Here is a 72,089-nt window from a genome sequence, read left to right as displayed (position 1 = left end):
TTGCACAAGCAAGGAGAACTGTTTTTTCTTGCAGTAGATTAAAACCATTCTTCAAGAATAACTAAATAAAAGCGAGGATAATGTGTTAGTTGAGGGAATGACCTAGAGGGGGAAAGTGGATGTCTAAGGCCAAGTTTACAAATGACACAAAAATAGGTGGGAAGGCAAGTGTTGTGGATGACAGTCTACAAAAGGATATAGACAGATGACGTGATTGGACAAAAGCCTAGCTGAGAGAAATTAATGTGAGGCTGTGCACATTGGCAGGGAGAATAGAAGTCCTAAATATTATTTGAATGAAGAAAGTCTGCAGAAAGCTACTCCACAGGATTTCTTTACATACATCTCAAAAAAGAACAAGCACACTAGTTCTGCAGGAAAAAGAGAAAGAAAAAACAGTTGAATTGTTAGTTTATATTTCAAAAAGAATAGATATGAAAGGAAGGCAGTCTTGCTAAAACTATACAATGTGCCAGTTGGATCACAGTGAGCAGTTTCGGGTCCCTTATCTAAGGCAAGATATATTGGAATTGGAGGCAGTCCAGAGAAGATTCACTGGGCTAATACCAGGTATAAAGGGATTGTCTTATGAGGAGAGGTTGAGTAGATTGGGCCTGTATTCATTGGAGATAGAAGATTGGGAGGCAAACTTATTGAACCATACAAGATTCTTAGGGGATATAACAGGGTAGGTGGGGATAAGTTGTTTCCTCTTGCGGGAGAGCTAAAAGCATGGATTTTCATCTCAGAATGAGGGGCACCCTTTTAAGATAGAGACAAGGAGTAATTTCTCCTCTAAGAGTTCTTTACCACAGACAGCTGCAGAGGTTGGGTCATTGAATGTGTTCAGCACTAGGATAGATTTTTAATCAGTAAGGGAATCAAGGGTTTTATGGAAAGGACATTAATGTGGCATGGCAGCACAGTAATCAACACTGCTGCCTCATGGTGCATGGACCCACATTCAATTCCAGCCTTAGGTGACTGTCTGAGTGGAGCTTGCAAGTTCTCCCAGTGTCTGCATGGGTTTCTGCCAAATGCTCCAGTTTCCTCCCACTGTTGTAAGATGTGCAGGTTAGATAGAATGGCCATGCTAAATTGCCTGTAGTGTCCAGGGATGTGCAGCTAGGTAGATTAGCAATGGTAAATGTGGGATTATGGGGTTAGGTCTGGGTGGGATGTTTTTGGAGAGTCAGTGTTGTCTCAATGGGTTGAATGGCTTCTTTCTGCACTATAGGGGCTCTATGATTCTAAGTGGAGTGGAGGATTACCAGATCAGCCATGATTCAGTTAATGGTGGAGCAGACCTGTTGAGCTAAATAAGGAAAAAACAATGACTGCAGATGCTGAAAACCAAATACTGGATTAGTGGTGCTGGAAGAGCACAGCAGTTCAGGCAGCTGCTCGTTGGATGCTGCCTGAACTGCTGTGCTCTTCCAGCACCACTAATCCAGCTGTTGAGCTAAATACCCTGCTTCTGCTCCTACCTCACTCAGCTGTCAGCGAAGGATAAATGATCTACCCTGAATTTTAAAGTAAATCTGAGTGATTGTCATAAACTATGAATGAAATGAGGTCAAGGGCAAATGGCTGAATCAGTTTGTAAGGATTGTCTAGCCTATAAGGCAACCCCTTGTATCCTCATCAGGGACTTCAGGATTATTTAATAGAGATGGGTTTCAGATTGAGTTCAGCGTGTTCTCCAACTCATGGATTCACATAAGAGTCTTGATATGGAACAGCTTCAATCAGATCATGGCTAATCTGATACCTCACTTTTTACAAGGCAGATGTATAACTGGACCAAAGTTGGAAAATTGCGAGTCTGTGCTTGGTCATTGAACTTAGCTGATTCTTAGTGGGCATGTTGAAACTGACCCTAGTAATTCAGGTGTAGGGCAGAGAGAGGTTGGCCTGGCTTTCTGTTCAGTAATAAACTCAGCTGTAATGTTTGCATTGACTGACCAGTCTGTTAACAATGTTCAGTTCTCCAGCATGGATTGAAGAAGACTGCCGTCTTTAGTATTGTGTTCTAAGCATCTCCTTCAGGAGAAGGAAGGAGATAAAATGAAGAGGAAAAGAAAATCAAGATAATACAGAAATTTGTAATCTGAAGTTTGAAATGATAGTGGAATGATAATTACCAAGAGTCTATTCCATGTGTATTTATTGAGGGCATTTTATACATTTTCTATCCCAAAATGGAATTTTGTCTACAGGGATCACAGAGTTGGATTTTCCACTGATTTAGAAGGAAAGCCATGCCAAGTGAATGTATGATTCCGTAACAATATAAGACTACAGATATAGGAGTAGAATTAGTCCAAACTGCTCACTGAGTCTACTCCACCATTCGAACATGGATGATACATTTATCAATCCCATTCTCCTGCCTTCTCCCTTTAACCATTGATTCTTTACCAAATCAAGAACCGGGCTGAGAAGTGGCAGATGAAGTTTAATTCAGATAAATGCAAGGTGCTGCATTTTATGAAAGCAAATCTTAGCAGGACTTATACACTTAATGGTGAAGTCTTAGGGAGTGTTGCTGAACAAAGAGACCTTGGAGTGCAGATCCATAGCTCCTTGAAAGTGAGTCGCAGTAGATAGGATAGTGAAGAAGGTATTTGGTATGCTTTCCTTTATTGGTCAGAGTATTGAGTACAGGAGTTGGGAGGTCATGTTGTGGCTGTACAGGACATTGGTTAGGCCACTGTTGGAATATTGCGTGCAATTCTAGTCTCCTTCCTATCGGAAAGATGTTGTGAAACTTGAAAGGGTTCAGAAAAGATTTACAAGGATTTTGCCAGGGTTGGTGGATCTGAGCTACAGGGAGAGGCTGAACAGGCCGGGGCTGTTTTCCTTGGAGCGTCGGAGGCTGAGGGTGACCTTATAGAGGTTTACAAAATTATGAGGGGCATGGATAGGATAAATAGATAAAGTATTTTCCGTCGGGTGGGGGGTGGGCTTCCAGAACTAGAGGGCATAGGTTTAGGGTGAGAGGGGAAAGATAAAAAAGAGACCTAAGTGGCAACCTTTTCACGCAGAGGGTGGTACGTATATGGAATGAGCTACCAGAGGAAGTGGTGGAGGCTGGTACAATTGCAACATTTAAGAGGCATTTGGATGGGTATAAGAATAGGAAGGGTTTGGAGGGATATGGGCCGGGTGCTGGCAGGTGGGACTAGATTGGGTTGGGATATTTGGTCAGCATGGACGGTTGGACCGAAGGGTCTGTTTCCATGCTGTACATCTCTGTGACTCTATGACTCTGTCTTAAATACAATTAATGATTTGGCTTCCACAGCCCTCTATTAGAACAGCCCTTAGTTCCATAGATTCACCACCCTCTGGCTGGAGAAATTCCTCCTCATCTCAGTTCTAAAGGTCATCCCTTCATTCTGAGGTTGCCCTTGGGTCTTACTCTCTCCTAATAGTGAAACAACTTCTCCTTGTCCACTCTATCCAGGCCTCTTAGTATTCTGTAAGTTTCAATCAGATGCTCCCTCGTCCTTTTAAATTCCATTGACTACAAACCTAAAGTCCTCAATTGCTGCTCATATTACAAGCCTTTCATTCTCAGAATCATTCTTTTAAATTTCCTTTGGACCCCCCTCCAAGACCAGCGCATCCTTCCTTAAACATGGGGCTCAAAACTGCTCATGATTTTCCAAATATGGTCTTGCAATCTAGCTCTGATGGAATTAATGCTAACATTGCATGTGCCTTCGTAATTGCCAAATGAACCTGCATGTTAACTTTAAGAGAATACTAATAAGGACCCCCAAGTGCCTTTGTGCTTCGTATTTCTGAAACCTTTCTCCATTTAAGTAATAGTCTATGCCTCAATATTTCCTACAAAAGTGCACCACGTCATGCTTTCCCACATTGTATTCTGTCCATTGTATTCCTCAGTAAACACTCCTGACAAAACCTATGCAGGGACCACATAATCATTAAATAACCACTTCCTACTTAATAGAGTCCATCGCTGTGAAACACAATGTATTATTGCTTTCTTCCGCTCTGACATCAAGAATATTTCAAACATCTATTGTGTCACCTTCCTCCAACATCACAGCCTGAAAGCAAGCGTGAACAGAGACAGCAAAATACTTTTATTAGCAATTGAAATGTTGCTAGGAACTACATGAATTACTCAAGCTGCAATGTAAGGAAATCTTTTATGGGAGTGAAACAGGTTTGAGCGAGATGCGTGAGCAACCTACCCAATCTTCAGCTCCAGTCTGTGAATTGAGGTTTAAGTCAAGCATCTATCTCACTGCAGTCTCAAACCTTTCTAGACCTTTGGAGCTTCCAGAGTTAAAGACGATAGTTACCACCCTTACGAATCCTTACCATCACAAAGCATTCTTGTTGACATATAGCAGAATCGTGAATATGAAATGCTCCAGAAACTTATGTGGAATTATTCCTTGAGGTTGAAAATATTAATTTAAATTCCCAAATAATAGATCCAGATGGGAATAAGTTGTTTAAGAATAAATCTCTTTCAGCTATTGTAAACAGTAGGCTTTCATTCGGTTGTAAGCAACCATAACCTGGTCTGTTTAATCCCTTAAGAGTGATCTATTTTGTTACACTCACAGGTGGTTTTATATACTCCACCCCAATAATCAAACTGGCCACATTTCAACTGTTTATGAAAAATCAGAATAGCACTCATCAAAATGAGTTACAGGAGCTAACTGCATGCAAATTAAAGTATGACTAATTACTTTGTTTATAGCGCTTACATCTGCTGGTCTAATAATAGATCAGTTTCAGAGCTAAGCAAAAATCACAGTATGAACTGTTCTTAGAAAATATTGTATCTTCTATTAAACCACATGGGAATCATTTTTACATCAGAACAATGTTTTTATGAGCAGCCTGACCATTAACTAGTAAGTACATAAGGTGAAGACTTTAACGTACTTTGCAGCTGACAATTCATGCGATCATTCTCAAAACTAATGACCTAGATTTTCCAGTCAGCAGCAATAGGAAGATCATTATCACTCCTGGGATTTTTTCTCTTACCTGACTGTACTACCCAATTTTATCCATTGTTTCCCATCCCAGTTGAAATAGAAATAGGCATTGCAGTCAAAACAGCCATTCCTTGCAGCTGCATGAAGCAAGAAAATGAGACTGTGTTGGCCTCTCTCTCTCCTGGTGTAAACTAAACTGGAAACAAAACAAAAAGTCACTCTGTGCCAATTTCACCATTAAAGGTCATCTTTGTCCAGGTGTCTATTGACCCAATGAGGAGCCCTCCAAAATGTGGGTTCTCGAGAATTTCCCCAATCCCATTACCTTAGGGACAGTTCTAACAGTCATGTCAGAGTAAGGCAAGCAACTTTAGGCTAATTCCTGGTGACCAGAAGATTTCAATCACCAGTCCTGGTTTTTATTTTAGCCCTGCAGGCTACTGGGCAAAACGAATAAGTGAAATTTTAGAAATGCAACATTGATGTTGAGTGATCTTGATTCTTGATTTTTATTCCAACTAATTTCAATGGGCAATTGTTCTGTGATTTGTCTTGGATGGTCTCTTATCCAACCTCCATCTATATAGGTCCAGGTTTAGGTGAATCAGCAAAGTAACAAGCTCATAGTAACTAGCTTTACTCTCAAAACCCTGCGCAGTTACATTGAAATACATAAACCAGGAGGAGGCCATTCTGCCTGCTCCATTATTCAATGTGATCATGGTTGATCCTCTAACTCAATCCCTATTCATACCTTCTCCCCATACCCCTTCATGCCTTTAAAACCTAAAGATTAACAACCCCTTTCTTGAATGCATCCAGTGACCTGGCCTCCACAGACTTCTGTAGTAGTCAATTCCAGAGGTTCAAGATCTTTTTGAGTGAAGAAATTTTTCATAATTTCAGTTCTAAATGGCCCAATCCATACAACTTCTGAAACAGCGAGAGGAATGTATTCTTTCTTTCCTTACTCCATCACATTTGTCCTCAAGACAAATAATAGTAGGAAATGATAGCTATCAGTAGATATTAATTAGGATAATCAATCAGGAGGTGAATCAATACACCCCAGTAACTCTTCTTGTACAGCTGCATGTAGTCAAGTATGTCTGTAGAACTGAATTCAACATAAAGCAGCAATTATAGAACCACCAAATATAGCTGGGTCATTTGAAACAAAAATAAAATTTGTGTTACACACTTCCATTCTTTATAAGAACTGTCCTAATTAGAACCTGGATACAATTGGGGCCTGGATTCAAATATCCCCAGACTAATGAGATGAAAATATCCTGCTCTGTCTGTCAGCTGAGTCCCATGAAATGAATTGTAAGATAATAGAGCACAGTGCAGAGAAGCAATCACAGAGGCATGAATATTTGGTAATCATGTGTGTTTCATTTGAGAGACAAAAACCTAAAATGGCACATCATTTTTATTAGAATGACAGTCAATATAAATATACAATCATGAATTTCAATATGATTTTCTTTTGAGTCAAGTATTCAAGATCAAATGAAAAATGTTTCCCAAAGACATTTCCATTAGGTTATCTTTCCAATATTTCCTCATAGAATCAAAGAAAAAAGGAGCAGGAGTAGGCAGGCCATTCAGTCCACTGAGTCTGCTCCACCACTCAATATGATCATGGTTGACCATTCAACTCAGCATCCTATTCCTGCTGTCACCCCATACCCTTTGATCCATTTAGCAATAGAATTATGTCCAACTCCTTCATATAAACATTCAATATTTTACCCTCAACTGCTTTTTGTGGTGGAGAACTCCATAGACTCACCACTTTCTGGGTGAAAACATGTCATGATCCAATATACAAATTTTATTTATATTTTGATAAGGTAGTTGTGTTCATGGTTTGGGTTTCTATGTGATGTATTCTCCATGGATTCAGTGTCACTATACACTCCCTATGTCTCCAACAACGTACCTACCAGAGTTTTACTGTACTGTGGATTACTCAACCTAATTATGTAGTCTGCTTCTTTTTGGTATAAGGAAGCATAAAGCTCATTTAGCAGTTAAATTATGCTCAGTTTTGGCAATCTTGCAACTGGATCAAAACATTCCACACAGCCACGTGCCTGCCTTTCCCCATAACCATCAATTTCTCTACTGATTAAGAATCTATATTGGCCTTAAATTTGCAGAAGGATTTTGCCCCAACAGCTTTTTGTGCCAAGAAGTTTCAAAGACTCACAACCTTGGAAAGAAGATATTCCTCCTCATCTCAGTCTTAAATTGACACCCCTTTATTCTGAGATTAAGCCCTCTGATCTCACATTCTCCCATGAGAGGAATCATCCTTTTTGCATTTACCCTATAAAACCTTTTTGGAATCCAACATGTTTCAAAGAAATCACCTCTCATTTTTCTAAACTCAGTTGAGTAGAATCCCAACCTGCTTAGCCTTTGCTCACCAGACTATCCCTCCATACTGGAGATCATCATTGTGAAACTTCCCTGAACTGCTGCAACGAAACTCCCACAGCCACTTCCAGCCCTCACATCATCGCTGATGCCACACGCTCAGTGACTTCCGCCACCCCTACTGCCATGATCACCACCACTTCCGCCCCCACCAGTGCCACTCACCTGCATTCTGCTGGCATGCCCCCCACAGACCCCACTGTCACTATCCCCACCCCCCAGAACCCAGAGGGGAACATTACCCCTGCTCATGCCTCCAACCCCACTCCCAGCTCCACACCCACACCAGATCCCAGCTCCCGGCCCTGCCGAGTTTTCACCATCCCCCCAGACCTCCCACTCACTGAGGACGAACGATCAGTCCTCAGCAAAGGACTCACCTTCATCCCCCTCTGTCCACGCATCAATGAATTTAATACACGCCGTGACATCGAACAATTCTTCCGTTGCCTCCGCCTCCGAGCTTACTTTCACAATCAGGACTCCCGCCCACCTTCCGAGGACCCCTTTGCCCACCTCCAACACACTGTATCCACCTGGACACCCCGCGCTGGCCAATTACCTGCCCTCGAACTCTTCATTTCCAACTGCCGCCGGGACATTAACCGCCTCAACCTGTCGGCCCCCCTCCCCCACTCCAACCTCTCACCCTCACAACGCGCAGCCCTCCAATCCCTCTGCTCCAATCCCTATCTCACCATTAAGCCAGCGGATAAAGGGGGTGCAGTGGTAGTCTGGCGCACTGACCTCAACACCGCTGAAGCCAAATGCCAACTCGAGGACACCTCTTCCTACTGCTCCCTCGACCATGACCCCACCCCCCCATCACCAAACCATCATCTCCCAGACCATACAGAACCTCATCACCTCAGGAGATCTCCCACCCACAGCTTCCAACCTCATAGTCCAGGAACCCCGCACTGCCCGGTTCTACCTCCTTCCCAAGATCCACAAGCCTGACCACCCTGGCCGACCCATTGTCTCAGCATGCTCCTGCCCCACTGAACTCATCTCTACCTACCTCGACACTGTCCTATCCCCCCTAGTCCAGGAACTCCCCACATACGTTCGAGACACCACCCACGCCCTCCACCTCCTCCAAGACTTCCGTTTCCCCGGCCCCCAACGCCTCATCTTCACCATGGATATCCAATTCCTCTACACCTCCATCCGCCATGACCAGGGCCTCCAAGCCCTCCGTTTTTTCCTCTCCAGACATCCCCAACAGTACTCTTCCACTGACACTCTCATTCGTTTGGTCGAACTGGTCGTCACCCTTAACAATTTCACCTTTGAATCCTCCCACTTCCTCCAGACCAAAGGCGTAGCCATGGGCACAGGTATGGGCCCCAGCTATGCCTGTCTCGTTGTTGGCTATGTAGAACAGTTGATCTTCTGTAATTACACCGGCACCACTCCCCACCTCTTCCTCCGCTACATTGATGACTGCATTGGCGCCACCTCGTGCTCCCGCGAGGAGGTTGAGCAATTCATCAACTTCACCAACACATTCCACCCTGACCTTAAATTTACCTGGACCATCTCTGACACCTCGCTCCCCTTCCTGGACCTCTCCATCTCCATTAGTGATGACCGACTTGACACTGACATTTTTTACAAACCCACCGACTCCCATAGCCACCCTATCTCTTGCAAAAATGCCATCCCGTATTCCCAATTTCTCCGCCTCCACCGTATCTGCTCCCAGGAGGACCAGTTCCACCATAGAACACACCAGATGGCCTCCTTCTTTAGAGACCGCAATTTCCCTTCCCACGTGGTTAAAGATGCCCTCCAATGCATCTCGTCCACATCCCGCACCTCCGCCCTCAAACCCCACCCCTCCAACCGTAACAAAGACAGAACGCCCCTGGTGCTCACCTTCCACCCTACAAACTCTCGCATAAACCAAATCATCCGCCGACATTTCCGCCACCTCCAAAAAGACCCCACCACCAGGGATATATTTCCCTCCCCACCCCTTTCCACCTTCCGCAAAGACCGTTCCCTCCGTGACTACCTGGTCAGGTCCACACCCCCCTACAATCCACCGTCCCATTCTGGCACTTTCCCCTGCCACCGCAGGAACTGTAAAACCTGCGCCCACACCTCCTCCCTCACCTCAATCCAAGGCCCTAAAGGAGCCTTCCACATCCATCAATGTTTTACCTGCACATCCACTAATATCATTTATTGTATCTGTTGCTCCCGATGTGGTCTCCTCTACATTGGGGAGACTGGGCGCCGCCTAGCAGAGCGCTTGAGGGAACATCTCTGAGACACCCACACCAATCAACCACACCGCCCCATGGCCCAACATTTCAACTCCCCCTCCCACTCTGCCGAGGACATGGAGGTCCTGGGCCTCCTTCACCGCCGCTCCCTCACCACCAGACGCCTAGAGGAAGAATGCCTCATCTTCCGCCTCGGAACACTTCAACCCCAGGGCATCAATGTGGACTTCAACAGCTTCCTCATTTCCCCTTCCCCCACCTCATCCTAGTTTCAAACTTCCAGCTCAGCACTGTCTCCTTGACTTGTCCGGACTTGTCGAACCTGCCTATCTCCTTTTCCACCTATCTACTCCACCCTCTCCTCCTTGATCTATCACCTTCATCTCCTCCCCCACTCACCCATTGTACTCTATGCTACTCTCTCCCCACCCCCACCCTCCTCTAGCTTATCTCTCCATGCTTCAGGCTCACTGCCTTTATTCCTGATGAAGGGCTTTTGCCCGAAACGTCGATTTCGCTGCTCGTTGGATGCTGCCTGAACTGCTGTGCTCTTCCAGCACCACTAATCCAGCAGTCCAGAGAAGGCTTACTTGGCTGATACCAGGTTTGGAGGGACTGTCATATGTGGCTGGGGTCGAGTCGATCAGGCCTATAATCATTGGCTTATATAACATAAGGTGACCTTATTTAAGTATACAAAATTCTTAGAGCACTTAGAGGCCTAAGTATTTGTTTCCCTTGGAGGAGAGTCATGGACCATCGAGTTTCATCTCAGAATAAGGGTTGCACATATAAGACAGATATGGAGAGGAATTACTTCCTACAGAGAATAGTGAATGTGTGAAATCCTGTACTAGAGACGGCTATCAATTTATGTATAAATGTTAAGATACGTTTAACAGCCTAGTGCCTTTCCATACCTGGGGCATTGATCAGATGATCAGGGTAAAAGTATAACTTCTAACGTGTGGTCCTACATCCAGTGAATAAATGAGAAAGACTTTTCTTTCTTATTACATTTCTTATACCACTCTGTTCAGAACTTGTGTCAATCAGGTTTTGTGATTTACACATGAAAGAAGTGAAACTATCATGGTATTCGAACAGATGAAAGACTCAACAGACAATCAAGATATTTTTTAATGTATAATTTCAGCTACATCACACTGTAAATTTTTGCTATAAATTCTGTGCCTTAGAATTGTGTCCTCCACAACCACCTGATGAAGGAGCGGTGCTCCAAAGACTAGTGTGCTTCCAATTAAACCTGTTGGATTATAACCTGGTGTTGTGTGATTTTAAACTGTGTCAATCAGGTACTTGATGCATCATCAACTCTATGACCGGTCAATGGTGATGTCCCTTTTATGGACAAAACCCCCATGAGTCTTTTTTTCAAAATACTCTCTTTTCCTTAAAAGACTCCTTAAAATTCCAAATGGTGGATAATCATCACACAAAATGGACCTTCACACTTGTTTCGAACCCCTGCGTTCCGAGCTATAATGAAATCAGAAGTGGTTTCAACATTCCCTGAATGTGATTCTTCCTGAGAGTTTCTTAATAATCGTAGATATTGGCATCATTGACATGTTTTCTGACATATTATAATTATCGGCTTTGATCATTTTGTTACCTTTCTCCACTTCAAGGCATTTTGTTTCTATGTAAGTGCTTGTTTGGCAATATAAATTGATTGTTTCTATTTTCCACCAACTTAACCTTTGTATTCCTCCAAAGATCACACTAACAAAGTTAACTGTGGTCATTTTGATTTAATTCCATTGTGGTTTAAGGATATTCTCCCAGAAGAACTGTAGATATAATATGCAGCTGAGAACTGTGTTGATTAAAATACAAATATTGTTTAAAAGTTCTTTATTCCACCTTATCTACATGGGATCCTCAAAACTCAAGATTCCAATGAACTAAATATCATTACATTGCTTAAAAATAGATTTATGTTTACATAATACCTTTCATAACCTGAAGATAGCCAGACTGTCTACATTGCTTTTTAAGTGTAGTCACTAAAATATTGAAAAGAAACATATAAGTGACTACATTCATAGAGTCGTAGAGTCATATAGCACAGAAACAGACCCTTCAATCCAACTCTTCCATGTTGACCAAGTTTCCCAACTGAACAGTCCCATTTGCCAGCATTTGGCCATATCCCTCTAAACTGTTCCTATTTGTGTACCTGTCCAATGTTTATAGATGCTGATAGTTACATAATATTTCCCTTGTTTCTTTTTCATGTAGATAAAGAATTAAGGTATTACTGCAAAGTGATGGAATTAGTGTTTTTTTTGTTGTGTGACTTCATAGGGAAGGGTTGAAGGGATTGTGTGCTGATGGATCCTAATTCGTGGATGATACATTGTGCAGCAATGGTACTCTGAGATACTCTGCCGCTGCCTTTAGAATCTGTCTGTCTCCTCTGTATTTCTTCTTCTCTTCCTCCTCTTCCCACTCTAACTTTTCAAATCCAAATTAATGTACTCTCTATTTTCTTTCTGTTTACAACTTAAATTCTGATTTTCATGTCTCCATTCTTTTGATTTCCATTGCTATTTTCTTTCCTTATTCTTCAATGCTCTTTACTCATCTTTTTCTATCAACTCTCTTTATTCGTTTACTCTTCAAACTGTTTTAGCCATAACTGAATATCACCAGATACCAATGTTACATTACGCGGAGTATCTGGTTTTTTAGATTACTTACAGTGTGGAAACAGGCCCTTCGGCCCAACAAGTCCACACCGCCCCGCCCGAAGCGCAACCCACCCATACCACTACATTTACCCCTTACCTAACACTACGGGCAATTTAGCATGGCCAATTCACCTGACCTGCACATCTTTGGACTGTGGGAGGAAACCGGAGGAAACCCACGCAGACTGTGCAAACTCCATACAGTTAGTCGCCTGAGGCGGGAATTGAACCCGGGTCTCTGGCGCTGTGAGGCAGCAGTGCTGACCACTGTGCCACCGTGCCGTGGTCTCTCCTGTTTCCTATAAACCCATGGGCCGTGTTTGTACATCAATTAGCAAGTGTTGGTAGACCAAGAGCAGGACTGTAGATTTCCTGAAGAAGGGCTTATGCCCGAAATGTCGATTCTCCTGCTCCTTTGATGCTGCCTGACCTGCTGCGCTTTTCCAGCAACACATTTTTAAGCCAAGAGCAGGACACTGTCAAGCTTATTTTATAATTGGCAGGATTTTAGGTAAATCTGGAGGTAAACAATCTGTACAGTATTTTCCATCATGCCACAGTGACAGCAAAAATTTCATAGTGGAGCATCAATAGTCAGCTCCATTTATGTAAATATATTGGTCTGATTACAGAAATCAGCTACATGACCTTTGCAATTTGCATTTCTTTCACTCAGCACAGATATTAAGTAACAGAAAATTATTTGAAGAAAATACATTTGGGAAGACTTCCAAACTACCGCAATACCTTATAAAGTTCTGGTTGAACAAATCATGAAATTATTCTGCAAACTTTGGTGATCAACTGCAAAGCAATATTTTTCACTGTTGACCTCAAAGTAAGCAGCTCAGACTTTTCAAAGAGTAGGAAGATCTCTCCACATCGATGGTAGGGATTTCCTTTTATCAATGATAGGGATTTCCTTTTATCTATGACACTTTAAATTTGGAGACAAATCAAAGGGAATCCTCGGACATTCAACATCATTGATACACCTAAATAGGGTAAGTAACCCTGATCTAATTCTTTTCATAGACAGTAAACCAGAAAATTTAAATCAGTTAATCATTTCTTTCACCTCTGATATGAATGTTAAAATAGCAAAATAAATTATTACAATCTGGTTAAGACAGAAGCTAAAATATCACAAACAAATTCTAAAAACAATATTTCATTATTCTAAAAATGTTGAATTCCATGTCATAATGGAAAAAAATTGACTTTCTATGAACTTGCTGACGGGAAATAACGGCCAAAGTTGCAGGGGTTCTGACTCAAAACGTTTATTCCTCTTTGGCCACAGGGAAGGTTCCAGAGGACCAGAGGACAGCTAATGTTGTTCCAAGAAAGGTGGAAAAGTAAACCAGAGGATTATAGAACACTGAGTCTCACATCTGTAAAACTGTTTTACAGAGAAACTATTGGAGAAAATTCGGAAGGAGTGAATGAATATCTGCTTGGAGAGGTATGGTCTGATCTGGGTTAATCAGAATGAAATTGTCAAAGGGATGTTGTGCCTAACAAATTTGATTGAATTGTTTGTGCAGGTGATCAGGTAGGTGAGGGTAGTGCAATTAATATTATTTATCAACTATGATGGCCTTATTGAAAGGCATGACAGGCTCAAGGGGCCGAATGGCCCATTCTGTTCCTATTTCTATGGTCTTATATGGATTGCAGTAAAACTTTGACAAAGCCCCACTTGGGAGGTTGTTAAATAAGGTGAAAATACGTGGGATCCTGGGTAACATGACAAGGTGGATCCAAAAGGTGTGGGCGGCACGGTGGCACAGTGGTTAGCACTGCTGCCTCACAGCGCCGGAGACCCGGGTTCAATTCCCGCCTCAGGCGACTGACTGTGTGGAGTTTGCACGTTCTCCCCGTGTCTGCGTGGGTTTCCTCCGGGTGCTCCGGTTTCCTCCCACAGTCCAAAGATGTGCAGGCCAGGTGAATTGGCCATGCTAAGTTGCCCATAGTGTTAGGTAAGGGGTAAATGTAGATGTAGGGGTATGGGTGGGTTACGCTTCGGCGGGGCGGTGTGGACTTGTTGGGCCGAAGGGCCTGTTTCCACACTGTAAGTAATCTAAAATTGCCTTGGAGTGATAGAAGGTTGTCATGTGACTGGCAGCTGGTGCCCAGTGACATACTACAGAGATCAGTACTAGGCTGATTATTATTCATGATGTTTGTAGACATTATAAATAAGAATGGGAGCAATTAAAAGTAAGTTTGCAAATAACATGAAGATTGACTGAGAAGTTAATGTTGAGGAAGATGGTTTTAGGTCAGAGGATGATGTATTCAAGTTGGTCAGATGGGTAGATCAGCAGCAGATAGAATTTAACCCTGAAAAGTGTACGATGATGTATTTTGGATGAATTAATGAAATAAGAGATTACTCAATAACTGGCAGGAAGCTAGGAAGCTCAGAGGAATGGAGGGATTTTGGAGTACTTGTCCACAGATCCCTGAAGGCAACAAGACAGGTTAATAGGATGGTGAAGAAGGCATACTCTTTCAGTTGTGACACAGATTATAAGAGCAGGGACATCATGTTAAAGCTGTGAAGGAACTTGCTTAGGCTACACCTGGAGTATTGTGTTTAGTTCTGGAGGGTGGAACTATGGGACAGATTTGATTGCTCCAGATGGGGTGGAGAGGAGATTCAACAGGATGCTGCTTGGGTTAAAGCCTTGCAACTATGAAGAGAGGTTGGATTAGCTTGTGTTGTTCTCTTTAGATTAGAGAAGGCTGAAGAGGTGATTTGATAGAGGTGTATAAGGTTATGAGGGTCATAGACAGGGCAGATAGGAAACAGCTGTTTCTCTAAATTGCAGGGTCAGTAACGAGCAGGCAGTTTAGAGGGAGTTTTTGGAGAATTATCCATCCAAAGTGGGCTAGGAATCTGGAATGCACTGCTTGGGAGATAGTAGAGGTGGGAAGCCTCACAAAAAGTATGCAGATGAGCATTTGAAATGTCATAATTTTCAAGACTATGGAGATGTTGGAAAATTGATTAGTGCAGATAGGTAGGTGCAAATTCAATGGGCCAAAGGCCTCTACTGTGCCGTATGACTCTATAAAAAACAAAAATCAGCATTTCAGAACTAGTGAGATTTTAACAGTAACTATGAAGTTAATTAAAAATTCATTTACACCATTTTCAATAAAGTAATATTTAAAGGATTTTAAAGTTAGAAGTAGAAAATTCTGTCAATTCACAGATTATTCCAGGATTGCTCTCTACAGGGACCTCAACAGTGAAACCTTTGGAGAAATCATTGACAGCAAGTTCTGAATTTCCATGTTATCCTGAGATTGTGCTAGCTCCAAGATGTTGTTGTCTGTTTGAGTGGAGGAAGACGAAAGAATACTAATAGTTGCATCATCATTACCGCCCCAAAATCTGAAACATTCCATATCGTTTCTAAGGTTCCGCTGAAAAAAAATCACAAAGGTAAAACATTGGCAAACGATCACCACAAATGGAAATATAGTTTAGAAGACAATTTATCAAAGTTTGCACGTTGTTGATGTGACTTGGAGGTGCTGGTTTTGGACTGGGGTGGACAAAGTTAAAAATCACACAACTCCAGGTTAAAATCCAACAAATTTATTTGGAAGCACTAGCTTTCAGAGTACCACTCCTTCATCAGGTGGTTGTGAATGTTAAGATCATGCTCACAGAATTTATAGCCAAAGGTGTCCAGTGACATGGAGATGTGACACAGTAAAAATCTCAGATTAAGACTTTAATCTCTTATCATGGGCTATGGTGGTTTCTGTTCTTTGATATTTAAATCCCAGAACTTCTTTTGAATTACATTCTCAAGGTAGCACAGCTTTTTAAACAATAGGTGTGAAGTCTGTCTGTGTCCCAATGCTGTGTCAGTCTGACAAACCCTCTGTATAGTTTTAGAGTTTTACATGGATTTGTGTGGTTTTTGAGCAAAATAAAATGTAATTCTGAAAAAAAATGCCCCATAAATTTATATGTGTGCGCATGTCCACCTTGGAGGACGGTCACCTGAAAGTCTGAGGCCAAATTTCCTGGACAACGGAAGTGTTCCCCGACTGAGAGCAACAGATTGAGTGTGCATATGAGTGTATGTGTGTGGGTGTGTGATGTGATGCAGTGGGGTCACCTGTAGTATTACATGAATCTAAAGTCCCGGTTGAGGCCATTCCCATGGGCACGGAACTTTGCTCTCAGCTTCTGCTCAGCCACTTTGCATTGTTGCCTGTCCTGAAGTCCACCTTGGAGGACGGTCACCTGAAAGTCTGAGGCCAAATTTCCTGGACAACGGAAGTGTTCCCCGACTGAGAGAGAACACTCCTGTCTGTTGATTGTTGTGCAGTGTCCATTCATCCGTTGTCATAGCCTCTGCTTGATCCCTCCAATGTACCATGCCTCAGGGCATCCTTGCCTGCAGCATATGAGTTGGAAACGTTGGCTGAGTCACATGAGTACTCGCCACGTACATGGTGGGAGGTGTTCCCATGTGTAATGGTGTTACTCTGACATGTCTTGCAGCGGTAGCTGTGGCAGGGTTGTACGGTGTTGTTGTCCTGAAGGCTGGGCAGTTTGCTACGACCAATTATCTATTTAAGGTTTGGTGGTTGTGTAAAGGCGAGAATTAGAGGTGCGGGGAAGGTCTTGGTGAGGTGCTCATCCTCATGGATAATGTGTTACAGACTGCGAAGAACATGGTGTCGTTTTATTGCTCAAAATCTGCATGAATCCATGTAAGACTCTGTAAAGCATCACAACCATCTGATGAAGGAGCAGCGCTCTGAAAGTTAGTGCTTCCAATTAAACCTGTTGGACTATAACCTGGTGTTGAGTGATTTTTAACTCTGTAAAACTATACAGAGGGTTTGTCAGTCGGACATAGCATTGGGACATAGACAGATTTCACACCTATTGTTTAAAACGCTGAGCTATCTTGAGAATGTAATTTAGAAGAAGTTCTGGGATTTAAATATCAAAGAACAGAAACCAGCATATCCCATGATAAAAGATTAAAGTGTTAATGTCAGATTGTTTATTATATTACATCTCTATGACACTGGACTCCTTTGGCTATAAATTCTGTGAGCATGATCTTAACTTCTACAACCACTTGATGAAGGAGCGGTGCTATGAAAGCTAGTGCTTCCAAATAAACCTGTTGGACTATAACCTGGTGTGTGATTTTTAACTTTAATGTTGTTGACAATTCACTTTCCTCAATGCAGTCAAAAAGCAGAGACAAGAGGAATTATGTCACCAACACTCAAGAAGGCAATTAATTCCCTTGGAAGAAATGTAGTCAACAGTCACCGAACATCAAAGGAAGAGATTTCGCAGTGTGAGATTGAGTTCCAGGATATCTCATTGTTTGTTTTCTTATCTCACAGATAGTGTAATTAGAAACAAATTACATATCAACCCGGGGCTAATGAAGTGCTGAAAGTGTAGTGGGTGCCAAGTCCTAACAGAATCAGATTTGGAAGTGAATGCCAGATATTAGCAGTCAGATATATAATAAGGCAGGCTCTGAAATGAAGGACTTTGTTAGAAAAACAGAAAGTGCTTGAAGTATGTCAGGCAATATTGGTGGAGAGAGAAACAGATTTTAATATTATTGAAAAAGACAGATCTTATTCGGCCTTTTTGTCTTGCACTTATCAAGACAATTTGCAAGAAACACGAATGTGAAAGGAAAACATTTTTAAACATTATGGGAAAATAGATATTTGGTTAATAGTTTGGTTCTGATTGGTGCAGCTTTTGCCATGGAGTCTGCACCAGTTATATGATGGATAACTATTAACAGCAAAGTTAAAAATCACACAACACCAGGTTAGAGTCCAACAGGTTTAATTGGAAACACCAGCTTTCGGAGCGCTGCTCCTTCATCAGGTGGTTGTGGAGTACAGAGTGGTAAGACACAGAATTTATAGCAAAAGTTTACAGTGTGATGTAACTGAAATTATACATTGAAAAATACTTTGATTTTTTGTTAAGTCTCTCATCTGTGAGAGTGACCATGTTAGTTTCACTTCTTTCATATGTAGAACACAAAACTCTTTTTACAAGTTACATTCTCAGGTTAATTTTAACAATTGGTATCAGCCCAGATAACATATTGAAAGTGTTAGCTCCTGTGTTCCTAGTCTGTGCCATACTGTTTAGACTGTAAAAGTAAGTTAACAGAGTCTTACATGGATTAATGCAGTTTTTAAGCAAAGTACAATGCAACTCTGCAAGTACAAATTCATCCCACAAATGTATATGTGTATGTGTGCGTGTGAGTGTGCGTGTCCTACAGACACCACACAACAATCAACAGACAGGCGTGTTCCCTCCCAGTTGGGGAACACTTCAGCGGTCTGGGACATTCGGCTTCAGACCTTCATGTGACCATTCTCCAAGGCGGACTTTGGGACAGACGACAACGCAAAGTGGCTGAGCAGAGGCTGACAGCAAAGTTCGGTACCCATGGGGATGGCCTCAACCAGAACTTTGGGTTCATGTCACACTACAAGTGGCTCCACTGCACCATACACACATGCATACACAGACAGACTGACACACACTCACAGGCAGACAGACACTCCAACAGACACACACACCAACAGACACACATACACTCACTCCTACAGACCCATACACTCACTCAGACCCTCTCTTATAAACAAGCTCTCTCTCACATGCTCACACATACACTACCATACTCACGCACACATGCACCTTCTCACAGACTTATACCCCTTTACACTCACACTCTCACACATATACAAATATACACACTCTCTTACAGACACTCATATACCACCGCCCACACACACACACCCCCAACCACAAGTACACACACACACATATAGGTTTGTGGGATATATTTTATTTTGCTTAAAAACTGCATGAATCCATTAAGATTCTGTAAATCACTTTTTTAGATTAGAATCAGTCTGAACATTGGGGCACAGACAGCCTCACACAGGGCACCTCACACCTTCAGTGCATTACTTGGGCCAACATGGCATGTATTATTAAAGTTCACTTGAGAATGTAACTTGAAAAAAGTTCTGGGATTTACATATGAAATAACCAAAACCAATGTGCTCATTCTAAAAGATGAGAGACTTAATAAACAATCCAGGTCTTTTTCAATATATAATTTCAGTTACATCACACTGTAAACCTTTGCTGTGAATTCTGTGTCTTACGATCTTATACTCCAAAACCACCTGATGAAAGAGCAGTGCTCCGAAAGCTAGTGCTTTCAAATAAACCTGTTGGACTATAATCTGGTGTTGTGTGATTCTTAATTCTAACGGCTGGTAGAGAGCAGAAAATGGTTTATCTTTTGTTCAGATAATCTCAGGCCCCCTGTTCCTTCAACCATATCATTTGGTGCATCAATGACAGTCAACATTTACAAGAGGAGCACAAACACAACTATATTCACATGGTACATTTTATAGTTTCTCGCAAAGCACTTCTAAAACAATCGACATGTTTTGAACTGCAGTCATTGCTTCAGTGCGGGGAAGTAAAAGACAATTTGCACAAGAATAAGGTAAATTGTTCAACACACTGGTTTATTGATCTTAATTTTCTTTTTATTTGCTCATGGGATGGGGGCATCACTGGTTAGGCCAGCTTTGATTACTAATCCCTGATTGTCTTTAAGCAAGTGATGGTGAGCTGCCTTCTTGAACTGCCACAGTCCAATATTCTTAGGTAGGGAGTCCAGGATTTTGACTCAGCAATAGGGAAGGCATCTAGTTACAAGTCAGGATGGTATAGGGCTTGGAGGGGATTTTCAGATCATGGTGATCCCATGTATCTACTGCCCTTGTTCTTTTAGATGATGGAGGTCACTGATTTGGAAGGTGCTTACAAAGGAGTCTCGGTGAGGTACTGCTGTGCAACTTGTATATGGTATTGCTTTCTTTATTTCTAACAATCTAGCAGGTTTTTGATCAGTTTATTTAAGTAGCCATAGACATTCTAACATTGCACACTGCGGAGGATCAAATATTAACCAGAATACCAGGAGAACTTGTTTACTTATTTTTGAATAGTTATAATCTTTACATTGATCCGAACTAACAAATAAGGGGAAAAAATGAAAGAACTGTGGGTGCTGGAAATCAGAAACAAAGACAGAAATTGCTAGAAAAGCTATGCAGGTCTGGCAGCATGTGTGGAGAGAAATCCAAGCTAACATTTTAGTTCACTGACCCTTCCTCAGAACAAAAAAATCAAATAAGGCTTCACTTTAACTTCTCACTCAAAAGATAGCAGAAACACATTGTTATATTTCAGTGTCTATTTGCATTTAATATCTGGACTGAAATTTGAACCCCCATTTTTCTAATTCAGAGGCAGCCAAGAATCCATGTAACAAGTTCTGCACACCTCACTTTTTTAAGTGTAAAACTAAAAAAAAAGAGAAAATATGGTAAAGTTTTGATCATACCACACAATTGCAGATATTATTGTGACAATGATTTACTTGATTGACACCACTTATGACTTGTATGAATTCTTCTAATGCAGAAAATATTACCATGGAGATAGTTTCATTTCATAAACTTTTATCTATTGAAGGCAACTAATTGTCCAGAGAAGTTGTTATTATTTATAGCTATTGTTGGGCAACTGACAAGCAGAGTACTGTCGTTGATAAGCTGTTTCAGGTGATTTTCATTGCCCAGGCTCATTTCAATTTGAAAGAAGGTAATTTGATGTCTCAATGCTACATACTGGTCTTCAGAATCTCAGCTCATAGAGATAATGGCTGTGTCTCACAACTAAGTAATGGAGGTTTCTGTGGAATGGGATAAGATATATTGAGATGTGATGTAACCAGGCAGACCTGACAAGGCCTGTCATATTTTGTTTTGTGGAGCCAGGAGAAGCAATGCAACTGAAACCAGCCCCTCTTTTTCTCAATAATAATCATACTTTATCTCCTAGCAATGTTATTTCAGGTTGTAAAGGGTGTTTAGTTTTGTTTCTGAATTCTTTTATTAGGTCTTCATGATATTATTACAATTGCCAGCAGAATGTCTTTCCCGGTGTCAGTTGTTAAAACCTAATTTTCAGAAGTAATTCTATATCATTTTTATATATACACTAATAATTAACTAATCCTAAAGTCTGATGAAATATGCACTGTTATATGGAAAGTAGGGTACACCAGTAGGGTACATCTATTTGCTTCAATATTGTATTGTCACTTCCATTGACACAGTCAGCATGGTATTAGCAATTGATTGTCAGCATGCTGCCTTCATTGCTGACAATAGTAATTGCTGTCATAGTCCAAGCTAATTTAATAATTCAGATGACTAGACCAAATAATAACGTCAGGCTTTCAGCAGTGATCTTCAGCTTTCAAGCATCTTGGTTGTTTCAAAGGCTGACAATGAATCTCTGCATGATGAAATCTTGCAATCAACTGACCAGAGCAGCATCTCTCAGATATAGATAGGCTGACACAGGGTCAGGGATGGGCAATGTTAAAGACATGTAACTGGCAAGTCTTGGTTGAGAGGATATGTGGTCAGAAGGTTAACTCAGGGTAATAGATGATAGCTAAGTTGTGAACTGCCTGGTTCAGCCTCAAAGACTGGTCATAGAGAAAGTTGGACACAAATGTTAGGAACTGGAGTTTTTAATGGATAGTTTTGGTTAGTTCAAGAAAATTTGTAATCATCTGGCATTGAATTTCACTTAAACACTGAGCAAAGGAGAAAGTGAGAGTGGTAATGAAGAGATAGCACTGGGCATTGTCAGTGTACATATTGAAACTAATAGGGGGTTTTGTAGTTGATGCTCAGAAGCAGCGCGTAGATGAGAATTAGAAGGGGACCAAGGCTAGATCCTTCAGGAATTCCAGAAGTAGGAATGTTGAAACAGAGAAAGAAGCCATATTAGGAGGCAGTGTCTAATGGTATTATCGCTGGTGTTATGAAGTTGAAGGCATGTGCTGTACCTTTAAGAGAGAGGGAATGCTGTTTCACACTGATAGCTTACAAGTGCAGTCTCAGAGTGTACTGGAAAATTGAAAATATGTAACATTTGGCTGTGAAATGATACCTGAGTTGGTTGCAGTTCTAACAACAATTTGAATTTAACCAATCAGTTTAAATTATGCCCCTGGATACTGAAACCCAATCGAGTTTGAATTTCTTGTTTCACCAACATCGAACCAATGAGACGATCTGATGTTGGGGATATAAAAAGGCAGGCATTCTGAAACTCAGACAGAGCAAGTGCCATTGAAAGAGACCCAAGACATTGAAATGTTCTCTATCAAAGGTATCTTTTCATATGAAACATATTCACAGTAAAAGAAAGAAGACGATCCAGGGAGATCTTCAGCTGGAAGACGACAAACACCAAAGATGACAGCCGCTGTGTGGTTTTGAAATTAAGTTGATGTAATTTTAAACAGTGTTTTATTGGCACAGTATACTGTTATAGAGTTGGAGGAAGATAATAAGCAGTTAAGAGAAAGGAGGCTTAGAGTTGTGAATAGTTGTTGTTTAATGTTCACTTTTAAAGAATACATTGATATTATTGTCTTTAAGTAGTGGAAGCTAAGACTTCCCTGTCACTCATTTTAACAGATTATGAGGTGAGGTGAGCTTTTCTGGGTGTTTGCTTTAATTAACAGAGGGTTCACCACTGTGTAGTAACATGGGCTGTTAATCCAGAGACCTAGGTAGTGTTCTGGGGACCTGGAATCAAATCCCACCACAGCTGATGGTGGAATTTGAATTCAATAAAAATCTGGAACTAAAGTTGTTGATTGTTGGAAAAACTCAACTGGCTCACTGATCTTCTTTAAGGAAGGAAACTTCTATCCATACCTGGTTTGACCTACATGTAACTCCAGACCCACAGCAATATGGGTCACTCTCTTCTGAGCAATTAGGGATGGGCAATAAATACTGATCTAGCCTGCAATGCCCTTATCCCATGCATGAATAAAAAAAGTACTCCATTAGCATTCATCATCAGCACATCCATCATGCTTCTTCATTATCTCTCAATGCTTTCACAGTCAACATCAACAATTTCCAACTAATCACTGACTCTAACTCTCTCCTCTTCAAGATGAAACAAAACACAATGCTTAAAAAATGTAATTGGTAGCAGAGTGCTATTATCAGTGAACATGTAATTCAAAGGCCCAGGTTAATGCTCTGGGGTTTGAATCCATCACAAAGATTTGAATTTGATTCATAAATCTGGAATGAAAAGCCAGTCTAACAGTGATTATGTCACCATTATTAATTGTCACAAAACACCATCTGTTTCAGTAGTGTCCTTAGAGAAAGAAAATCTGCCACCTTTACCAGTTCTAGCCCATACATGATTCCAGATCCATAGCAATGATTCAGCAAACTACTGAATTGTATCTAACCACTACAAAGTCTGGTAAAAGAAATGAGATCCCACCTCAGGCAAGGTATTGGAAGCAGTCCATCAACTCTGCAAAAACCTTTTTACAAACATTCTGACTTCTGCCAAAACTGGGAGAGCTATCCTACAAACTGGACATGCAACAGTTAGGCATTTTTATTTTCACTGAGACTTTTACAATTTCCCAGATGCTGCCATCCCAATCCCTGGGCAGACCGTGCCTGACTGATGGTTCAAGAAGGTCACTCACCAACACTTTCTCACAGGCAATTAAAGGTTGACAGTAAATTCTGGTTTGGTCAGTGATGTATAAATCCTGTGAATGAATTTTTAAAAAATAGGTATCTGGGAGGCAGAGCCCTCCTAAGGATGCACTGTCAGTTGTTCTGTCCTTCCCCAGTCACCAGCTCAGTTATTGACACACCCCTTACATGGTTGGGCTAATGGATCTGACGTGATGCAGCACTGAGCTCCTTTAATTTCCTTTATCATGTTTGACACTTGGCTATACGGTGTGGGTTAATAGCTGCTTTTGAGTCTGCGCTGTCAACATGTCATTGATACAGAATTTGCCTGAGTGGTTTCAATGCAGGATGGACAGACTGAGGAACAGGAAGGCATCAGTTCACAGAGCAAGGGGACAGTGGGCTATTTTGCACAGATTTCTGGCAGTTGTAGCAGGTTTTTTGAAGCGTTTCTCTCTGTGAGGCCAAACAGGATCTCCTGCCACATGTTAACAAACTTGCCTTATTAACTGTATACTCTTACCTGATGGTGTCCCTCTCATTCAATTTTAACCCTATTTTGTTTTGTACCACTCAGCAGATAGCCGCTTGAACACCAGTGCCTGGATTATATTTAAAAACACTGCTGTGCATCTGAACAAACATTAGCATCCTGAAGCTGCAGCTTCACTCAGAAGGTGTTGGAAAAAGGGGAAGATGCCATGATTCTTTGATAGGGATCTGGATGTTCTGGTGAAGAGGGTGGTGCAGAGGAAGGGTAGCCTGAAGAAAGGAACAGAGGAGGTCACATAACCAGACCCCAGCCGCATAATTCAAGATCATCACTCAGGGTCATTGGAATGACTAGCAATGCCCCAAAGTACATTACACTCACTTTATCTCTCCTAATACACCCCTCTGCTACCAAGACTGACATGCTGCTATTCTCATTAGTGCCTGTGATATCTTCCCTCGCTTGCTGTTGTTCTCCCAACCTTGCAGACACTAGCCCTGCATTTCTTCTGTGCTGCCTACCTGATCAGCAGGGGCACTTCACACCTTTACCCAAACTCTACAGGCGGTAACAGCAAAGTCACACATTTTCACCTCATTCAAACACTCTCTTTGTCTCATTTCAGGAGGAAACAGCTTACAATAGGGCAAAAAAAGGCCCAGATGGGTGGAGGGTTGCTTGAAACCAGGCTACTAACCCCTTATGAAATGAGAATCCAGTATGATGTCATGATGATGATCAAGACCACTCTAATGGGGATGCTGAGACATCCATCTCCTGCCAAATGAGTAAGGAGCACTCATTATACCACTGCAATGCCCACACCAACTCCACTTTCAATGTTGTTTATTACACACCACGTCTAACCATTGGCTACTACACCTTTGCTCCTGTCTTGTAGGTACCAACGGGGTGTCCTCGATCTCAGCAGAGAAATGGCCAGCTTAGAATGAAGCCCTCTCCCCAGTCCTTGAGGAAGAGACTACTGAAGCCTTAGGGGAATCTCAGTAAGGCTGCATCATACACACCCCAACAGCTCAGATACTGACACCTCGGTGGAAACTTTAGACTGAGAGTGTTTGGGCACACAAGCTGGTGAGCAACCTCACTGTTACAGCTCTGCAAGGAAGAATTGCCCAAGTACATTGGCACTCAGGCACTGCCCGATACCAGACACTTGCTCAAGCCCCAAGCAAGAGGACCCAAAGGTGTCTGCATGGGCTCTTCATCCAAATGCACAAGGAGCAGCAGACAGGTATCTGAACCATTGGTCTTTAGGCCCGAAGGCAATATTGACAGAAGCACAGAGAACCTGGTGTGCAAACTAGGTCGGCATTCCTCACATGGAGCCAGGGAGTTGCCAGATGACACTAAACTGAAGGAGGAATCACATTCAGCCCTTTCAGAAGTCTCTTGCTAAGACACACTGAAGATGGCTGTACCTTTCACTTCCACCTTGCCTGCTTGTCTTCATAATCCTTGAGAGGTCGAGCTGAGGAGGCTCCCCTTGCCTCTGGCACAAACAGATTGGACACAGACAGCAGCAGTATCAGCAAACCACTGCTGAAGACGCTCCCTCCCCTCATCTGCAGAACCTGGAACAGCTTTAAAACATAGTGGGAAGGAAAGAAAATATTTTTTGAGGACACTTAGGTGGTAAGAGTGACGACATTCGATATACAAAGTAGCACAACTGTAAAAATATGTCTGTTTATGCACTACATCCATTTATTTGAGTCTCTGTCCAACTCTGAATGCAACTTTATATTCATCTAGGTTATACCATGGATCAATATTTGTGCTGAGAGCCTGCTATACTCTGTGGAAACATGAGGAACAATGTATAAATGGGACAATGGTTGCTGGCAACACTGTCCCTCTTAGTCAAACATCCTTACTGTTTCTCTGACATCTTTGGGAATAATGTGGGCTGTAATATCTGGAGTAATGAAGTGTACAGCACACAGGGAGACAATATATTAGGATTGTCAGATATTAGGGACCCCACAGGTCTGTGTCCTATATTGTGCGTGGGTCTGTGTGTAATGTTGTTGACACTCATCCCGCCCACTATGGGTATGGTTGCAGCTAATTTCATGTCCATTGACAATTTCAAATTCCACCATGACAGAAGGTAATAGTAAATGGTCTTAGTCAATGGCTTCTATATATCAGGAAAGTCTCATGGATCCAGGTTCCCTTCCCAATAGCCCTTTCCATAAATCCCATAGTTTGCACCCCTCCTCAGGTCTTCACCCAACCTGTTTACATGAGCATGGACCTGCTCACCCATTCCCCCGTCCCCTGGCATGCAAGGTGTGGTCATGTGTTGCTTCTCTTTTGAAACCAGGATCATAGAGAGAGCACCCTCCCATGTGGCCCCCTTCCCATCCATGCTTTACCTTGCATCCTTTTACAAATACAGTTACCCCTCCAGAATTGTCATTTCTTTTCCACTTAGGCTGCAGCCCGAGTCCCCATAGACAAGTTCCTGAGTCTCCTTCCTGCAGCAGTGTCATCCTCTAACCCTCTTTCTTCTTCGGATGGATAAATTGGCTGACTGTGGTTCACTCAATGAACATCCTAACTGGACAGCACCAGATCAGAAATGCCCAGAATCCTGACAGAAATTTGTACATCTCCCCAAATGTGGTGAACTGAAGATGCCAGGCACCTGTTCTGCCTTCTCTGTGGAGAATTCTCAACATCTAGTTTGTTTGGTATATTTGGTAAAGATGAGGAAGCTACATATTACTGAGGCCAGATGTGAGTTTATTATAGTATTTCGTGAGCTACAATAGCCCTCACTTGGCAACTTGCCACTACTGCCTAGCAAGACGCCCAGCTCAGCACCCAGTAGTTGTAGCAAAGACGTGGCAATTTTCTACCAATGTCGAGATAGATCTCACTAGACCTCTCACACATTTCTGTCACAAATCCCACCATAGCCCATATCATCTAGGGTTCCAATAAGATTCAGTCCAAATTTCAGCAAAAGTCCTGAAAATGTTTACTGACTGCTTACACCTTGTTTTACAAGATGTTGAAATTGCTCACCTTCTTCTGTGTTCTCATTCCCCTGAACTTCTAGATGTAATGTTTCTTGCTCCAGCTCTGTCTCTTAAACATGTAAGCCTCTCTATATGACAAATATTGAAAGCATGCAGCAGGACAGTGACAAACAGAGATTCTTTGTTTGCATGTTGAGAGTGTGCCTCTCCACCACCCCTATGCTCTGCTGCTCCATAATGATTTTGATGGTCCTGGAGCTGTCCTTGTAGACACGTTGCTCAGCTATGTTAGGGGTACAGAGGGAACTATGTCTCCATGTGTCTTAATGTTATCCCAAAGTAGCCAGATTGCAAACATTCCTGGGTTTTGGGAGCATATGGGATTGTCTCGGGAAAATGCATCCAGACAGCTGTATGGGTACATTACAGAAACATGCATCATACTATCTGCTTGATCTGTCCACCAGCGCACTGTAATGAAATGGGAGCATTTTCTGTTAACAAATGGTCCTAGTTGGTGCCCTAACGCTGAGTGGCCCATCTTTGTGTTACAACATCATCTATGTTTCAATGTGCACATTCAATGATTTCTTACATCAGAAAAATACAACCACTGCTTTAGAGTTTTTAAGTTATCCCTGTTGACTGTGATGGGTTCCAATTAAAGACTGAGATGAGAAGGAATTTCTTCTCTCAAAGGGTTGTGAGTCCCTGTCATGGAGAGCTGTGAGAGCAGAGTTCTTGGTATATTCAGGCTAAGATAGTTTCATGCTTGGCAAGGGAATCAAGGTTTTCATTGGAAAGAGCAGGAAAGTGGATGCGAGGAATGTTGGATCAGCTATGATCCTTTGAATGGTGGAGGAGGCTTGGTGTGCTGAATGGCCTGTTCCTGTTACTGTATCTTATGGTCATATGTTATTATGGAAACTAACAGACAGCTAATGTACTAATTAGCCCTGTGAATTCAAAAGTAAGTTCCAGTCATTCTGGGACTAGTAGATCCAGTTCTGAACAGATAACTGAATACCAGTTCTGAACTGGTAACCCAAAAGACACTGCCAATAATACTGGAGGTCTTGCCAGTATAACTGATGGCAGTGCCAATAATACTAGTGATATTACTAATATCCAAATAGGAATTACCCAAACAGTACTTACTATAAGTAGTAAAGGTCTAAACTGGTTATTTCTCCAGATTATCCATTGGTATATATTATAGCTGCACTTGTATGTTGCTAGCTCAGAAGAGGATCAAACTATGCTAATTACTGAAAGTACAAAGCAACTTTCCAAGGTGTACCTGTGGGTGAAGGTATTCTAAATTAATAACAGCTAATTGTCTGTAGATTTGGAGTATCTCATAAATAGAGATAGAACATTGGAAGAAAATTTAGGAATAAGCTGTGCAAATTTTATATTAGAAAAATATGGTGACAAAGATATGTAATGAACACATAGACAAGTAGCTACAACGATTGACCTCAGACAAAAGATTCAGAATAAATGTTGAGTAAAAGCTGTGCAAATGTTATTGTTGGGAAAAAAACAGGACAAAAACAATCTCTACAACACAACAGCCATACTGCAGTTTGACTTCAGACCATTTCAGATGTTCTTTGTTGTAATTGTTCAGCTTTGGTAGCTCCTTGGAGATGGTCTCCATGCTTGGCCCCTTTATAATTAGGTAATATCTGAAAGTTGCTGTAGATGGGGAGAGATGAAGAAAAAAATAAGCAATTACTTCTTGGAAACATTACAAAAGAAGGGATGAGAAGAGAGACATTACTGCAAAAACAGATCACAAAGATGGAGATCTGAAATGAATTCAATGTAAAAATGTCAGTATGTGCAGACTATCTTTAACAGTGCTCAGCTTTCTAAGCAAGAGCAGGAGTTTTTGCTGTGGAAGGAGCATTTATGAAACATAGACTTACCTGATCATATACGGGACTCAACATATCCTACTCGCAAACAGTTGTAATTCAGGAGTTCACAAATAATAAGTGTCTCTAGACTGTGACATTTTTCAACTGCTGCTTAATGTATACCCCACCCCTACAATTCTACTTGAGGAAAGACAGGGGGATGTTAGTAATCCAGTGTAAGAATTTACACTCTGACTAAGTTACTGAGAATATATGGTGTCTACATGAATACAGATGATATATGGTTCAGACACAGTGGACAACCTGACAAAAGGCAGGTTTAACATTCCAATCAACACCTGTCATATCCATCACTTTTAAAGGTGCTTTCTGTGTGAACCAGCAATGATTTTATCTTGAGCTTTGTGAGAATCATTACCTTCCCATCCATCAGAGTACAAAGTGCCTTCACACACACTCGCCAGCTTGACTGACAATCAGTGTTAGTAGGAGGAGGGGAATTTGGACATGCCAACAGACTGGTCCTCTTTTCCCCAACCAGAGGGAAGCTGCAGTCATCAGCACTGAAACAGATATATATTTACATCAAAATTGCAATTATATGAATATTTATATTATTCTGCCGACAGGTTGCCAATGGAGCTTCGACAGCTGCCCAATCTCTCCTAGATGCCATGATTAATTGTAAAAAAAACTCCTCCATCACCTGCTTCAGGGCTGTATTGTCTGCCTCCAGCATCTCGATGGTAGACAACAGCTCTTCCTGGCATTGGGCAGGTTTGACCACTCATTCTGGAGACCACAGATGGGCCTATGCCTTTCATTGAGGCATGTGTGGGGAGTTCAGTGACAGACTCCAACTATGTTGCAGCCTCAAAAATACCAGCTTCTGTCTTTCCCACTCACTCATTTTACTCTTCAACAACTTGCATTAGGCATCCTCAACTTGGACCACCTTGTTCTTTTAACAGGAAAAAGAAATTAAATGTTAATGTTGTTGAATGATTGATGTGAGCAGGCATACAAATTCAATCCATAACTTGAAGTTCGATGTCCGTGCAGACCTATGAGAATGTAATGTAATGAGGTGAAGAATGATGAGTGGAAAGCTGCTGGAGAATCTAAACTGTGGCTGCAGCAGCATCTTTCAATGTCTTCTTCACATCAATGACTACGAAGGGAATGGCATCACAACTCTGGTGTCCCAAGTCTTGGAATTGGTGTCCAGATGATTCTATCTGTTTTTTGATGCCCATGCAGTACTCTGCAGTCAGAGATAAAGTGTAAGAATACCTTAACATGCCTCAAGGACACATTCATTGACTATGTCTAAGAATACAGATTTTCAGCATTCCAGCAATGATAAGTCCCTACCTCTGAGCCAAGAGACCTGGGTTCAAGTTCCAGTTGCTCCAAGGTTGTGTAATAACATCTCTGAACACCAGTGTGACAACATCTTGGAACCCTTGCTGGACCTAAAAGTAATTTTAGGATTGCAATATTTAAAAAGCCTTTATTTAACCTAATATGCATGGCTGACCCTGGCCTCATTGCATGGTTTTGTTCATGTTTGACCCCATTGTGGAATGTTTTAGCTGGCACCGACCAATCTTATTCGGACAGTTAGACCAGAATTCTTGTAATTAGATAACTCTCTGGTCATAATGTGCCAGATTACTGAATTTTAAAATTTATTGCTAAAAAAAGTGGTCAGTAGAATGCATGTATGTGTTTTTATATACAAATCTAAAAAATAACTCCAATATTTGAAAATCGGTTCTTGCCCTGATTTCTGCTAGCTTTCAGATTTTCAACATAATCCATCTCCTAATGTACCACATAATGCATTCAATTTCCCATTATCAGTTCAGTAGAACTCCATTACTTTCTCATGTGGTGTCTAAATGATCTGTTGCTGAAAATGAGATTGGAGATATTGGCAAGTTGTTATTATTTTGTATTGCATTGTATGAAGCCCTAACAATTATAGAAAGCAGAAATAAAATGATGGTGAAAAGTTACGGAGGCACCCTCTACAATACAAATGTATATAGCTCTGTATCTTTTCCGACTCTAGATGCGTTTTTTTCAAACAATCTTCTGTTAGTCTCCCATCTGCCACCCTGCAAAGCTCCATGTGTTGTCTCCACATGAACTTGAAGGACATCCCATTCAGTCTTCAGCTTCAAGCTCACTGTCCTCATTGAGTCCTCATTTCACAATGTCTTAATTTAAAAATTATTACTTTATTTTTAAATCCCTCCTTAAAATCTTCCAATCTAATACTCCTGAGGCATCTGCTTTTGTCCAAAACTGAGCCTGCGCAAACCCCTGATTTTAATTGAGAATCATGTCTTTTGCATAAATAGCTAAGATTTTAATGATTACCTCGGGCATTCCCCAAAGCCAAATCTCTGCGATTCCTTAGATACCAATGGAATCCATTGTGGCTGTCAAACCTTTCCAGGTATAGTTTCAGAATCTCCCAAGGCCTAAGTCATCTTGCTTTCTCAGGAATGCGCAGAACTATCACTCACGGCTGTGATAGAAAGGCCATACCACAATAATAACTCAATGTTTTCAGAATAAAGCACAGCATGTAATTGAAGTATTTCAATGCTGCAAACAATCAACATAGGCTGTAAGACTATAAGGCCATAAATGTTAGGCCAAATGGCCTAATTCTGTTCTATCAATTCTGCTCCATCATTCAATGAGATCACTGCTGACCTGAATATCCTCAGCTCAACTTCATACCTTATTCCCAGAACCCGTGATCCCCTAAAGAATAAAAAAAGCCTTGAAAATTCTTTATGACACAGTCTTGATAGCCCTCTGTGGTAAGGAGTTCCACAGATTCACTACCTCTGAGAGAGGAAATTCCTCCTCACCTCTGTCAAAGAGACAAAGGCATAGAAATGTACAGGATGGAAACAGAGCCTTCGGTCCAACTCGTCCATGCCAACCAGATAGATTAGATTAGATTAGATTAGATTACTTACAGTGTGGAAACAGGCCCTTCGGCCCAACAAGTCCACACCGCCCCGCCGAAGCGTAACCCACCCATACCCCTACATGTACATCTACATCTACATCTACCCCTTACCTAACACTACAGGCAATTTAGCATGGCCAATTCACCTGACCTGCACATCTTTGGAGTGTGGGAGGAAACCGGAGCACCCGGAGGAAACCCACGCAGACACGGGGAGAACGTGCAAACTCCACACAGTCAGTCGCGTGAGGCGGGAATTGAACCCGGGTCTCCAGCGTGTGAGGCAGCAGTGCTAACCACTGTGCCACCGTGCCGCCCTAACCTAATCTAGTCCCATTTACCAGCATTTGGCCATATCCCTCGAAACACTTCCTATTTATACACCCATCCAGAAGCCTTTTAAATGTTGTAATTGTACTAGCCTCCACCACTTCCTCTGGCAGATCATTCCATATACACATCACCCTCTGCATGAAAACAGTGCTCCTCAGGTCTCTTTCAATCTTTCCCCCCTCACCTTAAACCTATGTTCTCTGGTTTTGGTGTCCCCCACCTGGAGGAAAACAGAGTGTCTAATTACTTTATTCATGTCCCTCATGATTTTATAAATCTCTTTCAGGTCACCCTTCAGACTCTGTCGCTCCAGGAAAAATAGCCACAGACTATTCAGCCTCTCCTTATAGTTCAAACCCTCCAAACCTGGCAAGATATTTGTAAATCTGTTTTGAACCCTTTCAAGTTTCATATTATACCTCCTACAGCAAGGAGACCAGAACTGCATGCAGTAGTCCAAGACTGGCCTGACCAATATCCTGTACAGCTGCAACATGACCACCCAACTCCTATACTCGATGGTCTGATCAACAAAGGCAAGAATACCAAACACTTTCTTCACTATCCTATCTATCTGCAACTCTACTTTCAAGGAACTATGAATCTGCACTCCAAGATCTCTTTGTTTAGAAACACTCCCAGGACCTTACCATTGTGTAGAAGTCCTGCCCCAATTTGCCTTTCCAAAGTGCAGCACCTCACATTTATCGAGATTAAACTACATCTACCACTACTCGACCTATCTGATCACAATCCCGTTGTGTTTGTAATATTCTTTGCTTTCCACTACGTCACCAATTTTGGTGTCAGGTGCAACGTACTAGCCATACTCTGATGTTAATATCCAAATAATGTATATAAATGACAAAAAGTAGTGGACCCACCACCGATCCTTATGGCACCCCACTGGTCACAGGCCTCCACCACCACCCTATGTCTTCTACATTCGTGCCAGTTCGATATCCAAATGGCTAGTTCTCCCTGTATTCCATATGGTCTAACCTTGCTAACCAGTCTACCATGAGGAACATTGTCGAATGCCTTATTGAAGTCCATTTAGACTGTAAGACCATAAGATATCGTAGCAGAAATTCGACCATTCAGTCCATTGTGTATGCCCCACCATTCAATCATGGCTGATAAGTTTCTCAACCCTATTCCCCTGCTTTCTCCCCTAACTTCTGATACTCAAGAACCTATATATCTCAGGCTTAAATATACTGAATGACCTGGCCTCCACAGCCTACTGTGGCAATGAATTCCGTAGATTCAGCAGTCTCTGGCTGAAGAAGTTTCTCCTTATCTCTGTTCTAAAAGGTCTTCCCTTTACTGTAAGGCTATGTCCTCAGATCCTAGTCTCTCCTACCAATGGAATCATGTTCCCAAAATCTACTCAGTTCAGGCCATTCAGTAGTCTGTATGTTTCAATTAGATCCCCTTCACCTTTCTAAATTCCATCGAGTATAGAGTCAGAGTCCTCAAATGTTCCTCATTTGTTACGTTTTTCATTCCTGGGACCATTCTCATGAACATCCACTGAACATGCTTCAAGGCCAGGACATATTTCTTGGGATAGAAGGCCGAAAACTGCATACGATACTCCAAATGTGGTCTGACCAGAGCTTTATAGAGCTTCTGCCTTTATATTCAAGTCCTCTCAAAATAAATGCCATCATTATGTTTGCCTTCCTAACTACTGGCTCAACCTACTAGTTTACCTTGAGAGAATCCCAAGTCTCTTTGCACTTCAGACCTCTGAATTTTCTCCCCATTTAGAAAATAGTCCAATCTTCCTACCAAAGTGCATGACCTCACACTTTCCCATTTTGAACTCCATCTGTCACTTCTTTATTTTAACCTGTCCAAATCCTTCTGCAGCCTCCCCACCTTCTTAACGCTACCTGTCCCTCTACCTATCTTTATATATCATCTGCAAACTTAGCCAGAATGCCCTCAGTTCCTTCATCCAGATTGTTAATGCATAAAGTTAAAAGTTATGCTCCAAAACTGAGCCTTGAGAAACACTGCTTGTCACCAGCTGCCACCCTGAGAAGGATACTTTTACCCCCACTCTCTGTTTTCTGCCAGACAGCCAAGCTTCTCCCCTTGCTAGCACTTTGTCTCGAACACCATGGGCCCTTGTCTTACTCAGTAGCCTCCAGTGCGTTACCTTGTCAAAGGCCTTCTTGAATTTCAGGTAGATAATATCCATTGGCTCTCCTTGGTCCAATCTGTTTGTTATTTCCTCAAAGATTTCTTGAAGATTTATCAAGCATGACCTCTCCTTGATGAAACTATGCTTTATTTCATTATACACTTCCACGTATTCAGAAATCTTAGCCTTCACACTGGATTCCAGGATCTTACCCATGATCGAGGTTAGGCTAATTGTTCTGTAATTTTCTATCTTTTGCGTTACTCCCTTTTTAAACAGGGGTGTCATATTAGTGATTTTCCAGTCCTCTGGGACAATCCCTAATTCTAGCAATTCCTAAAAGATCACCGCTAATGCCTCCACTATCTCTTCAGCTATCTCCCTTAGAACTGTAGGGTGTAGTCCTCATCCATCTTCACGCCATTCAGTTTTTCTAGCACTTTCACCTTGGTGATGGCCCCCATACTCAGCTCTGCCCCCTCACTCTCTAGAATTTTTTGGATATTATTCGTGTCTTCTATCATGAAGACTGGCACGAAGTAATTATTCAGTTCCTCAGCCATTTCCTTGTTGCCCACTATTATCTCTCCAGTGTCATTTTCCAGTGGCCCAATGTCTACTTTTGTCTCTCTTTTGCCTTTTATATATCTAAAGAAAATCTCTCAGTCTTCCTTTATATTAGTGGCTAGCTTACCTTCATATTTAATCTTCTCCCTCCTTTTTTTTTTTGTTGCCCTCTGTTGGTCTTTGTAAGCTTCCCAATTCGCTGGTTTCCCACTGCCCATTGCCACATTATGTATTTTCTCTTTTGCTTTTATGCAATCCCTGACTTTCCTCGTCAGTCATGGTTAGCTCATCCCCCCTGTACCATGCTTCTTTTTCCTCAGGATGAATCTCTGCTCTGTCTCTTGAACTACTCAAAGAAACTCCTGCCATTACTGTTCCACTGTATTTCCTAATAGGCTCCTCGCCCCGTTAATTCTACCCAGTTCCTCCCTCATGCCTCTGTAGCTGCCTTTACTTAGCTATAATACTGTTACTTCTGATTCTGTAGATCATATTCACTGCACTGCCCTCACTGATCCTCTTCATTACTTCTCCAGAAAAAAAACAATCAAGTTAGTGAGATATGATTTTCCATGCACAAAGCTATATGGACAGCTCGTTACTCAGACATTATGTGCTCTGGTCCTAGACTCCTCCACAAGGGAAACAACTCCTCCTTATTTACATGTTAGGACCCTGAAAAATCTTATATGTTTCAATAATGTCACCTCTCATTCTTCTAAAGTCCCAGGACATGCACAACCTACTCAATGCCTCAGCATAAGAAAATCTCTCCTTGTCCAAGAACAACCTCATGAACCTTCTGTGGATTGCTTCCAATGGCAGTTTGTTCTTTCTTAGATAAGGCGACCAGATTTGTTCCCAGTATTCTAGAGTTAGTCTAATGAGTACCTTGTATAGTTTTAGCAACACCTTCCTACTTTGGTAGTCAACTCCCCTTATTACTTACTCTCCTATCTATGTGTCATCCACAAACTTGGCTGTCGTACTTCCACTTTCATTATCCAAGCCATTTAAATATTGTAATTTATTGTGGCCCCAGCTCTGATCTCTGTAGCACTCCACTGGTTGCAAGTTGTCATCCTAAAAATGTCCTTCTACCCCAACTCTCTGTCTTCTATTAGTGAGCTAATCCTCCACCTCCAATACCTTACTCATTAAATAACTTGACATGCAGTACCTTCTCAAACACCTTGTGGAAATAATGCATTAGATACCTCTCATTATACATTTTCTGATGTCACAGAGATATAGTCTGGCATCAGGTTTCTGCTTCAGATAATCTGAACCAATTTATAGAAAGTTAAATGACCAATTTGCTTTATATTTTTACATTTGTTTTTCCTTTTTACCGTATGCAAATGAAGAGTCCTTAACACTGATCCAGCTCCCTCAGAGCCAGCTCTCAAAGTGAACAGAGCCTCTGACACTCCTGTTTATTTTTCTTTCTCTTCCCCGACACTACCACCTAACAGCAGTAGTGCTTATATTTTCCCCAGCATCCATGTTGTGTGTGTGCAGGTGTGTGACACAGTGAAAGACAACAGGTGTATGCATTTTTATTCATTTTCTACCACCAGGAAGAAAGGAAACACCCGAGTGGCCAGTGACAAGCAGTGCCCTTCACATCAAAGGGCAATGCTGCATGATCATTAAGTGAAGGGAAGGGCAAGGATTAAAACAAAATGAGTTGGAGAGGGAAATAAAACACTTCACTCCCTGCAGTACCCCATCTCTCCCTGAGCAGCTCAAAGGTGTTGGTGGACACCATGTGCTCTTTCTCCAGGGACATCCAGGCTCAAACGTAATCAATTTGCTTTTTAAAATGTTGTCATGCTTCCTTGTTAATGCCTATTGTCCCACCTCCACTCAACAAAAGACAGATGAGAAATGAGCGACCCAGTTTAAAAATAAGGGCTCTCCCATTCAGGATGGTGAAAAAGAAAACACGATATTCTCAGAGGGTGATTATCTTCCGGAACTCTCTTCCTGGTGAGCAGTGGAAACAGGTTTATTGAAATTTTTAAACCAAAGTGGATTTGTTCTTAACAACAATCAGGGACTGACAATAAATGCCACCCCTGCTAGTGACTCCTTAATCCCATGAACAAGTGAAAAAGAAACACAAAGGATATTGGGAAAAGATAAGAAAGTGGAGTTGAGGCCACAGTCATGATCTTTTTGAATGATGGAGTATTCCCAATAGGTTGAACGGCCCACTCCTACACCTATTTCATATATCTGTGTGGATGTACATACTTTGGTGCCTGAACCTAGACAAGTTTGCAAGTGTATTAACCTTACTCCTGTTCTCTTCAACTGCCCAACCCTTAAGTGCATAAGACCATAAGACATACGATTGGAAGTAAGACCATTCGGCTCACTGAGTCCACTCCACCATTTAATCATAGCTGATGGACATTTCAACTCCACTTACTCGCACTCTCCCCATAGCCCTTACTTCCTTGCGAGATCAAGAATTTATCAATCTTTGCCTTGAAGACATTTAACATCCTGGCTTCCACTGTGCTCCGTGACAATGAATTTCACAGGCTCACCACTCTCTGGCTGAAGAACTGTCTCCTCATTTCCATTCTAACTTGACCCCCTCTAATTCTAAGGCTATGCCCACGAGTCCTAGTATCCCCGCCTGATGGAAACAAATTCCCAGCGTCCACACTTTCTAAGCCATGCATTGTCTTGTAAGCTTCTATTAGATCACCCCTCAACCTTCTAAACTCTAATGAATACAATCTCATGATCTTCAGCCAGTCATCATATATAAGGCCTACCATTCCGGGGATCATCCATGTGAATCTCTGCTGGACAGTGCCAGTATGTCCTTCCTGAGGTGTGGGGCCCAAAATTGCACACAGTATTCTAAATGGGACCTAGCTAGAGCTTGATAAAGTCTCAGTAGCACATCGCTGCTTTTATATTCCAACCCTCTTGAGATAAATGAAAACATTATATTTGCTTTCTTAATCACAGACTCAATCTTCAAGTTAGCTTTTAGAGAATCCTGGATCCCTTTGTGAATTTTCAGCTTTATGAATTTTCTCACCATTTAGAAATAGTCCATGCCTGTATACTTTTTTCCAAAGTGCAAGACCTCGCATTTGCTCATGTTGAATTTCATCAGCCATTTCCTAAAACACTCTCTTAAACTATCTAAACCTTTCTGCCTTCTGTCAGATAGCCAATCCTAAATCCATGTCAGTAGCTTACCTCAAACAGCAGGGGTCCTCATCTTACTTAGCAGCCTCCCAAAGGCACCTGATTAAAGGCCTTTTGGAAGTCTAGATAGATAACATTTACTCGGTTTCCCTGGTCTAACCTACTTATTACCTCTTGTCAGGCACAACCTCCCCTTACTAAATCCATGCTGACTTATTCTAATCAGACCCTGCACTTCCAAGAATTTAGAAATCTCAGAATCTCAATAGATTCTAGAAGTTTACCAACAATTGAGGTTAGGCTAATTGGCCTATAATTTTCTATCTTTTATCTTGATCCTTTCTTGAACATAAGGGTTACAACAGTGATTTTCCAATCATCTGGGACTTTCCCTGACTCCAGTGACTTTTAAAAGATCACAACTAATGCCTACACTATTTCCGCAGCCATCTCCCTCAAAAGTCTAGGATATAGCCCATCAGGGCCAGAAGATTTATCAATGTTTAGACCTTTGAGTTTTTCTAACACTGTCCCTTTTGTAATGGCTACCACCACCTAATTCCAGAAAGATTGAATTTGACCAGCCATGGAGAAAATATGGTGAAAAATATTATCACAAACTAGATGGATTGTGGCCAATTCCAGAATCCAACAGGTGGAAAATGGTGTGCCTCATCACAGAAGATGCACTTGTGAATGTCAACGCAACCAGTTTGAACAGCAACATGATGCGACACTGCAGGAAACAGGGGTGATAAGCATCCAATCACAGTGACAGCAGGAAAAGGTTCAGGACAGTGACAGCAGGAAAAGGTTCAGGACAGTGACAGGTCAGTTTGATTGAATGGAGCTTCAGTAATATACTTTGTTCTATTGGAAAGACCTGAATCGGGAATAACTAATATATTGTATATATTGGAAACTAAGTTAACAACTATTAATTCTATGTTAATTATTGCCTTGAATAACTTATGGTGAAAAAGGTACATTGCATCATCAAGTGTTATTGGGTTCATGAAGGGTTAATCTTAGCTGATCTAAAGACAGGTATACCACTTTGACGGAGATTTAATCTCAAACAATTAAGTTCTATTGACATGTTTGTTTTTTGTGAAAACTGTGGGACATCACAGTTCATGACATTAAGGTTAGATTCTGCCCATGATCACATGCTAGAGCTTTCACACTCCAATAAAATCAGCACAAAGGCTCCTGAATTCATCACCGAGGGAACTGTATGTATCCTACATTTAAATGCAAAAATGTGATCCTGCTTTGAATGCTAGATGTTTCTTCTTGGACCTGGTTTCCAAGGAAATTATAACAAGTACTGGTAAAGCAATAAAATGAAATTGCTTAGTCTTTATGAGAAATTAATGCAGCATCATTTTCTTGTTCTCATTAAACTCTCTTTAACCCTGCTGTCTCACCTTTGCCTGCTGTTTTCTTTTGCAGATGCAGCGTGTGAGCAAGCTTGGAAAGCTGAAGGGAGTCAACAAGATGCTGAGAGTCATGAGGAAACTGCTGAATTGTTTCCCATGAATCATTCAATGAGCCACTCTTTCTAAGATGTCAAAACACAAAGGCAGAAAGTTGTTGGTCTTAATGTTTGCCATGAAATACTATTTATTGTCTGCTGCTGTGATCCATCTCCTGAAACTTGTAACTACATTACAAGGGAAGTTGATACTTAAATTTACAAGTCAATTCTCAGAAAAACCTTTTACAGCAATGCAATCAAACTACAGCTCTGCTTCAGTGAAATCACGGAATCATAGCCATTTGGCACATTGTGTCTGAATCCTCTCTCCAAATGTGCATGATGAGTTAGTATCATTCTCCCACCTATTCCCCACAACATTGAAAAATGTTTCTATTCAAATAATCATCTAATACTGTCTTGAACGCCTCAACTGGATCTGTCCCCATCACATTTCCAAGTAGTAGGTTTCATACCCAACCAACACATTGTTTTTTTTTTCTCACATCACATTTGCTGCTTTGCAAATCACTTTGAAACTGTGCCCTATCATTCTCGATTCTTTTGCCAGTGGAAACAGATTCTCCCTATCTGCTTTATCTTCTCATGATTTTGTAAAGTTTGATCAGATCTCTTTTTTCTCTCCAAGGAGAACAGTCCCAACCTCTCAACCTATCCTCAAACCTGAAGTTTCTCACTCCTAGAACGGTTTCTGGAAATTTTTTTGCGCTGTCTCCAATGTACTAATCTCCTACCTGGACTATGGTGCCCAGAACTGTACACAGTACTCCAGCTGAGGCCTAACAAGTGTCTTGTAGAAGTTTTCCTTGCTATTGTACTCTATGCCCCAGTAGTATAGCCACTTACACTGCCTATATTGCTATACTTGTGTCAGTTCTCTTAGACCTCTTGATAATGACAAGAAGTACAATGCCTCCCAAGTTATGAATAGGCACATGTTAATAAAAAGCTAAGCAGTGGCTACTTTGGGCTACTTTAAATTTTATGTTACAAGTGCAGAAACTTTTCTGAAAGTTTCTTGAAATAAGAAAACATCTAAAGTACAGAAAAAACAGTAAAACATTTGTAAAAGGAAATGTTGAGGTCATATATAATGGAGCATATTGCAGAAAAATTGTTGAAGAAGGCCAAGCACTTAGTGGTAAAAATAATGTTCTGTTGGGCTTCCGAAATTTAACTCTTCTCAGTACTCATTAGGGGTTGTTTAGGAAATGATTAATTAACTCCTCTCAAAATTAAGAATTCACAATTTTATTTTAATTGGATTATTGAGCAAAAAAATGTAAACCCAAGTTGAACATATTCCAGGATAAAATAGTAAATTAAGGAGTGGAAGGTGGGGGAGGAGATGGTTAACTGCAGCCTGTTTCTATACTGCTGCTGCTGTGTGCAGAATCTCCAGTACATGCTGCAATGCCAACACATTCAAAGCTAATAGATGCCACATCTGCTCCTATTCTGGGAAAACAATAGACCATGTTGCAAAATGCTGTACGAGGACAGAAGGTATTTTGAAATGCTTCATGATATCTCAAGGACACTGAAGGAGGGAAGCACAGAGGTGTAAAGGGATCTTTGTTAACTTATCATATTTTCATTATCTTGGGGCTTTTCCCAAACTGCATGCACTGCCTTCTATTGGAAGCCACCAGACTGTGAACTGAACTGTGGCTCTCTTCAACAGCAAGTAAGGAATTTTATATCTCCCCAGACTACACCTGTTTTGAATGAAGATCTGCAGGCCTTGAAGCTGTCAGGTTTTGCTTCCAGAGCCCTGAGAGCATTAGCTGACAGGAAATACTGGAAAGCCTCCAAATTGTACATGTGGAGAATTTTCTGTGGATCATTATCAATAAGGTGGATTCTTTCAAATATTTATTACTCCACTGAGTAATGCTTGTGCAGGTTTTTCTTCCTGCTGGCACAAAACTAAATTAACCTGATGAGGTATGCAATAAAAGTAAAATACTGTGGATGCTGAAATAAAACCAGAAACTGCTACAGAAACTCACCAGTCTTGCTAACATCTGTGGAGAGAGAAACAGAGGGCCGAATCTTATTGTTTTTTGGTGAACTATGAGCCATGTTGGGTTTTTCTGGAGTAATTTCTGCCTCAATTCCGAGCAAGAAATCTGGAGTTCATCACTATCAATGACGTTTGCGCCATCTTCAAAAGGCTATTGTTGCACCCAGACCCAAGCACTGTCAGCAAGGAGCTACCTCGCACATTTTCCCTGGATGTGGCCGACAGGGGGAATCAGCACCCACTTGTGGACAGGATCCTGGAGGTCTAGCTTGACAGGATGACGCAGAGGCTCACATTACAAGCTGTGACACTAAACCATACCAGCCTGGTCCAAAGTTGGTACCCAAATTAAAGCAGCCTCAGCCCTCTGCAACAATGCCCAAAACAGTAGGAAGAAGGTCAATGACCTTTTTTAATCTGCCATCAATTTTATTCCTGTATCTTTTGCTCACTCTATGTCTGCAACAGTACCCGTCTCCCACCAAGGCTGACACTCTACCACTCTCATCCTGCCTGCAATATCTTCCTTCACTTGTTCTCAACTACCCTAACCCCTGTTACCATAAACTTCTACATAGCCCTATCTGCTGCCCCCAGTTAGTCTCTGGGATCGTGTCTCCACCTGCACCAAAAATAACAGCTGTGCAGCCCACTTTCCTTTTCCGTAATACCTTCCTCTCGCTTTGACTAGGAGGTAAGCGGCTCACCATAGGGCAGAAAGATTCAATACTGGTGGTGTGCTCCCCAATATTCTGCTCTTTACCCCTTATGAGGAAAACATCCTTGCTCTAAACATCCTGAGGGGCCAACTCACCATTTCCAAGCCCAGGTCTGCTATCGAAGGCTGCCTTTAAATTACTGTTCCAGGACCATCAGACTGAAGGCTATCCCCCTTGGCTTGACTGAGGCCAGCTGATAACCATAACAAACTTCCTTCCTATCTGTCTGCACTAAACACCACAGCAGGACAGTACTATTGTGAGCATGGTATCTCTGCCTGAAGTGTGAAAGCATAAAAATGGAAGGAAAGGCAAGGCAAGACAAGAGTGCTGTGGGAATCCAGGAAGGATCAACATGAGGAAGCACTATAGAAGTGGATGAATAGACCAGAGATACAGCCTGGTCCCGTCAATGAACTGGGAGTGTGTCCCCAAGTACAGTGTCCTTCCTGCATTTGCCAGAGCAGCCCAAAGCACAGGATTCAAATGTTGAAGCATCTTGCAATTGGATTGGAGATGTGCCATCGGGATTCTTAGAGGCTGGCGTATTTTGGGTGCCAATGCTGGCTATGGTTCATTGTTTGGGTGAAAGGAAAGGCGGGTAGGTATAGGGAATGCTGGATGACAAAAGAATTTGAGGGTTTGGTTAAGAAAAAGAAGGAAGCTTATGTAAGATATAGACAGGATAGATCGAGTGAATCCTTAGAACAGATAAAGGAAGTAGGAGTACATTTAAGAGGGAAATCAGGAGGACAAAAAGGGGACATGAGATAGCTTTGGCAAATAGAATTAAAGGAAATCCAAAGGGTTTTTACAAATACATTAAGGACAAGGGATAACTAGGGAGAGAATAGGATCCCTCAAAGATCAGCAAGGCGGCCTTTGTGTGGAGCCGCAGAAAATGGGAGAGATACTAAATGGGTATTTTGCATCAGTATTTACTGTGGTAAAGGATATGGAAGATATAGACTGTAGGGAGATAAATGGTGACACCTTGCAAAATGTCCATATTACAGAGGAGAAAGTGCTAGATGTCTTCAAACGCATAAAGGTGGATAAGTCCCCAGGACCTGATCAGCTGTACCCTAGAACTCTGTGGGAAGCTAGAGAAGTGATTCCTGGACCTCTTGCTGAGATATTTGTATCATCGATAGTCACAGGTGAGGTGCCGGAAGACTGGAGGTTAGCTAAAGTGGTGCCCCTGTTTAAGAAGGGTGGTAAGGACAAGCCAGGGAACTATAGACCAGTGAGTCTGACCTCAGTGGTGGGCAAGTTGTTGGAGGGAATCCTGAGGGACAGGATGTACGTGTATTTGGAAAGGCAAGGACTGGTTAGGGATAGTCAACACTGCTTTGTGCGTGGGAAATCATGTCTCACAAACTTGATTGAGTTTTTTGAAGAAGTAACAAAGAGGATTGATGAGGGCAGAGCAGTAGATGTGATCTATATGGACTTCAGTAAGGTGTTCAACAAGGTTCCCCATGGGAGACTGATTAGCAAGGTTAGATCTCACGGAATTCAGGGAGAACTAGCCATTTGGATACAGAACTGGCTCAAAGGTAGAAGACAGAGTGTGGTGGTGGATGGTTGTTTTTCAGACTGGAAGCCTATGACCAGTGGAGTACCACAAGGATCGGTACTATGTCCTCTACATTTTGTCATTTACATAAATTATTTGGATGCAAGCATAAGAGGTGCAGTTAGTAAGTTTGCAGATGACACCAAAATTGGAGGTGTGGTGGACAGTGAAGAGGGTTACCTCAGATTACAACAGGATCTTGACCAGATGGGCCAAGGGCTGAGACGTAGCAGATGGAGATAAATGCAAGGTGCTGCATTTTGGGAAAGCAAATCTTAGCAGGACTTATACACTTAATGGTAAAGTCCTCGGAAGTGTTATTGAACAAAGAGACCTTGGAGTGCAGGTTCATAGCTTCTTGAAAGTGGAGTCACAGGTAGATAGGATAGTGAAGAAGACGTTTGGTATGCTTTCCTTTACTGGTCAGAGTATTGAGTTTAGGAGTTGGGAGGTCATGTTGTGGCTGTACAGGACATTGGTTAGGCCACTTTTGGAATATTGCGTGCAATTCTGGTCTCCTTCCTATTGGAACGATGTTGTGAAACTTGAAAGGGTTCAGAAAAGATTTACAAGGATGTTGCCACGGCTGGAGGGTTTGAACTATAGGGAGAGGCTGAGCGGGCTGGGGCTGTTTTTCCTGAGCATTGGAGGCTGAGGGGTGACCTTATAGAGGTTTATAAAATTATGAGGGGCATGGATAGGATAAATATACAAAGTCTTTTCCCTGGGGTTGGGGATTCCAGAACTAAAGGGCATAGATTTAGGGTGAGAGGGGAAAGATATAAAAGAGGCCTAAGGGGCAGCTTTTTCACACAGAGGATGGTACGAGTATGGAATGAGCTGCCAGAGGAAGTGGTGGAGGCTGGTACAATTGCAACATTTAAAAGGCATTTGGATGGGTATGTGAATTGGAAGAGTTTGGAGGGATATGGGCCGGGTGCTGGCAGGTGGGACTAGATTGAGTTGGGATATCTGGTCGGCATAGACTGGTTGGACGGAAGGGTCTGTTTCTATGCTGTACATCTCTATGACTATGACTCTATGGTGCCTATGGACAGTGCCCTGAGATTTTGGTACTCTGTTTCCAACATAAGTGTCCTTTGAAGCAAGCAGTGAATTGAATTTGGGAGGTACTCACTTTGATTTCCATGGCAAGATTTTGCAAAATCCAGCTTTATTCTTGAATTTGATAAGATAGTGAGCTGAAAAGTGGGTTAGGGCATTACTAAGGCATTTAACAAGCAATAACTTCCCTGAATTGGCAACTTGTCACGTCCTAACGATAACCTCACCCACAACAAGAATAAAACATAGAGGGAGATGCTTCCAAAATTGAAATAGATATTGCTGGACTTCTCCAGTTCTGCCCCAAATCTTGCCTTAGCCCCTGTTGCTCAGACCCATACAAGATTCTGCATAAATTTCACATTTCAGCATTTCCCCTCCCCCGCCACACATACACACCCCCCCATCCCCCCATCCCCCCACCCCCCCTCCCCCGCCACACAAACAATGCTGCCTGAAGAAACAACAGTTCAGAATGTTAAAATGGAGGTCAGTGGTATACCCTACATCGTATATTTTCCAAATTATATTGAAATCTGAACCAGAACACTGCATTTCAATATTTTGAAACTGAGATCCTGTTATTTTCCATTGCTCAAGCCAGCAATTCCTACTGACAACTGTGGGAGAGAAATGTGTAAATTGTCTGGACAAGTTATACAACCTCAGAGATATTTGCAAAATGGCTTGCGTGTGCAAGGATAAATACAACCTCAAAGGATTCTCATGGAATAAAAGCAAAGCTTTTGTTTGAGATTATGCATTAAACTGCTTATTGTCTTTGAGATGGATTCTTGCCAATAAAACATGAATGTATCATTGGGCATAAATGCTGAGGAGATTTATAAATATATGTAAATTTTCACATGTGCAAATCTTGGAATCATAGAATCCCTCCAGTGTGGAAGCAGGCCCTTCAGCCCATTGAGTTCTCACCAGCCCTCCAAAGAGCACCTCCTAATCCACCTAATTGAATTGAATTCAATTTATTGTCATGTGTACCCAGGCACAGTGAAAAGCTTAACCTACACATTCTTGGACATTATGGGCAATTTAGCAGGGCCAATCCACTTAGCATGCACATCTGTGGGAGGACGCTGGAGCAACCAAAGGAAACCCACACAGGCACATGGAAAATATGCCTACTTCACACAGACAGTGAGTCAAGGCTGGAATTAAACCTGTGTCCCTGGTGCTGTGAAGTAAAAGTGCTTACCATTATGACACTGTGTTGCCCCATTACTCTATGAAATATCATCAGAAATGTTCCTTTCTTATGCATAAAACTATATGAATACGCTCTGCAGTTGGATCTTTATAAATACAGCATCCCAATCATGAGGCAAGATAGGTTAGGAGTTCCAGGATTGCGAGGGTACAGACTGAGATGGGAGGAGGGTGGGGAGAAACTGAGGGAGAGAGACACGATGGAAGTCAGGGTAGAAAAAGAGATTAAGACATTTGGAGCTGACAGAGATGGAGAAAGGGTGATCAGTTTTTTTTGTAGGGAGGGAGGCAGTGAAAAATAAATGGTGGGAATGAAAAGGAGAGATATTGCTGCATTTGGTTGGTGAGTCTGTGTGTGACACCACAGCCAATTGCAAAATATCTGCTGGGTGCTAATATGCACCAAAATTTGATGAAAATTAGAATTGAAATGGACATGGGGATGATAAATTTCCTAGATGTAGCAGACTTATGACATTGAGATTTCGGAAAACAGCTCTTTGGGCTTTTGGTTCTGATCCTCCTGGCTTCAAAATGAAATCAATCTGTCAGTTCATGGACAGTCTATCCTGGTTACAAGCTGCTTTCAACCTGCGGGCAGTTTTGCAGATTTCTGGTCAAAGTCAGCTTGAAAAGAAATGTCTATTTCACTGAGATATCTGTTGTTTTATTGTCTTGACTGGCTTGAAGCCCATGAAGCTGCCAGAACGTTATAAGCAGCTCACTGGGATAGAGTGTCAGTGGACCTTGCAGATTGATGGTATCACAGAGCTGTGTACTCTCAGTAAGTGATAGCCACTTCTCTGCCCTCCACCTCCAGGCAAGGCGGAGAAATCCATTTGGAGGAGGTGGGGATAGGTAAGTGAGTGGGGAGGCAGGCATGAGTGGTGAGGAACTAAGTGAGGTTGGGAGGTGGGGAGCAAGTGAGGGAAGCTTGGTTGAAGAATCTGTGTGTCAGAGAGAGAGGGGAGCTGGTTACATTGTGTGTATAAGTGAGAGAGAAATGTACCTCTACACTCCTGCATATTGAAGACTGAGAAATCCCAGTCTCTGCTTCAACAATTTTAATGTCTACTCCATCATAGATTAAATGGTCCTCTAGCTTTGCCTCTTGCTGTGTTTCTCAGATATATGTTTGGGTTACAGACTGGAACTATGTAGGGATAATGGTAGTTGATAATATTCTCCCCAAAACAAACAGCTTGTGACATTCCTGAGTGATTTAAATTCTGGAAGGAATTGGTAGAATATGTTGACCTGTCTGTCCATTAACACCTCCCACAGGCTTGCCAGTGATATTGAGAAACAATCTTGAGACACAAATTACTGTTTGAACAATCACAATGCTTTATTGCACTGAAAGCAATTTACTAACAGAATGCTGTAATTACATAAACTCAACTATTCTCCTGTGAGTGGGTGATATATGTGTATGTGACAGCCCTCAGGTTGATCAGACCTGGTGCATGGTAATCCTCAGAAAGTCTCAGCTTCAGGCTATCTTCTGGATGGTTGGTCACAAATCTCTCTCTCTCTGTCTTTTTGTGTTTTCCTTCCTTGAATGGTTATGAGGCTGTGGGTGGAAACAAGTAGGTGGTGTAGAAGATGGTGTAGAAGGTTATCTCAGCATAGAACAGGACCTTGATCAGATGGGCCAATGGACCAAGGCATGGCAGATGGAATGTAATTTAGATAAATGTGAGGTATTGTATTTGATAGGGTAAACCAAGGCAGGACTATACAGGGAATCAGGATAAAATATTTCATAGAGGTGTAGAGTCGTGGATCCTTCAGTCCAACTCATCTACACTAATCAGATAACCTAAACTGATCTAGTCCCATTTACAAGCATTTGGTTATCTGGTTGGTGCAGATGAGTTGGACTGAAGGATCTGCTTCAGTGCTGTGCAACTCCATGACTCTACACCTCTATGAATTCTTTTATCCTCATTCCCTCTCAGCAACTGAAATTCAACTTACCAGTTATATTGTACTGTGAATTGATGTATTTCATTAGCTTTTCTTGTGAATATTCTATAGTTCGCACTTCTTATCTCTGGCCAATTTCTAGTCATATACCTATCTAGATGCTTTTAAAATTAGTCATTCTACCCATCTCCACCACCTCCTCTGGCAGTTTGTTCCATATATGCACCATCCTGTGCATGAAATATTGCCCCTCTGGTCACTTTTAAATCTTTCTCCTTTCAACTTAAACCTGTGCCCTCTAGTTTTGGACTCCTTAACTCTTGGAAAAAGACCTTGGCTTTTTACTCTAACCATGCCCCTCATGATCTTATAAATCTCTATGAAGTCACCTGTCAGCCTCCGACACTCCAGAGAAAGAAGCCCGAGCCTGATCAGCCTCTATGTATTGCTCAAACTCTTCTCTCCTGGCAAAATTCTTGCAAATCTTTTTTGCAACGTTTCAAGTTTAGTAACATCTTGCCTATAGCAGGGAAAGCAAAACTGAATGCAGTATTCTAAAAATAGCCTCACCAATGTCCTTACAGCCGCAACATGACATCCCAACTCCTATACTCAATGCTCTGACCAATGAAGGCAACCATGCCAAACATCTTCTTTACCACCCTGTCTACCTGTAACTCTACTTCCAAGGAACTATGCATCTGCACCCCTAGGTCTCTGTTCAACAACATTGCCAGAGGAGGTGGTGGAGATGGGTAGAATTACAAATTTTAAAAGGCATCTAGATAGGTATATGACTAGGAAAGGTTTAGAAATTGGCCAGAGATAAGAAGTGCTAACTATAGAATATTCACAAGAAAAGCTAATGAAATACATCAATTCACAGTACAATATAACTGGTAAGTTGAATTTCAGTTGCTGAGAGGGAATGAGGATAAAAGAATTCATAGAGGTGTAGAGTCATGGAGTTGCACAGCACTGAAGCAGATCCTTCAGTCCAACTCATCTGCACCAACCAGATAACCAAATGCTTGTAAATGGGACTAGATCAGTTTAGGTTATCTGATTAGTGTAGATGAGTTGGACTGAAGGATCCACGACTCTACACCTCTATGAATTATTTTATCCTGATTCCCTCCCAGCAACTGAAATTCAATTTATCAGTTATATTGTACTGTGAATTGATGTATTTCATTGGCTTTTCTTGTGAATATTCTATAGTTAGCACTTCTTATCGCTGGCCAATTCCATGCAATTTTACACTATGGGTCCAACTCCTGGTGGGGTCATCCATCTCCAAGTGTAATAGTTCCATCTGTTGTTACAGTAAAATACTCCAGAAAATACCACAAATTAGACTTTCTGGTGAGGTCATTGTACTTCAGAAAAACAATCGGACACATCTGGAATTGAGATTGATTCATTACTGGGTACAAAGACCGTCTCAAGAAAATAGATCCTTGCAGCTGGACCAATATCAAAAACACAACTTTGTGTAAACTTACCTGCTTGATTTGCTCACCAGCAGCATGGTAATGAAATGAGAGCATTTGCTGTTGACAGATGGTTTGTATTTCTGTGCCCTGATGCTAACATATTATGATGGGCTGAGTGGCCCCTTCTGTGTTAGAAAAATTTCATTGCTTCAAAGTGTGCATTCAATGATGTCTTACAAGAAGCGAAAGACTGCCAGTACTGTACAATTTCCAAATATCCTCCCCTCAAACTTAATGGAGAAGCTGATGGATTGATTGAGTCACTGTGTTAATTGGATATTAAAGATCTGTGTGATACGTCTGAGCTTTGCAGAATGCAATATGTTGCTATGTTCCATGTAATGGATTGAAAGGAACAAGTTGTTTGCTAGGTTTGGCCTCCTCTCAGTTGCACCTCTAACTTCCAACTACACTCAAAGGACAGTTCCTATCTTAAATAAATAGTGCTTATTTTAGTTACTACAGTTCCTCTTCATCAGGAATAAACTGGTAGTTGTGCTAACTGCAGAAGGTTTCTTAAAGATAATAAAGCAAACTCTGGTACAAGGGGCCAGGAAGCTGGAAACTTCCCGTCAATCTAAAGAAATGTTTACTGATTTACACTGACTGCCCCTTCACATTTACCAACTAATCCTGAGCTATTTTAATTGTATATCTGTCAGCATCTGTAGCACCTGAAGAAGGATCACTGGACTTGGAACATTAGCTCTGCCTTCTCTCCACAAAGGCTGTCTGACCTGCTGAATTTCTCTAGCAATTTCTGTTTTATGTTTGTTTTAAATATCCAGTATTCACAGATCCTTGCTTTAATGGCACTGACTGGAACTTCCATAACTTTCATTCAAAATTGAGTTGAAGGTGTGAAAATTTCAATAAGATAAGAACATGTTTGTGGCAGCCAACTCTCCTAACACCAAATCAACATGGTCAAAATGGTAATGGATACAAGCACTTAAGAAGTACCTGGCCACCATTTGAGCAGCTCTTTCCCCATTCTTACAGAATAGGGAGGATTGCCATTTGGCCTTATATATGTAGTAGCCTGACACAACACTTTGATTTAACATGATATGCGATATTACATTTGTTATTTATGGTCTCTTTAGCTCTAAGAAAATAGAGGTTTTAAAAAAAATAGCCTGAGGAAGAATCTTCAACCTGCCATTTCTCGATTTTGACATCATCTTGAGTATAAATCTGGGATGCAATTCAAATAAACTGGCAGAAAAATGTCTAATTAACCAAATCTTTTTGGGTAGATCTCAAAATACTTTAAACATACGATGCAAAATCATTAATCTAAAACTTTATTTCTTTCTCCACAGAGGCTGACTAATGTATCAAATATTTCCAGCATTTTCCATGGTAGACATCATTTAATGATTGGCTGTGACTTCACCATTGCTAGATAGGTTCATTTTAAATTAAATTGAACAGCTTACAAAACACTTGTGAATCTTTATCTTAATTCTGAAAACTGCAGAAAGTATAGGGACATTCAATGCTGCTCTTCAGCTGTTGATGATGGGCTATCAAGGGAAGAAAATTGAGGATTGTCACATTCTTTGGCAACAGGGTAAAGAACAAATTGGAGAGTTTTCTTGTTCAAGATCATAAAACTCACCACTTTCTTATAAACAGGTTTGTAATTTGCTGCCAGTGCCATAACTTTACAGTGACTTAAATGGTTGCAGTGATAGAATATTGTCGTTATCTCTCTGTACTGGAAGTGAATAGATAAATTCACACCTCAGGTGAATATATAAATTGCTTACTGGTGTTCTCCTGTCAGCATCATAGAATCCCCACAACATGGAAGCAGGCCATTAAATCCACACTGACACCCCCACCCCCTCGTAATCCTGCATTCACTACAGCTAATCCATCTAGCCTGCATATCCTTTACACTATGGGGAATTTAGCATGGCCAATTCACTAACCTGCACATCTTTGGATGGTGGGAGGGAAGCCACACAAACATTGAGAGAAAGTGCAGACTCCACGTAGTCACCCGAGGGTACAATTGAACCTGGATCTGTGGTACTTTGAAACAGCACTGCTAATCACTAAGCCACCACATCATCAGGATGACAGCTTCAAACTATTTTCAGCTCCTGTTCTTCAATCACAGATACTGCATGAAGTGCTGAGTATTTTTAGCATATTCTCTTTCTATTTCAGATTCCCAGCAACTGTAGTATTTTGCTTTTGTTTTGATCCATTACTGTAGAAGTCACTCACTATATCTTAATGAAAGAAAATTGTTTAATCAGATGTGAAACAATGCAGATGTGTTACCTTTGAGAATTTGACATGACTGACAGGAGCACTGCAAGAAATATTTCATGGTGAATTAAGCGATTTTATTTAATTGTGAGTGAAATCTATCCATCCTCTTTTCTCCTACATTGGCAGCAGATGGAAGAAAGGGGTGTAGCCAGATGAGGATGATGAAGATGATATTAATCACAAATAGCCATTCCTTCTCACTTGGCTAGTAATGGAGTCATAGGCAAACAAAAACAAAATCATTATGTGAGGCTTTTAATCATGTACCCATAAGCCTAGAAATCTGCCCACAAAGCAACAGTTGTTCAGATGTTAACCAATCAATTAAGACCCCAATATAATGGACAGAATTTGTGCAGCTTTCCAGGTAAAATACATTTTTATTTGATAAAATAAAGAACTGAAGGTACTGGAGATTTGAAACAAATAAAAGCAGAAATTTCTGGAGAACTTCAGCAGGTCTGGCATCATCTATGGAGAGAGAAGCAAAGTTTCTCCCTTGGGCCACTGGACTCAAAATATTAACTCTGTTGCTCTCTTCACAGATGCTGCCAAACCTGCTGACTTTTTCTAGCAATTTCTGTTTTTATCTTCTTCTTTGGTTTGACATGTATTTTTGTTCAATTCTTTCTCGGAAATGTATTGAGGTTTTTATTTTCTATTTCAGTGGAACTATATACATATAAAGTATTGTTGTTTTTGATTAAATGTGGTTGATAAAGTTGCATAACTTTGATTTTATTTTGACATGGAGTCTTTCTAAGTATCAGGATATTATGCCTCACTGAGTAGCACACTAAATATCAAACCCTAATTATCTTGGAGTGGTCACGACAATTAAAAAGTTTATAAAGTACACAGAATTTCTCAATATATGTGTCTTTAGACTCAGGCTAACAGAAAACACAGACTAGGTTTTCGAACTTAACAAGAATGATCACTTATTGCAAATAAATAAATGCATACAACAGGTAAACACTTACAAACAACCATCATATGACTGTACATGTTAAAACTCTAATTATCTTATCAACTCCATTTTACACGCATGTACAGATAGACACAGACAGGAAAAAAAAGGTATGATGGGCAGCAGCAAAAAATGAAAAGGTACGTCAATGGTCCCTGTTTACAAGGTATATTTGGCTTTTGGCTTGTCAAGACATGCTGCTTCCTGACTCTCCTTCTTCATAAACTTTCACTTGCTTGAAGAAGGTACAGGGTGACTGATTAACACCTAAAAAGTCCCTGGCTGACCTATTAAGAGCACACGTTACAGCATCTGCTGAGGGAAATATAAATAAGTTTTCTTCAGGCTTAAGGTTGTATTTTACTGCAGAGAAAAGACAGTTCCTGCTCTTGCAGGGATCCAATGGCTTCTGCTAAAACATTCACACTTCCAAACTGTTCAGCTACCTCAAAGCCAATCCCATAGCTACTGAAAGATAGGCAGGCTTTGTAATCAATAACTGGTCACAAGTCCATAGATTATTCAGATATTTGTTGCTAGCTAAGGCTCCATTCATATACACCCTATGATTCCAGCTCATCTGCAAATTAGGCTTTCACTACTGCTTAAACAAGCAGCTCTCTAAACAGTACTCACAATGAGTGTCAGGTCATTTTTGTTAAAAACTGCAACAATCTTTCAACAAGCCCTGATTTCAAGACAATTGTTTTCTTATTTTTGTTCGCAATCAGAAATTCAGAAAAATGAAAGATAAAGTCTTTACAGTTCAAGTGTTCAAATTTACCAAGTGATCAATAAAGGCAGTACCTAATTCCCATGGTAGAATGGCAGCGAAAAGGAAAGACAGTTCGTGTGAATGGCAAAAGTACCAGAGGCAACAAATTTTATCATTTTTATCATGAGAAATAGGCGCTGCTGGTAAGGCCAGAATTTGTTGTACATTTCCTTTTACTGAATAGTTTGCTATGGCATTATAGAGAGCAGTTAAGAGCTAACCATATTACTGGACTCACATGTAAGCCAAGCCAGGCATAGAGTGTAGATTGCCTGCCCTAGAGGGTTTTTATAACAATTATTGATAGTTTCATCGTCATTGTTTACATTTCAGTTGCAGATACTACACATTAAATTTAAATTCCAACAGTTGCCATGGTCGGACTTGAACCCATGTATCCAGAGCATTAGTAGAGAATAGAGTAGAGTAGCTTTATTTGTTGTTTCTACCACATACAGCTGGTACAATAAAAATGAGACAGCATTTCTCCAGGGCCATGGTGCTAAATGAACACACAGACTATGCAAGAGTACAGTCACACACAGGGCAGCATAAAGTGGATAGAGAAGTGCAAAACATGTAAGACAGCACAGTAATTCCTGACAAGACAAGACAATTGGCACAGTGGTGGACAAATTACACTGTAACAATGAGTGATCATTAATAAAACATTGTTTTAGCAGCAATTCAAAAAAGAAATCATCCATGAATTGCTTGGGATAAGAAACTATTGCACAATCAGGCCGTGAGACACTGAATGTCAGATGGCAGGAGGGAGAAGAATTTGAATGATGGACATATAGGGTCATCCACAATGCTGTTAACCTTTCTGGTTGCAGTGTGTGGTGTACATGTCTGTAATGGAGAGAAGAAAGACCCGATGATCTTCTCAGCTGTCCTCATTATCCGTTTTATGGTCTTGCGATCAAAGACAGTGCAATTCTTGAACCAGGCAATGATGCAGCTGCTCGTGGTACTCTCAATGAACCCTGTCTAGAATATGGTGAGGACAGGAGATGGGAAATGGGATTTCCTCAACCTAAACAGAAAGTAGAGACACTGCTGGGCTTTCTTGGCTATGTAGCTGATGTTGAGGGACCAGGTGAGATTCTCCACCAAGTGGACGCCAAGAAATTTTCTGCTCTTCATGATCTCCATGAGGGGGCTGATGTCCAGCAGAAAGTAATCGCTGGGCCTTCCGGATTACTAGTTCAATGACATTACTATAATGCTTAAATTTACCCAATGACACCTAGTGTCTTAAAACAAGAGCATGTCCACTCGTGCATTTGATGCTGCAAAATAAAATCCCTACAATGTGGAAACAGGCCATTTGGCTCAACAAGTCCACACTGACCCTCTAAAGAGTATTCCACCCAGACTCTTTCCCCTATTACTCTACATTTTCCCTGACTAATGCACCTAACCTACACATCCCCGAACACTATGGGCAATTTAGCATGGCCAATTCACCTAACCTGCACATCTTTGGAGTATGGGAGGAAACCAGATCATACAGAGGAAACCCACGCAGATACAGGGAGAATGTGCAAATTCTACAAGGCTGGAATCAAACCCGGGTCCCTGGCAGTGTGAAGCAGCAGCGCTAACCATTGAGCCACCATGCTGCCAACCGTACAGTGGTCCCTGCACTCTACATTTCTAGAGAAGCTAGTCTGTCAGGATGCAGCCACAAATACAGCACAATTCTGAGATGGAGGAAGGTCCAAGGGAATGGTGATCTGATGATGATCACTACTTCATGGAAGATGTGTGCAATTATTTTAAACTCAAGAGGTGAACAGTTGGTTAGACATAGTCTATCAATATACACTTCAATTCAGAGATTCTTTTCAATTTTATCATCCATGCCATTGTTCTCACTATGAAAATTTCACCATATATTACTTGAAATCCAAAACCATCTGTCTCAATAATCTAGGACTGATCATTCATACCATCTCTATGATAAGTAGTGCCATGATTGAGAATCCTCTGAGTGAAGAAATTTCTCCTCATCTTAGTCTGCAATAACCACATTCCTTATTCTGAGAGTACCCTAACCTATGAATCTCTGTTATTCCACTTTGAAAGTATTTGGAAAACCCACACGCTATATCTAAGGGTGAGTGCCCTCACTATCTTCAATTACCCATGATACAATTAATTTCACCTGTCTCTCAGCCCCTAGTTCTTCCAATGTCCAATCACCTTAAGGCCTCCGAACTCCAAATCTCCAAGTGCTTCTGACAGGCCTCTGATCTACTGCATTAACCTTGTTTTCTACAGGCAGATGATCATCAACCCTTTAGACCTCTGAACTCTCAGTCTTACCTTCTCCCCTGTGAGGCCTCTGACTGCTCTCACTTCTAGGATCCTGGGATTGACAGCATTCACACTACTAGAAAACCCCTCCACCCAATACAGCCTTTCACCACTAATTAGCTGCCATCACTGAGATTGTCTCACCCTCACATGGCAGTATGGATCATAGGCTCATTGCATCCTACAGACCTTCACTATCCTGTCCCTTTTGGAAGCAAAGCCTATAGTGCTTTTGGCCTCTCAGCCAAAAGCCATTTGGTGATGGCATACTGATACAGAGAAATTCATTTGGATGAAACACAGACTTCCATACTTTATCTGTTGCATTGGACAGTGGATCTTTATTGAGGTCTACCCATTGAAATATATGCGAATGTTTTTGGGAAGAGCTAGTCAGTTCTAGTTGTTGGTTATTGTTTTACCAGCCTGTAGATATTAATGCTTCAAGTAACTTAGGTTGTCTCTTACCATGTGTAAGATAGTTAACCGGTCTTCTGGTAATGTAAACTGTTATCACACTTTGTATGTAATAAACTACAACTAGTTACTGAAGTACACTCTTCTTTTGGTGAAGACGTTTTAATGGTTAATCCTTTACAACTTAATAATGGTAGATAGTGTGGACTACCATTACCCCAAAAAGGATTGCTGGCAGCATATTGACACAAACAGGCAGAAAGTGATATCAATAATGGACATCTCTTCCAACACAGTGGCAATGCAGTGTTTCTTTTTTCACTCACGGGATGTGGCATCCCTGGCTGTACCAGCATTTATTGCCCACCCCTATTTGCCTTTAAGTAGTTGGTGATGAGCTGCCTTCTTGAACCACTGCAGTCTCTATGCTGCAGGCAGACCCACAATGCTGTTAGGGAGGGAATTCCAGGGTTTTGACCCAGCAACAGTGAAGGGAAGGCTATATTTTTCTAAGTCAGGATGGTGAGTGGCTTGGAGGGGGACTAGCACATGGTGCTGCTCCTCTGTATCTGCTGCTCTTGGTCCTTTGAGATGAAAGTGGTTGTGGGTTTGGAAGGTGTTATCTAAGAAATCTTTGGTGAATTTCTGCAGTGCATCTTGAATCTTTGGTGAATTTCTGCAGTGCATCTTGTAGTTAGTGCACACTGCTGCTACTGACTGTCAATGGTGAAATCTTTGAATTTTTGTGGATGTGGTGGTAATCAAATGGGCTGGTTGGCATTAAGCATCTTAAGTGTTATTGGAGCTGCAGTCATCCAGACAGGTGGGCAGTGTTCCAACATAACACTGACTTGTCTCCTGTAGGTAATGGTCAGACATTTGGGAGCCAGGAGTTGAGGTACTCGCTGCAGTATTATTATTTTCTGACTGGCCTGGTAGCTGCGGTATTTATATGGCTTATCCATATCAGTTTCTGGTCAATGTTAACCCCATTGTTACCCCATTACCCCAAAGGGAGACAGAACATACCTGGATGATTTCCCACATTGTTGGGTAGATACCATCGTTGTAGCTGTACTGAACCAGTTTGGCCAGGGCCATGGCTGGAATGTTGGCAAGGGCCACAGCCTATGCCTTATCCCATGCCTTCAGCCATTTCTTGATATTGTGTGGAGAGAACTAAATTGATTGAGGTCCACCTGTTTCCAATCCCTACATAAACCAAACTAACCAATTAACATCGATCTAGGAAATCTGAGATGCTGGGTACTTCAGAGGGATGCCCAGTTTAATCACCAATTTAATACTTCTGGCTGAAGATGATGCAAATACTTAAGCCTTGACTTCCACACTGATGTACTGGCTCCCACTGTTGACAATGGAGATTCTTGTCGAGCCAGTTGTTGATTGCCCATCACCATTTACAACTAGTGCAGAGCTTAACGCTGATCCTTGATTGGTTGAGGGATCACTTGGTCATGTCTTACTGAGTGCTACTCCTGCTTTTTGGTTTGCAATTTGTCCTGTGTTGCAGTTTCTCTTTGTTGATACCTCAATTTTAGGTTTGTGTTCTGCTGTTCCTGGCATTCCCTCCTGCACACTTCATTGGACCATGCTGATCTTCTGGTCTGACAGTAATAGTATTGGTTGAATCTTCAGGCCATCAGGTTGCAGGTTGTATCTGAATACAGTCTGCAGCTACTGATGGCCCATAGAACCTCACAAATGCCTAGTTTTGAGTACACCTATTTGATTTGTGTCCCATTTGGAATGGTGATAATGCCACACAACAAGGTGATGGCTATTAAAGTCTGCCATCTAGAGTACATTCTGCAGATTGCCACCCTCTATGATTCCTCCAAACAGTGTGCAATATGGAAGAGTACTAGGTCATCAGCTGAGGCGAAGGGGAGGGGATTGATAGGTGGCAATCAGCAGGAGGTTTCCTTGCCCATGATTTGACCTGATACTCTAAGATTTCATGGGGTGGAGAGTCAACACTGCAACTCCCTCATCAGGTCCATGCGCTGCACCAAATCACCCTTCCCTCATGGCATCTTCGCCTGCCAAAGCAGGATTTGCAAAACCTGCAACCACATCACCCATCACCTCCATCCCAGGCTCCAAAAGAGCATTCCACATCCATCAAGGTTTCACCTGCACTTCCATGCATCATTTATTGTATCCATTGCTCCTGATGCGGTCTCCTCTACATTGAGGAGACAGGAAGCCTACTCACATTGTGCTTCAGAGAACATCTCTGGGACACCTGCACCAACCAACCCCACTGCTCCCTGGCTGAACACCTTAACGCCCATTCCCACTCCGCCAAGGACACGCAGGTCCTGGCCTCCTCCATCGCCACCCGACGCCTGGAGGAAAAACACCTCATTTTCTGCCTTGGGACCCTCCAATGCCATGGCATCAATGTGCACTTCACCAGTTTCCTCATTTCCCCTCTCCCCACATTATCTCAGTTCCAACCTTCCAACTCAGCACCGCCCTCATGACCTGTCCTATGTGTCCATCTTCCTTCCCACATATCCACTCCACTTTCCCCTCCAACCTATCACCAATACCCCTACCTCCATCCACCTATCTCTCTCTCAGCTACCTTTGCCCCAGCCCTACCCCCTCCCATTTATCTCACCACTCCCTTGGGTTGACAGCCTCATTCCTGATGAAGGGCTTTTGCCCGAAATGTTGATGCTCCTACTCTTCGGATGCTGACTGACCTGCTGTGCTTTTCCAGAACCACACTCTTGACTCTAATCTCTAGCATCTGCAGTCCTCACTTTTGCCAATGTTTTGGGGTTGTTAATTCAGCCTAATCAGGAAAGTCTTAGCTGACTAATATAACGAAGAGATTACGTTCGAGCCTGGGTGTCCCGGGAGTGGAAGCATGTGGTGTCTACAAATGCCCTTGAGGTTTTCAGGGAGAGGTAAGCACTGCAGGGAGTGGAGTGTATTATTTCCCCGTCCAACTCTATTTTGATTTAGTCCCTACCCTCCCCTTCACTGTTTTAACCGCACAGCATTGCCCTGTGGTTTGAAGGGCAGTGCTTGTCACTGGCCACTTGGGTGTTTTCCAATCTTCCTGGTGGTGGAAATTGAATAAAGATTTGTGCACTTTGTGTCTTTCACTGTGTCTTACAGCTGTACACACACACACACACCATACAAAAAAAAGGAAAAAAAAACAGGAGTGTGGAGATCACATGAAAAAAAATATAAACAGGAGTGCTCTCCCTCCAAAACAAATAAACAGGACATTTCACAGTTTTGAAAAAAAGAAAGAAAAAAGAAAGAAAAATAAACAGGAGATTACAGCATTGCCCTAAAAGAGAAAAAGAAAAGGAGTGTGAAATAAGCACTACAAAAATAAATAAATAAATAAATAAATAAAAAATATAACGAAGAGATTACGTTCGAGCCTGGGTGTCCCGGGAGAGGAAGCATGTGGTGTCTACGAACGTCCTTGAGGTTTTCAGGGAGAGGTAAGCACTGCAGGGAGTGGAGTGTATTATTTCCCCGTCAATTCTATTTTGATTTAATCCCTGCCCTCCCCTTCACCATTTGATCACACAGCATTGCCCTTTGATGTGAAGGGCCCTGCTTGTTACTGGCCATTTGGGTGTTTCCTTTCTTCCTGGTGGCAGAAATTGAGAAAAGATTTATACATCTGTTGTCTTTCACTGTGTCTTACACCTACACACACATACACAGCATGGAGGAAAATATAAGCACTGCCACAGTTAGGGGAAAAAAAATAACCAGGAGATTTAGAGTGTCCTCAGATTAGAGCACCGACTCTGTGCTGGCTGGGCCACAGATAGCGTGTTACTGTTGGTTTCTGTTTGCTTTTGGAGGAAACCCGATTCCTGAACTCTCTGAATTATATAGCCAGTTCTTACATTCAAGCCCAGGTGTCCCTGGAGAAGGAGAACACTGTGTCTCCCAACACCCTCGAGGTTTTCAGGGAGAGATGGGCGCCGCAGGGAGTGGAGTATTTTATTTCTCCCTCCGACTCTATTTTGATTTAATCCCTGCCCTCCCCTTCACTTTTTTGATAACACAGCACACACAGAACATGGGTGCTGGGGAAAATATAAGCACTACTAATGTTAGGCGGTAGTGTGGGGGAAGATAGGGAAAATAGCATTTTAAAAAAAGAATCAAAACAAAAAAAAACCCAGGACATTTAGAAAAAAAAAGACCAGAAGATAAATGAAAAAAAAAATCACCAGGACATAAATAAAAAGGAGATAAATTAAAACCAAAACAGGAGATTTAGAATCTCCTCAGTTTTGGGGACTGAAAAAATAAAACTAGAAGATTACATTAGAATCCAGCTGTCTTTGGAGAAAGAGCACACTGTGTCGATCAACACCCTCAATGTTTTCAGGGAGCGGTGAGCACTGCAGGGAGTGGACTGTTTTATTTTCCCCTTCAACTCTATTTGATTTAACCCTCACCCTCCCCTTCACTTTTTTGATCACATAGCATTGCCCTTTGTCGAGAAGGACACGGTTTGTCACTAGCCACTCTGATGTTTCCTATCTTTCTGGTGGTGGGAATTGAATAAAGATTTGTAACCTGTTATTTTTCACTGTGTCTCACACTTGCACACTCAACATGGGTGCTGGGGAAAATATAAGCACTACTGCTGTTAGACAGTGGGGGGGGGGGGGGGGGGGGGTGGGAATAATAATAAAAAAACAGGAAATTTAGAGTCCCCTCAGTTTAGGGAACTGACCCTATGCAAGCTAGACCACAGTCAGTAACTTGTTTCTGCTTTTTCTTTGAGGGAGGAAAGACCTGATTCCTGAACTGGCTGGATTATATAGCCAGTTTGTTAACTGGAATTACTTTTTTTATTGAGGACTGATTTCTAAACTGCCTGATTTCCACAGTCAATGTGTTTCAGGTCTCATTAGGGAACTGTTATTTCACTGACTGGTTATAGCCTATGTGTTACTCTTTTCTTTTGAAATAGGACTATGTTGATTTTGTGACAGAGCATAGCCCTTGCACTCTAGTTTTTTTTCCTGTTTTTTACATGTTTTCACTTTTTGTGGTGTTTGGGTTGAGCCCTTGTGAGAAAATACATCTTTCCAGGTGAACTGTTCCTGTGGGTAGGCCTGGCCCTTATTGGTGGACTGAGCTTCTGTAAAGACTGAACAACCTGTGTGTGTGCTGGGAGGTGTCCTGGTGTTTAAGAGTGGAGTCTGCCTTTAGGAGTGAGTTAACTGCACCTTCACAATGTACTATGGTCCTAAGAGTGAATCTGGTTCTCTCTGGATAAACCAGGCCTCTATAGAGACTGACTACCTATGTACTGTGGGGTGTGCATTTGCTGCCTTCAGGAGTGGACTCTGCCTTTGATCTTTAACAGTACGTTCTGCATACCAGAGTGGACTCTATTCCTGGGAATGGACTCTGCATTTTGAAGAGAACAATTTTCTGGTAATGGACTCTATATCAGAAAGGAGTCTGTTTATTGGTAATTGACTCTGTCTCATTGCTTGTTGGGTTTATCACCTGCACTGTCTTGCGTGTCCCTGGGTCTGGTAGGCCTTATTGTGAGCTGGGAGGGTCATAGGTCATCCCAAGAGCTGTCACCCTGAGAGCTAGAAGGTGGGTAGGCTGTTCTGTGCTGGCTGGGCCACAGTCAGTGACTTACTGCTGCTGTTGATTGGTTTGGTTATTTTTGGAGGAAACCTGATTCCCCTAAACTGGCTAAATTATATCAGTTTGTTAACTGGTATTCCTTATTGAGGACTGACTTTTAAACTGCCTGAAACATAGTTAATGTGTTTAAGGTGTAATCCAGTTCTCGTTAGGGAACTGTTGTTTCACAGGCTGATTACAGCCTGTGTTAGACATTTTTCCAAAGTAACAGAAAAGGATGTGCTGATTTTTGTGGCAGAACTTGGCCCTTGCACTCTAGTTTTGTTTTGAATATGTTTTCACTTTTTTTTTCCTGGTGTTTTGGGCTGAACCCCTGTGAGAAAATACACCGTTCCAGATGAGCTATTCCTGTGAGTAGGCCTGGCCCTCTGTGGGTGAACTAGGCTTCTGTAAAGACTGAACACGTGGGCTGGAAAGTGAGCATTTGCTGTGTTTTGGGAGTGGACCAAACCCCTGTAAGTTAACTGCACCTTCACAATGCACTGTGTTCCTGTAAGTGGGCCTGGTTCTCTTTGGGCCAGGCTTCCGTGGAGACTGAACACCTGTGTGCTGTGGGGGTGTGCATTTTCTGCCTTCCACAGTGGACTCTGCCCTTGGTTATTGATTCTGTTTTTGGCAATAGACTCTATAGATTGGAGTGGACTCTATTTCTGACAATCTACTTTGCTTGGAGTGGACTCCATTCCTGGGAATGGACTCTACTTTTTGAAGAGAACTGTTTTATGGTAATGCACTTTGTTCCAGAAGGTATTGTGTTTGTTGTTGTTTGACTGTCTTGTTTGTTGGATTGATCACCTGAAATATCTTGTCTGTCCCTGGGTCTGGCAGGCCTTACTGGGAGCTCGTGAGGTCATAGGTTGTCTTGAAAACTGTCACCCCACGAGCCGGAGGGTGGGTACGGTGTCCTGTAAACCTGAAGATGAGCTGGAAGGAGCGTAGGGGCAGGCTGCCTTAGAGTGACTGGAAGGTGGGATGGGTGGGTTGCGGGGTGGGCTGTATTCTATGCATTCTTTCCTATCTAACTGAATTGTATGTATTTGTTACTGCTGCTTTTGTGATGACTGAAAGTGGGATTTGAGGTTTGTCCTCATTCACTAAAAACTGGTTGAATGGGGTTTGGCCTTGCTCCCCTCCCTTGTAAAATTACTGAATCTCTATACAGCTGTTAACATAAACTGTACAGTTTACAAACAAATATTTTTTTTAAAAAAAACCAGGAGACACTTGGGGATCTAGGGTGGAGGGTTTTGCACACAGTAGTCCCTTGCAGCCATCGATTGCGATGGTTTAGGGACTTGGCCCAACTGTTGGTTCTGTGGTAATGTGGAGTCTGTGGACCATGTATAGATGTGGGTGTCTGCACTCCCTTTTAGTTTCCTTAAATTTTTTGTTTTTGGTTGCACTTCAGCCCTATGGCCCTAATCTTTGGGCACTCGGTATGGAGGGTGGATCAGAGGATCTCCTCGTGGGCCTGACTGGCCCAGCAAACTCTTCAAAGACAACATAATCCTAATCTACACTGCAACAACATTGAAAAGAGAACACTACTTCACACACATCTATACTTGTTTCATTTGAATAAATCTAAGGTCCTCTAGACATAAGTTGTCCAGTGCCAATATTCATTACACCTTCAGAGTGTAGCACAAATAGAAAATAAGGTTCACCAGTCTTTCAGCTGCCAATCTTCAACAATCTACCTTAATCCAGAAGATTAAATCCATGTGAATTTGGATAAATAAATATAAATGCAATGAGATGTCAGGGAAAAGAGGTAGCAAATCATCATTCTTGGGTAATCGTTTACATAATTTCAGCAAGGGGAAAAGAATTGCAACATCAAATATCACAGAATGTCACTTACAATACCTGCCTCCCAAGTTTCCAATTTCTGGTGGGCCACAAAGGTTAATCAGTAGAACTAGTTTCCAATTTCTCCAGGAAAGCTGAAATCCAAGCCCACGAGTCAGATCACAATGTGTATGAGTTTTTCTGTGTTTCGGTTCACGTTGCAAGGAAAGATCATTAAATAAGAAGCAAACAGAACTCTGAGATACTCACAGCATTCTCTAAAACTCAAGGATATTTGAAAGCAAACAGATTCTTAAACCTTCATAAAGGACAGCACAGAGGAAGGCAAGCATCATGCAGTTCATGATTGAAGAGTCTTCTACACTGGCCAATGTGATTGGTGTATCATGTTTGGTGTATTGAGTATAAGCTTTCCCAATGACCCAGTACAGCAGAGCCCAGGTTTGTTGCCTGATTGTTGGCAGATTGAATTAGAAATAACCTAACTCCAACTGGTTTCAGGGGACAAGATGTATACAAATGAACCATCAAACTTTAAGTAAGATAGAAAATAGCCAATGAGAGAGCATCCCTTGCACCCACAATATCTTCTAAAACCCATTATGCACCCTTGCAAGAATTGTCAGTCTGGTGCTGCCTCGTATGTTTCTTGAAATTTGCCAAAACATCACACCGGGGGAAATCAGCACCCCTTCTTTGGAAGCAGGATCCTAGAGTTTCTATGTTGTTGATATGGGACTTCTGCTCTCAGGACTATCAGTAAAGACCATGACAACTTGGTCTGAACTTCATCGTTAAGTTAAGCATCTTCAGCTGGCTGAAAAAATGCACAGCAAGCTAAGAAGGTCAATTAGCTTCTTTACTTCAGCAGTGCAAGTGTGACCACCTTTTCTCCAATACTTTACACTCACTCTATCTCTGCCACTGTACCCACCTGCCACCCAGGCTCATTCTCCACAACTCTCATTAATGCCTATAACATCTTCCATTCTCACTGTCACCTATCCAAACTCCCAACAGCACTCAGCCTGTGTGCCCTTCCGCTGACTACACACTGCACTAAAAATAACATCTATGCCACCCACTTTCTTCTCTCATATTATCTGCCTCTGTCCTATTCCAGGAGGAAAACAGCCTAACTGGGCAGAAGGACTCAAGACATGTTGTAAGCTGCTCAACGTTTGGCTCCTTGTCCATTATATAGAGTGCATCTTGACTCTGATCACCCTGAGTGGCTATCTGATCATTATCTTGACAGGTATCAGAGGCTGCTCTTGACTTGTGGGGAGTGGGGAGGAAGAAGAGTTCAAAAAGGCAAATGAAGGCAATGCAAGGCATCCAGTTAGGCTCAAACTGAGTGAGCACTATGAAGGAAACTGGTGAGCCCTGAGATGCATCCTGTAAATAGATCAGAGACATGCTATTAGTGGTTATTAGAGGCTGCCACATGCTGAACAGCAATGTCCATGGACATGGATATGAGGTCAGTGCCCATGGAGTATGCCCTAAGAGGACATCTTTTGATGCCTAACCTGGAGATATTTCTGAACCAGTGGCAAACTGAGCTCTTCAGATTACTTGTTGAAAATTCTTTACATCTATCATGTTTGGTTGGTTCATAAGATTGGAAGCAGAATATTAATGAAGCATGATCGGCTGTCTTAAGGAATAAAGCACTTAAATGGGGAATTCCTAAGGCATTCCTATCTTGGAACTATATTATTGATCCTTAATTTTCACTGGGTGAAAATGCTGGAATTCTCTTCTGAGCAGTACTCCGAGTATCTGCACCAGATGGACTGCAGTCTTTCGAGAATACAGCTCTCTCCTGTATATGCTATAATACCAACCACTGCCAGTTAGTGCTGCTGCTTTCTTTACTGGATATGAGGGCCTATCTAGTGAACAATGGTAGAGAATGAAACACTTCTTATTACAAGAAGATGCACTTGTTCTAACAGTTTATAATTCATTAAATGATAGCAATCGTTAATTTGACAAATTAGACATATTTAATAAGAGGAGCTGAAGCCAGGATTAGACACATGATCCCATTAGGACCTCAAGATAAACTTCTTTACTTCACCCAAGATAGTATAGCACAATCAGATTTTGTACTGTTTAATGCATCTTAAACATTAATTCTTTCAAAACAATTATCTTGTACAACACTCACTGTTCTCAAGGGCAGTTAGAAATGGCTAACAACTAACCTTGAGAGTCACATCTGCAGATTGACATAATATTGAAAAATGACATGGGAGAATACCTGTCGCCATTTAAAATAAGAATCATTATTGCAATGAGTTTGTTTTTGGGATTTGCCAAGGTTGGAGGTTTGAGCTATAGGGAGAAGCTGAATCATCTGGGGCTGTTTTCCCAGAAATGTTGGAGACTGGGGGATGTGCTTACAGAGATTAATAAAATCATGAGGGACATGGATTTGGTAAATTGACAAGGATATTTCCCTGAGGTTGGGGGAGTCCAAAACCAGAAGGCATAAATTTAAGGTGAGAGAGCAAAGGTTTATAAGGGATCGAAAGGGCAACATTTTCATGCAGAGGGTAGTGTATGTATGGAATGAGCTGCCAGAGGTGGTGCTGGAGGCTGGTACAATTACAACATTTAAAAGGCATCTAGATGGGTACATGAATAGGAAGGGTTTAGAGGGATATGGGCCAAATGCTAGCAAATGGGATTAGATTAATTTAGGATGTCTGGTTGGCATGGATGTGTTGGACTGAAAGGTCTGTTTCTGTGCTGTACATCTCTGACTCTAAGTTCAGTCTCTCCTAATGTATGGCTTTATTATTCGATTGCATAGGTTGCTTCTCATATAAGATTTTAGATTAGATTACTTAGTGTGGAAACGTGCCCTTCGGCCCAACAAGTCCACACCGACCCACCGAAGCGCAACCCACCCAGACCCATTCCCCTACATTTACCCCTTCATAGAACACACCAGATGGCCTCCTTCTTTAGAGACCGCAATTTCCCTTCCCACGTGGTGAAAGATGCCCTCCAAAGCATCTCGTCCACATCCCGCACCTCCGCCCTCAGACCCCACCCCTCCAACCGTAACAAGGACAGAACGCCCCTGGTGCTCACCTTCCACCCTACAAACCTTCGCATAAACCAAATCATCCACCGACATTTCCGCCACCTCCAAAAAGACCCCACCACCAGGGATATATTTCCCTCCCCACCCCTTTCCACCTTCCGCAAAGACCGTTCCCTCCGTGACTACATGGTCAGGTCCACACCCCCCACGACCCACCCTCCCATTCTGGCACTTTCCCCTGCCACCGCAGGAACTGTAAAACCTGTGCCCACACCACCTCCCTCACCTCAATCCAAGGCCCTAAAGGAGCCTTCCACATCCATCAAAGTTTTACCTGCACATCCACTAATATCATTTATTTGTATCCTTTGCTCCCGATGTGGTCTCCTCTACATTGGGGAGACTGGGCGCCTCCTAGCAGAGCGCTTTAGGGAACATCTCCGAGACACCCGCACCAATCAACCAAACCGCCCCGTGGCCCAACATTTCAACTCCCCCTCCCACTCTGCTGAGGACATGGAGGTCCTGGGCCTCCTTCACCGCCGCTCCCTCACCACCAGACGCCTGGAGGAAGAACGCCTCATCTTCCACCTCGGAACACTTCAACCCCAGGGCATCAATGTGGACTTCAACAGCTTCCTCATTTTCCCTTCCCCCACCTCCTCCTAGTTTCAAACTTCCAGCTCAGCACTGTCTCCTTGACTTGTCCGGACTTGTCCGACCTGCCTGTCTTCTTTTCCACCTATCCACTCCACCCTCTCCTCCTTGACCTATCACCTTCAGCTCCTCCCCCACTCACCCATTGTACTCTATGCTACTCTCTCCCCACCCCCACCCTCCTCTAGCTTATCTCTCCACGCTTCAGGCTCACTGCCTTTATTCCTGATGAAGGGCTTTTGCCCGAAACGTCGATTTCGCTGCTCGTTGGATGCTGCCTGAACTGCTGTGCTCTTCCAGCACCACTAATCCAGTATATGGGTAAATTAGCATGGCCAATTCACCTAACCTGCACATTTTTGGACTGTGGGAGGAAACTGGAGCACCTGGGCGAAACCCATGCAGACACTGGGAGAATGTGCAAACTCCACACAGTCAGTCGCCTTGAGGCAGGAATTGAACCCAGGTCTTTGGCGCTGTGAGGCAGCAGTGCTAACCACTGTGCCATTGTGCTGCCCACAATGGATCACAACCATACTTGGATCATAAATTGGTTCGCAATTTCATACTGGTTAATAATCAATATGTCTATTTGTATAACTTATTTCTACTCCATTGCACTTACGGGGTAAATAATTAGAATACTTATTACAAAGTACCAGATCATAGTATAAGTTGCTTAATTCCTTTGCTTGATATTTTATGTCACCTGAACCTCTTTTTTTTTTTGTCATCTCCTTTATAGGTTCGTTTGTTCTGTTTGTGTTAAACAAGATCTAATAAATATAAACTGGGAAATATGTTATTCACTTCTACCTATTTGCAGTAAATTAACAATTGTGTACTTTTATTAATTTGAAAGCAATGCTGTTTGAAGACTGACAGTAATTGACAAGGAAACAGTTCTCAACAAAAATGTAACTGAGATGTTATTTCAAATAGTTGTTATCCATTCATTTTTAAAATATGCATTTTAGAATTATATCTGATAAGTTGCAAGTGATACGATATATAGCATATATCAGAATGAATGATGTAGTCCTGAGCAAATTCCATTTAGAACTGTAATGTTAAGGAATTAAAATAGTTTGAAAAATAAACTGTATCAGCACAAAGTCTTCATTGCATATTTAAATTGCATATTCGATGATTCCATCTACGTTGCTAACTTTTGCTTCCATGGCAGTGTTTTCATAGACTGCATAATTATATTCCACTCTAGCATTATACTCCAATATTACATTTTTGTGTCGCAAAAATCTTCCATTCAGTTACGTTTGGATTTTCTTTTACTTTCACAGGATGCAGTTACAATTGGTGGAAAATTGTTCTGTTATTTCATGGCTGGAAAGTGCAGTAAAAATGTTTGAAGACCTCCTTTCCACTAGTGCTGACTTCAAGTCTAATTTGAGGGGAGTGAGTGCATGTAGTCAGTCTTATTTATGTCCCTCATTGAGAAACATTCTGAGCAATTATACATTAGAAATTAATATTGACCTTAGATCTCTAAAAGCCACATTTTTTTGAGATGTCCTTTCTTTTATTATCTAGCAATACTAATTTCATCAGCTTCTAATTAGCAATATTGTTCATACCTGTGTTTTTTCAGTAGACATTGTGGATTTCCAATCTCTTTTATTCAGATCATGTAAGACATTCTTCTGCACTCTTGCCTGTGACAGCTCCTGCTTCTGGCAATTCTGAATTGAAAGTGACATCAAAACAATCCATGAATTCTGCTCCAACCTAGTGACCACATCAAAGTAAGCTCCAGAGTTTCTGAGGGCAGCGATCTGACTGCATTTTAAGGCAGTTTTTTTTTCCTGGGTACATAATTATTATATTATCCCACTTGCTAAGCCCATGACTGTGTTTTATGACCTTGACTATGATGATCAAAGAGAACAAAGTGGGTGTCTGGTGCAGCAACAGAGACTTGGCAAGGTGATCAATATTTCAACATTCTTCATGCTGACATTTCTCACCTCCGCCTTGCATCTTCTCAATAGCCAAACAGGTAGGATTTTAACTTTTTTCATTGGTGTTGGGCATCACTGGCAAAGCCAGCAATTTTTGCCCATCCCCAATTGCTCTTGAACTGATTGGCTTGCTAGAACATATCAGAGGACAATTAAGTCAACCATACAGAGTAAGGGTAGCTGATTTACTCCCCTGAAGTATGTTAGTGAAACAGAGGGGATTTTACATTTGATGAGAGTTACAATGGTCATTATTGCTGAAAGTAGCTTTCAGTTGCAGTTTTATAAGATAAATTTCAATTTCATCCACTGCTGTGATGTGATTTGAACCCATGTCCTCCAAAACATTAGCCCTAATTCAGAGTCCTGGAGTCGTTGGGTCATAGAGCAGAGAAACAGATACTTTGGTCCAAATCATTTATGCGCCCAAGTTTCCCAAACTAAACAAGTCCCATTTCCTGGCATTTGGCTCACATCCATCTAAATCTTTCCTATTCATGGACCTGTCCAAATGTCTTTTGACTGTTGTAACTGTACCTGCATCTATCACTTCCTCTGGCAGTTCATTCCATATATGCAACACCTTCTATATGAAAATGTTGCTCCTCAGGTTCTTTAAAATCTTTCACCTCCCACTTTAAATTTAATTTCCTCTAGATTTGAACTCTACTATCCTAGGGAAAAGACATTTGCTATTTGCCATATCTATGCTCCTCATGACTTAAACCTCTAAGGTCATCCCTCTACCTTTTATACTCCAGGGATAAGTATCCAATTCTATCCAGCCTCTTCAAATAACTCAAACTCTCCTGTACTGGTTACATTCTTGTAAATCTTTTTTTTAACCCTTTTAAGTTTAACAACATCTTTCGTATAGCAGGAAGACCAGAATTAAAAACAGTATTCTAAAAGTAACCTCACCATCGACCTGTTCAGCTATAACATGAGATCTCAACTCCAATAGTCAATGCTTTGACCAATGAAAGCAAGCCACTTTCATGTACCTGAACCCTTAGATCTGTCTGTTTAACACTCCTCAGGGGCCTACAGTAACTCTTTAAATCCTGCCCTGGTTTGTCTTACCAAATCACCTCGCATTTATCTAAATTAAACTCCATTTGTCACTCCTTAGCCCATTGGCCCAGCTGATCAAGGTCCCATTGTATTCTTAGATAACCAGCATTGATCCAGTATCTTACCACTATGGCGCACTCTCCTCAACAAATATGGTTGGAAACAGTTTTTTAAAATTTATACTGAGTATTAAATCTGAAATGAATGCGCTTCTGAGCAAATGTATGTTTTAAGGATCTTGGGGAATTTATGAAACTGTTAAGTCTTTCTTGGGAATTTCTAATATTATTTTCCTGATTCATACAATATTCCTGTCTTAACAAGAAAATTATACCTTTTCTTTCCCTGCGTCAATACTTTGAACATGTTCTTCCACTGCTAATTATTGTTTCTTTCTTTCTCTATCACTTAGATGTTAGCCTATTACCTCAATAAAAGGGAGATTATTCTATAACTAATTTCTGGTATGTTCTGATTTCATATCTCTCTAGCTAAAATACTTGCATGTGTCTCCAACACCCCCTCAATAACATTGCAAAATTGCAGGCACATGTTTGTAATTGTCTGCTTTATGTTTGAGAATCCAATCTGAACCACTTCAGGAACCTTTGTGATATGCTTTTGGATACGCAAGCAGCTGAGTTCATACTGATTCTACTTGTGGCCTGCCAATTAAATCTTTAAAGATATGAATTAACTATTTGAATATACCATGTATTGTGGACAACATCTGATGGACAGATAAAGCTCTTGATGAAAGGCAAACAAGTCTACGCAACTCATGCGTGCTATCTGAACTAACATTGTATTCAAT

Source organism: Chiloscyllium punctatum, chromosome 8 (assembly GCF_047496795.1).
Source record: "Chiloscyllium punctatum isolate Juve2018m chromosome 8, sChiPun1.3, whole genome shotgun sequence".
NCBI lineage: Eukaryota > Metazoa > Chordata > Chondrichthyes > Orectolobiformes > Hemiscylliidae > Chiloscyllium > Chiloscyllium punctatum.
This window is presented reverse-complemented; position numbering follows the sequence as displayed.